This window comes from Diadema antillarum, unplaced genomic scaffold, assembly GCF_040938485.1.
Source record: "Diadema antillarum isolate AM-2024a unplaced genomic scaffold, OU_Dant_1.0 scf00000190, whole genome shotgun sequence".
NCBI classification, from domain to species: domain Eukaryota; kingdom Metazoa; phylum Echinodermata; class Echinoidea; order Diadematoida; family Diadematidae; genus Diadema; species Diadema antillarum.
In genome coordinates, this window is record NW_027271079.1 from 398726 (window position 1) to 449992 (window position 51267).

Consider the following 51267-nt stretch of genomic DNA (forward strand, 5'->3'; position numbering starts at 1 on the left):
TTACAGAGGAAACAGTTACCGGTACTATTTTTTTTTGTTATTATTATTATTATTATCATTATCATTATTATTATCATTATTATCATTATTATGATGATGATGACGAAGATGATGATTATTGTTATTATCATTATTACTATCATTTTGATAGTTAATTGTATTATAATTATGAAAGTGCTCGACACTATCTTTTTTTTTTTACCAGAAAAAGAATAATGTACTGAAACGAAACAGGAAACACACAATCTTTGCATAAAGTGGCCTAGACCTCCGGGCCCCGCTTATGTTGAGGCCTGTATAATAAACAATGTCCGTCTAAGTTTGTGTCTCTGTATGCTTTCATTAAATTCAAAGATCTGATTTGTATATTGTAACTTAATGTTTTGCCCTTTTTTTTTACAATTACTCTACATTGTTCAGTGATTGTGTTATTTTAATCATGTTAATTGTTGTAAATAGTGTGATTTTGTAAAATTGTTCAACAAAACATAAATTAAAAAAAAATGTATATTTGCATATACACAACACATCATGCCATAAAACATTTCTCATATTGATATTGTTTTATGTTGACTCGCAAAATGTTAATGAAATTGCAATTATTATTTCGTATTTATTCTGACAGAAAGCTGTGTTTTATCGAGATACTAATATGCATTTCTGTCGACAGTAATATGATTTATCTTTGTGTATAAACTAGCATTGTTTGCGCGCTTCTTACATCATGGACACAGACTTTCACATCCACAATAAATTGAAATAGATCAAAGTGCATGAGAAGAGAGGATATATCCTTGAATAAAGACACCAAAAAGAAAAGGGGAAAATAACCTTTGATAATGATACTCATGTTTTTAAGGTGGCACATACAATAGTACAAGATACTTTTTTTTTCTTTAAAGAACTTGTATGTACGTGTATTCAACACGAAAACTTTCACCTTTTTTTTGGGGGGGGGGGGGGGGGGGGGGTCGTAACACAAGGTGAAATGATGAAATGTATGGGATGCCTGGTGAAGCGCTTAAACAAAGTTAAGATGTGCGATGTATTGCTTAGCGAGTAGATAATAGAACCTGAGTATTATGTTGTGGTACAAAAGGAACTACAGAAGAGAATTTGACCACAAGAACAGGATCTTTCCAAATAAACACTCTTCTTCAGAACATAATTCTGAGCTTAGTTTTTTCACCATTTAAAAAAAAAGAATGTTTAGTTGAGCTCACTCAGAAGGAATAGAGGATAATATAACCTAACACAAACTTAGCGGCAGTCAAGGGAAAGTTTTCTTTCAATAAAACAGTAAAACATTAAAACGCTGTAAAAGCTTTCGTTTACTAACTTAGACTGCATCTACTACATGGTGTTTCAAAACGAAAACTCTCCCCGAAAACTTTTCGTGCAATATCTACTCTACATTCCTGTTATCAAAAACTTGTTTGTTAAATCGAAGCCGAAACACAAAGTGCAACTGGATTTGAAGGGATATAATGTTCAGACAGCAAGTTGTTTACTATTGCGGCGTGGAGTTCACGGAGAGAGAGAGGAAAAAAATGTGCCTTATTTGGAGGATTTTTGTGAATTCTCACAATTCATGTCAAATATTCGATGTTTTTTCCCTTTGTGTGTTTCCTTTTAACAGCATAGTCTACTACTGTGAAATCGTCAGTGTTCTTCCATCCCCCAGGGAGCGTTGCTATGACATGTAGGGCCCATCCGTGATGATTTTGCCAATGCTACGGGACAGAACAGTTACGGAAACGGCTGAAAGACTATCATCCGAAGAGCGGCGGCTTTTCTTTCTTTTTTTTCAGCGTAACTACTCGTTTACTTGTTTGTTTTCGTTTTCCCTCTGTACGAGACAACATGGCTGGATAATATTCAGCCGTGCTATAGTTGGTCTTTCATGGGGTCCGTGCAGTTAGATTATGATGTATCCTTCATATAGGACAGGAGCAACGGCGTAGCCAGGATTTAATCTTAGGGGGGGGGGGGCGGTTAGTCTGCGAGCGGAGCGAGCGAGGGGGGGGGGGAGGGTGTGGGAGGGGGGTGTCCCCCCTCCCACGGTGAGAACTTTTTGCATTTTGATGTTGTAAATGGTGCAATTTGATGCATGTTTTTGCGCGTTTTATCGACGTGAAACAGTCCCACTTGTTTAAGGTAGCAGTATATTTTGATGTAGATTATCATTGAATAATTTGCCTATAAAATGCTACAATTTAAATATGCTTCTTGTATTACTTCTTTTCACTGAATATCATGAACGCGACTGAACCCGAGAGAGCGGAGCGAGCGAAGGGGGAGGGGAGGGTGTGGGAGGGGGTGTCCCCCCTCCCACGGTAAGAACTTTTTGCATTTTGATGTTGCAAATGGTGCAATTTGATGCATGTTTTTGCGCGTTTATCGACGTGAAACAGTCCCACTTGTTTAAGTTATAGCAGTTTATTTTGATGTAGATTATTATTGAACAATTTGCCTATAAAATGGTATAAGTTAAATACATGCACTTCTTGTATTAATTCTTTTCACTGAATATAATGAACGCGACTGAACCCGAGCGAGCGGAGCGAGTGAAGGGGGAGGGGAGGGTGTGGGAGGGGGGTGTCCCCCCTCCCACGGTGAGAACTTTTTGCATTTTGATGTTGCAAATGGTGCAATTTGATGCATGTTTTTGCGTGTTTTAACGAGTTGAAACAGTCCCACTTGTTTAAGGTTGCAGTATATTTTGATGTAGATTATCATTGAACAATTTGCCTATCATATGGTACAATTTAAATACACTTCTTGTATTACTTCTTTTCACTGAATATCATGAACGCGACTGAACCCGAGCGAGCGGAGCGAGCGAGGGGGGAGGGGAGGGTGTGGGAGGGGGTGTCCCCCTCCCACGGTGAGAACTTTTTGCATTTTGATGTTGCAAATGGTGCAATTTGATGTATGTTTTTGCGTGTTTTAACGAGTTGAAACAGTCCCACTTGTTTAAGGTTGCAGTATATTTTGATATAGATTATCATTGAACAATTTGCCTATAATATGGTACAATTTAAATACACTTCTTGTATTACTTTTTTCACTGAATATCACGAACGCGACTGAACCCGAGCGAGCGGAGCGAGTGAAGGGGGAGGGGAGGGTGTGTCCCCCCTCCCACGGTGAGAACTTTTTGCATTTTGATGTTGCAAATGGTGCAATTTGATGCATGTTTTTGCGTGTTTTAACGAGTTGAAACAGTCCCACTTGTTTAAGGTTGCAGTACATTTTGATGTAGATTATCATTGAACAATTTGCCTATATAATGGTATAATCTAAATACACTTCTTGTATTAATTCTTTTCACTGAATATCATGAACGCGACTGAACCCGAGCGAGCGGAGCGAGCGAGGGGGGAGGGGAGGGGGTGTGCCCCCTCCCACGGTGAGAACTTTTTGCATTTTAATGTTGCAAATGGTGCAATTTGATGCATGTTTTTACGCGTTTTATCGACGTGAAACAGTCCCACTTGTTTAAGGTAGCAGTATATTTTGATGTAGATTATCATTGAACAATTTGCCTATAAAATGCTATAATTTAAATACGCTTCTTGTGTTAATTCTTTTCACTGAATGTCATGAACGCGACTGAACCCGAGAGAGTGGAGAGAGCGAAGGGGGAAGGGAGGGGAGGGTGTGGGAGGGGGTGTCTCCCCTCCCACGGTGAGAACTTTTTACATTTTGATGTTGCAAATGGTGCAATTTGATGCATGTTTTTGCGTATTTTAACGAGTTGAAACAGTCCCACTTGTTTAAAGTTGCAGTATATTTTAGTGTAGATTGTTATTGAACAATTTGCCTATAAAATGGTTTCATTTAAATAATCTTCTAGTATTAATTCTTACACTGAATATCATGAACACTGTCTGTTCAGCAGTCAAACAGAAAAAGCATGCACGCGAGGGTGTAGATGGGGGCATATCCCCTCCCACACGAAGGTGATTTTGCGTTTTCAGACCTGAAATTCAGCGATCTGTTGCAAATTTTTGGTGCAATACTTTTTCATCGAAGTGATAAAATCACGGAATTTAGCTCTTATTCCGAATGTGCACCATCTGTGTGTATGTATAAAGTCTAGTGAGGTATACTTTAGAGCTTGGGGGAAGGGGGATTCCTCCTCCCGCTCGCGGAGCTTTTGCGTTTTTAGAATTGAAATACAGCGATCTGGGTATAGCCACAGTCTACTTCTATGCATGGCGGAAGGGGGGGGGGGAGGGGCGGGCGAGCAGGGAGAAGGCGTGGGCGAGTGTTATCCCCACCCTTCCCCACCCTTCCCCCACCCTTGGAGCTTTTGCCTTTTTAAGTTGAAATTGAGATATCTCGTCTACGCATATTTGATGAATCAACATTTGGGAAATCACACACACACACTCACACACACAAAAAAAAAACTGATGGGGGGGGGGGGCTGTGGGAGGAAAGGGTAGATTAACCCGTTGAGGACGGTTTGATTTTGCTACAACACGCTTTTCCCATAGACGCTTGCCCGAATATACTCGGGACTCGTCCTCAACAGGTTAAAAGGGGAAATTCCCCTTATACATGAGGGAACCTTGAGTTTTGGGAATATAAGTGATAAGTCTTGTGCACTCAGAATTATTCGTAATCTTTTGTAAATCTAAAAAGTGTTCTAAGCTAGGGAAAGAGGCACAGAGGGGGAGGGTTTGGGAGGGGGTATCCCCCTCCCAAGCACGAGAGATTTTACATATTTTGAATTGAAATTCAACGATCTGGTGCACACTTTGAGTGAAATATTCAAAAAAATATCTTATTTGATGAAAGGTTGCAAAGGAGACCCGCTTCATGTGCATGCATACAGTATACACGCATTTTTTTTTTCCGCCTCCCAAATCCCCGGTCCAAATCTTAGGGGGGGGGGGGGGGCGATCGCCCCCATCGCCCCCCCCCCCCCCCCCCTGGCTACGCCAGTGGACAGGAGGATCAGTTCTCCCTGCTTGGGAAAGACATCTTCACCGAGATGATTATAATTACGCAACATGTTCTTTGCGATGAATGGATGCAGCGGAATTTACATGCAATGGACTACATAACTGGCTCTCCAGCACTGGCTCTCTATTTCATGTCCTCCCCGAGGAACACAGGATTTCGCTTCTAATACTTGACATGCTTGAGGTGTGTCATGTCACTCTTCGAAAAGAGTGCGCACCGATAAAAATCAGTGGTAGGCATGATCGAACCGAGCCCGCTTGGCACCATGGTACCGAAGCAGCACGTACGCATTTAAAGATTTTGATCGCAAAACGAGTTAGGTGACAATATCAAAATTTAATATTTCAATATAGGTCCTAAGTCTAGCATCCGGTAGAGCAAAATCAAACCTTTCCAATGATATGTCACTCATAATAATATGTTGCACAACAACGAATATTCGTGAAGTTATGATTAAAAAAGCCAATTTCTTATCATTTTCTGTGTTGGTTATAGTAGATTTTTTTTTCTTTCAAATTTACAAAAATGGAGTTAACTCTTCTTTTTCCGCCAAACTTTCATTTTGTTGTGATGGCACTCCCTTATAAAAGATTTTTTTTTTCGTTTTTATCGCTTAGTCCATGTAGCAACCTCGAATTGTTAAGAGACCATATACGTAACCGTACCCAGTGCACTTCCTCATACAGAACATGGTAACCATGGTAACATCGAAATAAGCATTACAACGAAGTAAAAATTCAGGTCTCAAACTTATCCGCTTTCTATCTTCATGTATATAGGCCTTATACTGCTTGGCTATGACGAAATTCGTGACACAGCTAAGTAGAAATGCAGGTCTGACATTTATCAACTATATAGGGCCTATATCTTTATACATGTATAAATATTTTATTGTTTGGCTATAACAAAATTTCGATGTAACAAAAAAAAAGTCGGTTCCGAGGACTTTTCTCTAGTCGCCTGTAGAACACTAGCATACGGCGTGACAATTGATACGCCACGACCAAAATCTACACTGTTCTGTATTGACATTGAATACTAGTAGTACAGCGCATGGCATGTTATAATCATGAGATAAGAAAAAGTCCAAAGTAAATACTAGTACTACAAACCTAATCACTTGAATTCAGTTTTGGAATTTTCACAGTTACAAACCTTAGGCCCATCACATCTGAAAAAAGGGTGTTATATACACGATCAAACAATCATATCAATCTTATTTTGCAGTTACGAAGCTGACTAAACTGAGGATTGTGTGCAATGATCATGATGACTGTGATATGTCTATGCAATATAGGCAGTTCATCGACGATCCAGATTGATATCAATTTTGTATTGATATGATATGTCACTACAGAACGCGTTGCATCATGGTAATGCGGAGAGCAATCAACAGTTCTTCTATATTTGGGTACCAACTGGAACTGAAACTGAAACTTTGAAGTAAGATCAAAGTTAAACATTCCGGAATCCAAGGTCAATGAATACATCGCTTCGGCATTAATACATTTATTTAAAGTTCCAGTCAAATTTTATTTCCATTACCACATTTTTGTTTTCATTACAAATGAACGATGTAGATGCCTACTTTAATAATGTTAGATATACAATGGGTCATGTATAAAACTTATTGTTAAAAATAATTTTATCATTGGAAAAGAGAGGCCACGTACAAAATAAAATTGTAGAAATGTGTTGGCCACTCATTGAATTGAAGTTAGAATACATTAAAAAAAAACACCTAAAAACGTCAAAATGGCGACTGGTATACATCCATAATAATTAGGTTTTTTTTTGTTTTTTTTTTTAACATCTTGACAGTGTGAGACGGCAGCTGCTCTTCACAATCACAAAAATGACATGGCATGTTAAAAGTTTGATGACAAACCTCCGAATGGGTTTAATGTTTTACATTTCTCAATCCAAATTTCGTTTTCATGGCTAAAGTAATTGTTTCACCGAGCAAGCATTCCCAGATACGAGCATTTTTCCTATATAGATCTTTGACCCTTGCCATTTGCCAAAGACTTGATGCCTTTAAGTTTTATGATGTGCATGTATATGCACACAGTCTCTTTTCAAACCTGCTTATTCACAGATTTGTATCACCCCAATCTGCCAATTCCTTTCTCCAAAGACATTCTTTTATTTATTTACAGTGGCGGATCCGTTAGGGGGCTCGCGCCCGGTGCGCCCCCTTTTTTGTTAAACAAGTTAAAAAAATGGATGGGGGGGGGGGGGGGGAGCTTGCGCCCTCTTTAATTTTGGAAACGCACACCCCTTTACGGAATTTTTGGATCCGCCCCTTATTTACTCACTTTTGTGTAGTTGTTGTTGTAGTCTCCCAGTCCCCCTAGAATTCCTGTTGCTGACAGAGACGTTTGGGTCTAAATTCGTTTTCCGAAGATTTGTTGATCCGAAATGATTAAAGGGAATGGGATACTGATCAGTGGCGATCCACTGCACAGGCATGCTTCAATGGAAACATTGAACTGCACATTAGTTGAAAATAAGACCATTCTGAAGCAAATGATTTTCACACAACAATATAGATTGTACTCTTTAATGAATCCCACAAGGATTGGAACAGTCATCCCCCAGCATTCCTACTGATCAGTTACTAGCCATACCCTTTAAAGGGGCCCTGAAATCCAAATGTATGTTGATTTGTGTTGATTTATGTTACCCTCAACATCACTTTTGTGGTGAAATGAGTATCTGGAAACATTCCATACATTTTTAACGATTTTTCTTCTATTTTTCTTCAGATTACTTGGGAACGCCCGTAAAAAAGTCCTTCCAAATCAATATTCTTGAGATGACCTCATCTGTCAATAATTGCTAAACTACTGAAATGTTTAACAAAAGACATAGGAATGCACCTTCCTCTCGAATCAGCATAACTTGCATGTTTCTGTGATATTAAAATAATGTGACTAACAAAAGACATGGCGAGGGAACATGGAAGTTATGCTGAGTCGAGGGGAAGTTGCCTTCCAATGTCTTTTGTTAAACATTTGCAGTACTTTAGCAGTGATTGACAGATGAGGTTTTTGTGGGCGTTCCCAAATAATCAGAAGAAAATAGAAGAAAAAATAAATAAAAATATATGGAATGTTTCTAGATATTCGTTTCACCGCAAAAGTGATGTTGAGGGTATCATAAATCAACACAAATCAACATGCATTCGGATTTCAGGCCTGCTTTTTTTCCGAAGGTTCGTTATTCCGAAAATGAATAAAGATTTGTTATTCTCTTTAGGTTTGCAAATCCGAAAATGAGACAAGGTTCGTTAATCCGAAAAAAAAAGAAGAATTAGTTTCGTTGAAATCAAGGTTCGTTAATACGAAAATGAAATAAACTTGTGATAACAGAATACGGCGTTGTTTGGAGAGGTATAGCCATCCTCTCAAATCGGATAGTCCCTCCATAGATTTAGTATACTTTGGGGGAATAACAATTTCCTCCCCCCCCCCCGAACTTCCCTGAAAAAAAAATGGCGTATTTAAATTTCCATTACCCCCCCCCCCTTTTTTTTTTTTTCTTGCTGGAAAAACATTCTAAGTATTTAACCTCAAGTTTTCACCAGATCGCTGCATGAATTTCAGGTCTGAAAATGCGAAATCACCCTCGCGTAGGAGGAGAAATATCCCTTTCCTACACCCTCGTTCTCATAATTTTGCCTGTTTGATTGCTTAACAGACAACGTTCATGACGTACATTGTATACAAAGAATTAATAGCCCCCATGCATACAAGAAATTTACTTAAATTATAACATTTTATATTCAAATAGTCCAGTAATCTACATCAAAATACTGCTTTAAACCTTATTTAGACCAGTGGGACTATTTTCAAGTCGTTTAAACACTAAAAAAAAAAAAAAGGGGGGGGGGAAAGACAAGAAAAACCCCCAACACATGCATAGGCCTAGTGATAATTGTACCATTTACAACATAAAAAACAACAACTCCTTGCTACGCCAGTGTCATGAGATAGATACATGCCACACACGGTCAACGCCAGATGTGTGCATGTACAAAAATTAGTAGGCCTGATGTACCTGCCTAGGCCTATGAGCACTAGAACTTCTCAGAAGGCCTAATTGAATAATGGAGCTGAGTGCAGATATTCAGGTACACCACTGTTTTGAAGGTAAGGGCCAATGCGATGGAAAGAGATTGAATAAAACAAAAATAATAGTTATGACAATGTGATTTTCGCAGAACATAATATTTCAGACTATAGTTCCGATAATAAAATACTTGGTAGGTCTACTATAAGAGGCGACGTACTATAGCTGCGAGATCGGGTCAGGGTTCTGAGACAGAGTCGGCGCGAGGGGGGGGGGGGGGGGGGGAGGGGAGGGATTCGCGGGGTCACCAGCCCCCACTTTTTCGCATAAGACATGACGATATATCGGATCGAACCATTTGCGGACCGCACTTTTTTTTTTTTTTTTTTTTTTACCCCGGAAGTAACAACAGAAAAATATGGTTAAGCCTGTTCTGTTTTTCCACCCATTAACGCTGAAGTTGTTGCAGAAAATTGCCACTGAAGGCCCTTTTTTTTTTCTTGTCACCTGATGAAACCCGATAGTGGCACCAGAAATATAAAGTGCCCCCCCCCCCCACACACACACTTTTAAACGCGTCGCGCCAGCTTCTACCTAGATGTCATCTCAGTTATGGTACGGTAGGCTATTAGGCCTATTATAGGTCATATTAGTTGAGGATGCCGGGGCATCAGGTTTTCAACGTGTTTTTTATAATATTTTTTTTTTGAGATGACGAGAAACTTCAAATGAAATAATTCTGAAAGAGCATACAGGCTTACAAGACAAATTGGTGAAAGAAATATGGGGAAAATTGGTCAAACTGTGATGGAGAAAAATGGTTTTGAGATGGCTGAGATATCTAAACGAAGATACATACCCTAATAAAAAGTGGGATCCACCTTCTATTAGCTTTGTTTTACTTTGTTTTTGGATATAAACTATATCAACCATTTCAAAACCGCTTTTGATCGAATAGGGGCCTAAACTTTGAAAGGTTTCTAACCCGGGTTTCATATCTGGCAAAGAGTTAAATGCTGAATCCTCATCTCAACCAATCCGAGCATTCCTATGAAGATACAGTGTTATGAAACCTCGTTATAACGAGGTCCGCGGGACCGGGAATACCTCGTTAACCGGTACCTCGTTATAACCGTAAGCATCAAAATCAAAGAAATACATAAGCACGACGTCATATACATATACCCATCAATGAAACTTAAGAACATCCTTTGCGTTGTTATTATGGATCATTATTATTGGGAGAATAAAGGGAAATCATTTGTGAATTAGACGAAAAAGTATACAGGGGTTGAAATGAGTTAATTCTTTATTTTTCTTCCGAAAATCTCTTTGCATAATACTTGCACATTATGTTCTTGAGAAGTATAGGCATATAGGCCTATGTTATTTTCGTGATTCTTTCTACACCTATCTCTTTCTCTTGTGTTGAACCATTTTGAAAGAATTTTTTTTTCGTTTGTGAAATACAGTGTAAAATGATAATGAACAAAATCAGATTGTATAAAATGCGTTTGTTAAATTTTTTAAACACCAGCGCAAACAGAGTATATACATGCGTTCTTTATATCGTGACTTGCGAGGTATTTTTACGCTGTCGGTGCCCAGTGGGAATGCGATGATTTCATGAATCATTTCGGCTGTAATCTCATACAATGTATGATCGTTACGCCCGAAGGGATTAAAATTGCGTTCTTAATTTTCTTCCGAAAATCTCTTCGCGTTTTATACATCTGTTCTTGAAAAATATGCGACAGGATTGAATTTGGAAGATTAAGATCCTTTTAACGTAAATCTATACCTGGTAGACCATTCTGAAAGAAAGACAAATCTTCATTGTGAAATGCAGTGTTAAAATTGTGATGATGAACAAACCCAGATCTATTCAAACTAATAAATGCGTTTTTTTTTTTTTTTCTGATTTAGGTTAACATGTGTTATTCAACTATTTTTACGTTACTGTCACCTGGCGAGATCGCGATGATTTCAGAGTGACATACATGCGTTGTTTACCGTCAACTTGCGAGGTATTTTACGCTGTTGGTGCCCAGCGGGAATTCGATGATTTCATGAATCATTTCGGCTGTAATTTTTGTAATGTGTGATCGTTGAGCCCGAAGGGATTAAAGATGTGTTCTTTATTTTCTTCCGAAAATCTCTTTGTGTTTTGTACATCGACACTGTTCTTGAACTGTTAAAGATACGTTATATCGATTGAGTTAGGTTAACATGCGTTATTGAACTATTTTTACGCTACTGTCACCCGGCGAGATCGCGATGATTTTATAAATTATTTTGGCTTTAATCATACACACTCATATTTAAATTATCATTTTTTGTTAAATGATAATGGACAAATCCAGATCTATTCAAGCTAATAAATGTTACGTTGTTGGTGCCCAGCGGGAATTCGATGAGTTCATGAATCATTTCGGCTGTAATTCATACAATGTATGATCGTTGCGCCCGAAGTGAAGGGTTCAAAAATGCGTTCTTTATTTTCTTCCGAAAATCTCTTCGCGTTTTGTACGTCCGTTCTTAGCTATTGAACTGTTAGATACCTTAAATTTGTTTCTTTTTCTGAACACAGATTATAAGTAGGCTAACATTCGCTTTTCAACTATTTTGACGCTTCTGTCACCCGGCGAGATTGCAAATGATTTCATTAATCATTTCGGCTTTAATCATCCACACCCATGCTAATCAGCAAAAGAACTGGAAGTCGGAATTAAAAATTGAAAGGGTATAATGATGAGTCGCACACGCATCCGACAATTGTCCATTTTTGGCCACAATAATTGTCGCGCAACATGAACAGTTTTTGAATGCGTTATATTTTTTTTTTCTCGTTGCGCTGTGGTCTGACCTAATAACTGTTAGTAGGGTACCTAAGGGGGGGGGGGGGGTCACCGTGCATCCCCCCCCAGGACTCCTCGAAACTTACATTTTCAGGATCCTCATGACATACCAAAACAATCAGTCATAATCAAGATGTAAACAGGAACGAAAAGTGGTTGTTCTAGGTGAAATCTAATGTATTCTATTGTTTTTCATAATTTCTTATGTATTTCTTTGTTTTCCAACTTTTTCAACTTTTGATTTTTCTTTGTTTTTCTGTCAGAAATTGTCACTGACCACTTTTCTACCATAATTAGCACAAAACTAATCAATGAAAGTGATTAATTGTAAAAATAATCGGGTTTTCATGACCTTCATGACAGAGCACCTGTTTTCCATAGGAAATGTACACAAAATCACAAAATTGTGCCCGTTTTGGGGGGACATTGCGTTACACGGGCGTGACTTCGCAAAAGTATACGCGGATGTTGCAAATTTGGTCTCAAAAGTTGTGCGAGACTTGAACAAACAAAGTCAAGAAGCCTCGCGACAGATTTATAGCGCGAAACTTGGGGGGGGGGGGGCGGATCCCCCCCCCCGTCCTGAAAGGGTTAATGTTGCGTGAAAAAAAAAACAAAACAATTTTCACATAATCTCACTTTTAAGGAGGTGGTATGCTTTACTAAGTATTTATCCGTATCTTTCTTTTTGATAAACCGACAGTCACTTAACTTCGTGGGTGCGTTCGACATAAATGTATTTCTTCTCTTTCCACGACAACGCAGGGTGTGCTATATATATATATATATATATATATATATATATATATATATATATATATATATATATATAATGTATGTATGTGCTTATACATGTAGGGCCTACACAGTAGGGTACCTGGGGGGGGGGGTCACTGTGCGCACCCCCCAGGACTCCTCGAAACTTACTTGAATTTGTTTTGTTCAAGTCTCATGCAACTTTCGAGACCAAATTTGCAACTTCCCCGCATACTTGTGCGAAGTCACGCCTATTTTTGTAGCGGAATGTCGTCCCAAAACGGGCACAATTTTGTGCTTTTGTGTACATTTCCTATGGAAAACAGGTGCTATGTCATGAAAGTCATGAAAACCTGATTATTTTTACAATTAATCACTTTCATTGATTAGTTTTGTGCTAATCATGGTAGAAAAGTGGTCAGTGACAATTTCTGATAGAAAAACAGAAAAATCAAAAGTTGAAAAAGTTGAAAAACAAGGAAATACATAAGAAATTATGAAAAACAATAGAATACATTAAATTTCACCTAGAACAGCCACTTTTCGTTCCTGTTAACATCTTGATTATGTTTTGGTGTGTCATGAGGATCCTGAAAATGTATAAGTTTCGAGGAGTCCTGGGGGGGGGGGATGCACGGTGACCCCCCCCCCTTAAGTATCCGACTATATATCCCGCACGCATATCTCGCGAAAACGAAAATCGAATGATTATGTTCAATAATTTAGTAGGAACATCGGAAGGCATTGTGTCGCTATCGCGTTTAGAAGCACATGGAAGAAACAATTCTCTGCAAAACGGGAAAAAGACGTTGATAACGTGAATTCGGTTTTCAATGTTTCGTTTGTCGCGTGTTTGAAAAAAGCGGTAATTTACAAGAAATTAAACCTCGCATATTCGATCAAATAATATTGCTTTATATGTTTTTCTATCACGATGCACCTAGCTGGTCCGAAATTGCCCTCGTTATAAACGGAATCTCGTTATAACCGAACTTGTTATAACCGATTCGTTCTGCCATAGGTTTACACGGAAAGGAAAACGGGACCGCGACGCGATCACCTCGTTAAGCGGTTCCTCGTTATAACCGAACTCGTTATAACGGAGTTGCACTGTATAGGAACTTAAGGACTGTTGTCTTTCATAATTATGATCGAGCGAGAGATTCTTGCTGAATCGCCCAATCGGTTGATGATGATTTTACCCCCCCCCCCCCCCAAAAAAAAAAAAAAAAAAAAAAAATGTCCTCATATTAAAGGTGGATACTACTCTACTAGTGGACCTTACATGCAGGCCTACTCAGTGATAGGGCCTGTGCCTTGATATGAAATTGACTTCATGTAATTATGTAACATTGGCTATGGCGTACTTCATTGTGGGTCACCTGCAGATTTAAAGGACAAGTTCACCTTCATAAACATAAGGATTGAGAAAATGCAACAATATTAGTAAAACACATCAGTGAAAGTTTGAGGAAAATTGGACAATCGATGCAAAAGTTATGAATTTTTTAAATGTTTGTGTTGGAACCGCTGGATGAGGAGACTACTACAGCTTGTGAGTCATATGCGTACAACAGTAGGCCTATAAAGAAAATGTAAAAGAAAATTCAACTTATTTTCACTTTTTTCGCATAATAATTGAGCTCTTGACTTGCCTCTTTCTAAAGGCAGGGGGAATAATATTACCCATAATATTTGTCGGTAACGAGTCAGGGGAATGTGTACTTTTTTCAATAGATGGAATTTTGTGAAATTCTCTTTATATTTTCCTTATATTGTTGTACGCATGTGACATCTAAGTTATTCATACACTGCAGTAGTCTTCTCATCCAGCGGGTACTGCACAAAAACTTCAAAAATTCATAACTTTTGAACGGATTGTCTGATTTTCCTCAAACTTTCAATGATGTGTTCTACTAATATTGCTACATTCTCTCAATCCTTATGTTTATGAAGGTGAACTTGTCCTTTAATAGACGACTGCATGCATGCTATAACCGCAAAACAGCTACTCCAACACTGTACAGGAAGCCCAATCGAGAAAAAGTCAACGAGTCTTGCCAGACGACATTCACCACCGAAAGTCATTGATTTGAGAGTTCAAGAGAGGTAAAGCTTGACGATAGTGGGCAGGCCCAATACTGGAATAGTTACTCTTGTGAAAGTAGATCATATTCTGATATTGGGTGATTTTGATTTTTCGTTACCATATTGCAGTGTGAGTGTCAGCACAGTTGTGAACATGTCGGCAGTTTCGACGTGTACAGCCTGTGTATAAAGCCAACTAACGTTAGTACGCTCTTTGTTACAGCTCTGTGTACTGAATAAGCCAGTACGGGGTTCCAGTTTGAGCATGAGCAGAAAAAGGTCATTTGTACCGAGAGACAGCTGGGTTGGTTTTTAATTTCACTGAGATATCTGTAATGCTATGATTATTCACGGATCCTTATATAAATGGTGCCTGCCAGTACATCCACCTGACAGCAAGCCTGCACTGTATTTGGCAATGTTAACAGAAAAAGGTTTCATTGCAACTGATTGACAATTTGCCCTACATCGACGGAAGAAATTCATGAATTTGAATAGAAAAAGGTTTGTTAAAGGGATGGACCTCCAGTATTGGTGCGGTTGAGATGAGAATTGGGCTTTTAACTTTTTGCGAGATATACCAAGAAAACACTTATGATATATACATGTATTAGTACAGAGCTTACCATTTAAGAGGAATTCAAAGTTTATTGGATGAAAATCGGGTTTGGAATGACTGAAACATCCAAAAACAAAGTAAAACAAAGCGATCCTATTCCTAATATTTACCGTATGTGTGGGGTCCACACTTTATTAGAATTGCTCTTTTTTTGGATATCTCAGCCATTTCAAAACCAATTTTCATCAAATAAAAGTTGAATTCCTCATAGAATTACATGCTCTTTCATATTTCATTAGAGGTTTCTCATTATCTCACCAAAAATGTTAGAAACCTGAAATTAGGTCTCAACCAAAACTATAACTACGATCCCTTTAATGTATAATGTAAATGACCATGTATTCAAAACAGCACCATGAAATAGATGTTTCCCAGTGTTGATTGATGAAACATTCCGGTCACTTCATCTACATGTACATACACATGTAGGTTCATTCTTTGTCAGAATACGAGTTCCATAAATTGCTATGTTGGGCAAGCTGCTGAATTATGTCGCCTTGAAATGAGTGAAGTGCCTAACCAACTGAGAAAAATGAAGGTCATTTGTACCGTTAATGTGCACATGAGCTACTCCGAACTGGCTTACCGTACTCCGGTATACATATAATACGTAGTCCAGATAGGGTACCCGGTACTGGACGATTTTAATCGTCCGCATTCCCCACACTAACGCGCATAGGGCTGTCTATACAATTGTACACGCATACACCCACGCAATGCGCCAAAAAAAAAAAGTAATTCAGAAAAAAAGTGCAGAAAACAAAAACAAAAACAATTTCTCACTGTGTTTTAAATGATTTCAAAGTTTTGACTAAAACTATTCTGAATAATAGAATTGCATGCTCTTTCATAAAACATAAAGAACTAAAGATTGACTTGATTGACTCGTACCTATTTTGAGTCCTCACAGAAAATGAGGTTCTCTGCCCTGTTGGTTTTGTAATGCACAGTCACATACATACTGGTAAATGTATGATGTTCATCACAGACATGTACTATGATGCTCGTCACAGACTGCAGATTAGTCGGCAACACTAATTCAGATAAAATTGACATCTAGTCAAAGTATAGTGCACTGTTCTTTGTTTGACAAAAGTACCGGTAAATGTAGTTGGGCATGTAAGCTGCACAGTAGGCCTATTCTTTCTCATAAGCCCGTTGTAATGGTGAAGAGGAAGAAAGTACATCGAATTATCTTTCCTCTCTTCTCTTGTGTAACCCAGTGAAGGTAGATCCACGTAGTCACATGGCCAGTGGGCCGGAATTCATGAAGGTGGTTTAACAGTGTTAGATTTAAACCATAGTTTACAATTTGTATGTAAATTTATTCTGCGTGAATATGATTGACAAAATGAGTATACATACCAACAGACCTCCGGTAACGAACACATGTTAATACACGTATAACAACGGTATTTCACATACTTATTGTAGACCATGGTACAAGTTTAAACCATGGTCTAAATCTAAACCTCCTTCCTGTGTTCAGGCCATTGTATTGTCAAATATGATCCTGTAATGCAATTGTTATGCTTTGTGTTCAAAACTTGAATATCTGTGATGATTATGTTGACATTCCACATGGTGAACAATGTGTGAAAACAAAACAAAACAGTTAAAAGTTGACATTTCTTGTAAAATCAGTGTGTACAAGATTTCTGTGTACTTTATACAAGCTAGTGTATGTCATTCAATGAGAAAGCTGCAAAAGATGAAATGCAAGACATTATGTGTGAAGAAGAGTGTTTGTGATTGTCTGCACACATTTATGGTGTGGAGTGACTAATGTTGAGTGGCCTTTTCTAAATAGGCAATTGTCACTAGTTTATTTTGTTGGTCTGTCTTTTTTTTTTTTTTTTTTTTTTTGGGGGGGGGGGGGGGGGGGGCTTTATTCAGCTCAATTTAACAGTACCAGAGATAACATGAATTTTAATAGAACATTCTTTTTTTTCCCCTCAAATACAGATTGTAACCATAAATTTGAATGTAGCATGCATTCCAATTCATTATTTTATGTTGTAATTGTGCTTGATGTTCCCAGTAACAACCACTATTGCAAGGTTCTCTTAAAATTTACTTGGTTACTAATTAAAGCATTGACCTGTTGAGGACGGGCTGATTTTGCTACAACACACATTTCCATAGACATCTACCTCAATGGGTTAAGGTTTAAATGTTAAAGGACAAGTTCACCTTCATAAACATAAGGGTTGAGTGAATGCAGCAATATTAGTAGAACACATCATTGAAAGTTTGAGGAAAATTGAACAATCCGTTCAAAAGTTATGAATTTTTTGAAGTTTTTGTGCAGTAACCGCTGGATGAGAAGACTACTGCAGTGTGTGAATAACTTAGATGTCACATGCGTACAACAATAAGGAAAATATAAAGAGAATTTCACAAAATTTCATCTTTTGAAAAAAGTACACATTCCCCCGACTCGTTACCGACAAATGTTATGGGTAATATTATTCCCCCTGCCTTTAGAAAGAGTCAAGTCAAGTGCTCTTTTATTATGCGAAAAAAGTGAAAATATGTTGAATTTTCTTTACATTTTCTTTATACTGTTGTACGCATATAACTCACAAGCTGTAGTAGTCTCCTCATCCAGCGGTTCCAACACAAAAATTTTAAAAATTCATAACTTTTGCATCGATTGTCCAATTTTCCTCAAACTTTCACTGATGTGTTCTACTAATATTGTTGCATTCTCTCAATCCTTATGTTTATGAAGGTGAACTTGTCCTTTAACAAGAATCGTAGTACATGTAGTATTCATTTTTTGTATGGAAACATTGCTTTTGTTTGATTGTGGGAATACTTACAAGTATAATAGAACTGATGCCTGCTATATGCCACATTTTCAGTGTCCAAAAAGGATATTTTCATGTATGACGTACCACAGAAAAGAAAATTATTGAAGGTGGAAGCTCTTCTAGATATTAATACACATTGCATTTGCTGTGCTGAATCCCTCTCCACTATTGTCAATATAAATATGATACATAACTTTATCATGCAATTAACGTGGTAATTGTGTATTTCGTTCGTCTTTTGAAGGTTCACAGTTCACAAATGGTTGGTGTTGACCTTGATCTTGAGATGGATTCCAACCGAAAAACTTCTGCCCAAGACGTCACCTGCCCTCTGTGTAAACTCCCACACAGAGAACCCTTTTCTGGTGACTGCAAGCACGCATGCTGTAAAAGCTGCTGGGCTGTCTACTTGACAAAGTTAGTGTGATATCTGTTTGTGATGTGCAACCATCCATGATCTGCCATTTTTTCATGTTGCTTTCATCAAGTATAGTCCATAGCACTCTCTCTTTCCACTGTGTATTCTTTAATAAGTGGAAGGTGTTTAAGCTAAGAAAACTGCAAATTATGATGATCTGACCAGAGAACAAGAAATATAAGATTGTTGTTCAAAAGTAGACAGACTGATATTTTACTTCTCTCTTTTTTGCTTGTATGATTTGAAAAAAAAAAATGTGTAAAACTCAAGTTTTATAAAGCATGGTTATACTGTTAAAGTTTTTAAGTGAGCTATTGTGTTTGGATGCTCGATTTGCTTGCGAAACTTATCTACCCGTCCCAAAGTTCTTAGCTGTTTTATCTGAAATTTGTTATCTAGTGGCAGGTATTTTTGTTGTTGTTGTTCTTTACTACTTCCAACTTATTGTGGGCTCATTAAGTGAAGTTGGACAAATATTTATTTCTTCAATTGTTCTGCTGATGCTGTATTGAAGTAGTCTTTATTTCATTCATTGTCATACAGAATGTACCTTTTCTAATTTTTATGGCAAATTCCTGTCCTTCAATTTTTTTTTTTGAAAATTAACACATCTTTTAATGAGTCATCTTTATGATGCCCAGAAGAAGAGTTTCCTTGCCTGCTCCCTCTGCAAAGAATGTATTTCATTTATTCCATACCCAACAAAAATGCAGTCACATTTTAGCAAAGATATGTAACCGAAAACATTGTGATAAAAGAAAGGACTGTGAATGGAAATGCAGTTAAATACGCTGTGACTGTTATGACTGTACTGTATGTATGTTATTGTTTCTTTTAAACAGAAATTTGCCAGCATTGGAACAGATAAAATGCCCAACATGTAGTGCTGCTCTGAAGCTGAGAGAGGTAGAATTTCTTCTCTTATTTCTTTAATATATATATATATACCGGGTGTCCCAAAAAAAGCGGAACGGTGGATTTTCAGTACCTTGCTGTCTAAAAGTTATATATCTGTTGACATCATTGGAAAGAACATCTTCCACAAAAAACAATGATACAAAAATCATTAAATTTGGTTCAGTATTTTTTATTCTACGCCAATTTCTGAAAATGCAGTCGTTGCCAAATTTCGACGGATTTTTGCGACTTATGAGATAATAATTTGAGTGCGACACGCGATCCATACGGTGAATATTGTGTATGCTCGGTGATCCATGTCAACAAAAGATACAGCTTTCATATTGGGCACGGGCCAGGAAAAAAAAAAACAGTGTGTGTGTGTGTGTGTGTGTGTGTGCCGCCAACATGAAAGCGTTATCTTTTGCTGACATGGATCAACGAGCTTACACAATTAACCGTATGGAACGCGTGTCGCACCCAAATTATTATCTCATAAGTCGCCAAAAATTGAAAATGACTGCATTTACAGAAATTAGCGTAGAATAAAAAGTACAGAACCAAATTTAATGATTTTGGTATCATGGCCTTCTGCGGAAGATGCTCTTTCTAATGATGTCAAAAAATATATTACTTTCAGAACGCAAGGTACTGAATATCCACCGTTCCGCTTTTTTTGGGACACCCGGTATATATATATATATATATTATTTCTTTGATAGCAATAATAAAGTCACAACAGAGGAATGCAGGGAATGCATTGATAGCCAATCTTGATTTAAAGGACAAGTTCACCTTCATAAACACAAGGATTGAGAGAATGCAACAATATTAGTAGAACACATCAGTGAAAGTTTGAGGAAAATTGGACAATCGATGCAAAAGTTATGAATTTTTAAAATTTTTGTGTTGGAACCGCTGGATGAGGAGACTACTACAGCTTGTGAGTCATATGCGTACAACAGTATAAAGAAAATGTAAAGAACATTCAACATATTTTCACTTTTTTCGCATAATGAAAGAGCACTTGACTTGCCTCTTTCTAAAGGCAGGGGGAATAATATTACCCATAACATTTGTCGATAACGAGTCGGGGGAATGTGTACTTTTTTCAAAAGATGAAATTTTGTGAAATTCTCTTTATATTTTCCTTATATTGTTGTACGCATGTGACATATAAGTTATTCACACATTGCAGTAGTCTTCTCATCCAGCGGTTATTGCACAAAAACTTCAAAAATGCATAACTTTTGAACGGATTGTCCGATTTTCCTCAAACTTTCAATGATGTGTTCTACTAATATTGCTACATTCTCTCAATCCTTATGTATATGAAGGTGAACTTGTCCTTTAATGAATAATCCGAATTTTCGAGGAACCTTCCTCTTCTTCAGGGATTTCAGTGCGCACTGTCATCCCTGAAGAAGAGGAAGGTTCCTCGAAAATTCGGATTATTCATTAAATCAAGATTGGCTATCAATGCATTCCCTGCATTCCTCTGTTGTGACTTTATTATTGCTATTTCTAGTACTGCCAATACGCGGAACAACTACAATGTTTTTATTTCTTTGATATATATATATTATTATTTCTTTGATATATTTATGTGACCCGCTACATCAAAATGATCCTAAAGTCGGGCGAGGTCGATTATTGTCCCTGCCGAACGAGTTCGAGCAGGGGACTATGAAACAGGCTCCGTACGTGTGTGTGTCTGTGTGTCCGTCCGTCCGTCCGTCCGTCCGTCCGTCTGTGCGTCCGTGTGTGATCAAAATGTTCAATTTGCTACTTCTCTGTCATTTATGAGCCAATTTTGATTCTGTTTGCTTTATATGATAGCACTACATGGGAGCTTTGAAATTTGTACACAGAACTTCAGTTGTGACCTTTGACCTTGACCTTTGACCTATATTGTACATTTTGCTTCAAAATGCTACTCCTTCGCCATTTCTAACCCGATTTTGATTCCGTTTGCTTTATGTGATGGCACTAGGTGAGGGCCTCAAAACTTCTACACAGAAATTTGACCTTTGACTTCTTTGACCTTGATTTTTTACCTATATTGTACATTGGCTACAAAATGCTACTCTGCCATTTCTAACCCGATTTCGATTCCGTTTGCTTTATGTGATGGCACTAGGTGAGGGCTTCAAAACTTCTACACAGAATTTTGACCTTTGACTTCTTTGACCTTTGACCTTGATTTTTGACCTATATTGTACATTATGCTACAAAATGCTACTCCTTTGCCATTTGTAACCCGATTTCAATTCCGTTTGCTTTAAGTGATGGCACTAGGTGAGGGCTTCAAAACTTCTACACAGAATTTTGACCTTTGACTTCTTTGACCTCTGACCTTGATTTTTGACCTGTATTGTACATTTTGCTACCAATCCGCCATTTCTAACCCGATTTCGATTCCGTTTGCTTTATGTGATGGCACTAGGTGAGGGCTTCAAAACTTTTACACAGAATTTTGACCTTTGACTTCTTTGACCTTTGACCTTGATTTTTGACCTATATTGTACATTGGCTACAAAATGCTACTGCTTCGCCATTTCTAACCCGATTTCGATTCCGTTTGCTTTATGTGATGGCACTAGGTGAGGGCTTCAAAACTTCTACACAGAATTTTGACCTTTGACTTCTTTGACCTTTGACCATGATCTTTTAACCTGTATTGTACATTTTGCTACTAAATGCTACTTCCGGCGAGGACATATATATTACGCACCGCGTAATTTCTACTTTTCCTTGTTTGAAAATTGCATGATATAATCCCCCAATCTTTCTGCTTTAAATTGATATAACACATTTTATAAAAACAATCGGCTGCGGAGATATCGATGTTTAAAAGAGAGCATGTCAAGACGTCTGGAAAATCACTGTTTCGAGAAAAGCGCCCTAAAAGTCTTCCTTTCGACGCAATCGCGATCAAGGGACACGCAAGTCAGTTTTCACCTCTGGACAATAGAAGGTAAGCCTTAGCAACCCCCGTAGAGTTCATTCAAGCACATCAGCGTCAGCGGTCTCCTCACCAACCAATCAGTGACCAGGATGTGATAAGCGGCTGAGCATAGCGCATCCCGCCCGCACGCACCAGTCGACTGGGCAGTGCGCGAGCTTCACACTTCGGTTAGCAGCAAGCAGCAAACTGACCAATGAGATCACTCTGGTTGCTGTTAGGGGCGGAACCTGTCTGTGGCGCTCAATCCATATTTTCGAACCAGTTTCTGCGTCGTTGAAACGCCAAAAATCATGGCTCAGAAAGACGCTATTTTTTGGTCTTTGCTTTGTTCATTTTGCTTCAAAATTTCGACAGATGATAGAAGACATGTTCGACTCCAATAATATATCAAAATCAGAAAATCGTATGTTTTGACCAATTTTAATGCTCTGACTTCAAACTCGATTTTCACGGCTTCGATCGTGCGCGACTTTAGGACCTTTTTGTTGTAGCGGGTCACATATATGGGTAATTCCATGAAGTTGGGGCAGTGTCCATGTAGCATCGTGATATTCAAAAAATACATTTCAGCATAACTCAATATCAATTATGCTATACATTTATTGTTTGTAGGCTTTACATTTGCATTGAGGCCACACATTTTCCTGGAAATTTTGTGCCATTCAGACTCAATTTTGATGAAGTTATTAAACAATATGTAACAGTGTCCTGTAGCATCGTGACGTGTCCATGTAGCATCTTGATATTTTAGAATTTGGTCCTAAGAGACAAATTATGGCAATTAGCTTGACCAAAATTTGATGCAAATATGCATTTACAAGATATGAATGAGATAGCTAAATATCTCAAATTTCCTTTACACAGTTTTAATTTTAAAAGAAAATTACAAAATGTATCACGATGCTATGCGGTGTCCTTTTTTGTTACATTTGGTGGACACCGGGTAGCATAGTGACACGTTGTGTAATTTTCTTGTAAAAGTAAAACTGTGTAAAGGAAATTTGAGATATTTAGCTATCTCATTCATATCTTGTAAATGCATATTTGCATCAAATTTTGGTCAAGCTAATTGCATTAATTTGTCTTTTAGGACCAGATTTTAACTATCACGATGCTACATGGACACGTACGATGCTACAGGACACCATTACACATTGTTTTAATAACTTCATCAAAATTGAGTCTGAATGGCACAAAATTTCCAGGAAAATGTATGGTCTCAATACAAATGTAAAGCCTATAAACAATATAAATGTATAGCACAATTAGTATTGAGTTATGCTAAAGTGTAACACTTTGTGCCCCAACTTCACAGAATTACCCATATATATTATATAAACATGATATTTGTGGTGCTTTTGTTTCCTTTCTTTACTCAGAGTTTGTGTGCAAGCATGAATACATTGACTATGAGCACACCCCTGCCAAAGCTTCTTTTTTTTTCAGTAAATAAATGTTGACTGAATGAAATGATTTTGCAACAATACCAATTGAAACCAAATACCACTTCAATATATCAAAATAATGCATCAACTCATTTTGAATCAGAATATGTAATACAGATGAATTCGACTAACTGAAGATTTTCTGTGAAGAATGTGAGATTTCTAGAAAATTCATAACATTGCTCATTGTGCAGTCGTGATATAGGAAATGCCATTGAAGCAAGCTTTGTTAATTGTAATGATGCAACTTGAATTACAAGTGTGAATAGTGTTCGTAGGAATATGTGCAGTTATTTACCTCGTTGAGGATGGGTTGATTTTACTACAACATGCATTTCCCATCTAGACACTTGCCCGAGTACACTCGGGACTCGTCCTCAATGGGTTAAAGATGCACAGAATGTAGCGACTACCAAAAACCTTTGCTTGAATGTACACAAAACATTCACTACCCATTGATTTTAGGTTGATATTGATAGTGTCATGCTATGCTATGTCATTGTGTGTTTGTACAATTTGTTTTTGAAAATGAAGCAGAGCAAGACACCAAAAAGTAAGTCAGGTCTGTGTCACAAGGTGGCTAGCAATTTAAAATATTCTTATTACAGTTACCGGAGTAACCATCACAATACATGCAGCTCATTTACTGGCGTCCAGCTGCCAGCTTTGCTACTATCATGAAGCTTGTATTACTTGGAAATATCTTCATGAATTGCTGGCTGCATTTTTGTTTTTTAATTTTTCTTCTTTTCCTCTTTCTTAAAGCTTAAGCCTGATCAAACAGCACAGCGACGGCTTCAGAAATTTAAGAATGCCCGTTGTAAAAACTGCTCCTGGAGAGGATCTTATACTGATTATATTGAGGTATGAAAGATTTTTACTGATACCATGATATTATTTGATCTGTCAGAATTTAGAACCCTTTACATTTTTGCTTCACTTTCCATCCGAGCAGAAAGCTGGAAACCCCATATTCAGCTAATAGTACATTAGCTTGTCTTCCATGGGGTCCAGTTGATATGGGATAAATTTTGATAACTGTTGTACTGGTTATAATCAGGAGAGCTGCAAAGTAAGAAAATTTGCCTTAAGACATGTAATTTCTATCTGTTGAGATCTAGCAAATGTGATATCTGCACTTCCTCTTGTCCAAACTCGAATGATGAAAAATATGTTTAAGTTGGAAGCTTTTAAGTGTTTATGTAGCATCTGGTCATACCCTATATCGGTAAATGTCTGTAATGGTCTTATAACATATATATACCTCATCTCTGGATTTGATTGTTTGATTTTCAGCAATATCAAACATTCATAACCAATTTCGAGAGTCCATGACATGTAAAAACTATCAAAATCAAGTCGTCAAAAACAATTAATACTTAAGAATTATATTTAAAAGAAGATTTCTATCTTGAATCCTTGTCACCACTTTGCTGCTTTATGAAAAAGTAATATTCTGAAACAAGAAAAAACAATTTATCAACATTAAAATATTCCTAATAGGAAAGAATGCCTAAAGAATAGCACTCATGAGGTCATATCTGTAAGGATAAATAATAAGCTTGGAAACAGATGTTTATAGCAAGGTTTGGTTTGGCCAGAATGTCATTTGGGTATCTTAAAGTCAGGCACACTTTTGTTATTAAACAAATCCCTCTAGAAATTTTCTATACAGGGAAAATATGTTATGATGGAGGTTGCTTTGACCACCAGTTTGACCTCATTATGATTGATTACTTACTTTTAATAATCTTCTGCACAAGAGATTCCTCTTTGTTGGCAAACTTACATTGTATATTCCAGGTTCCCTGTACCATGTCACTTGTATTGAAAGAGATGGGAGAGAAAGAGAGAGAGAGACAGTTTGGTGTTTGATATTAAAAACAAAAATAACCAGTACAAAACTAAGGCTCGACACTATTTACCTTTTCTTTTAGTGGCCTCTGCGGGCCACCAAAAATCATTTAATTTTCTGTTTTGGTGGCCTGATAAGGAAATATGATGGCTGTAGAAAATACAGAAAAACACTGAACATGAAGTAATTTGGTGACACACGGCCACCAAAACTATTTCTGGTAGCCCTTGGCCACTGCTAATGTCGAGCCTTGCATAGGGTATGGGAAGCATCTTTAGACTTAATCTACAGATTAGGTTTGATTAAGGACTACAGTTAGACAGGGATACCATGTTGTATTATTTGATTGTATGATTTGGCAACATAGCACACAAATTTGAAGTTAGGTTTCAAATTTTCTTCAATTTTTAACACTTGAGCTTTATTTTGGGCAAATTATTCTTAAAGATGAGACATTATGCCAAAAAATGAAACAAACTCTCAAGTCTATACCTCAGTTTATTCTTTTTTGGACAGTTTACCATTATTTCCTACTGTTAGAATGCATCCGTATGATGTGTTTAACCTAAATATTTCAGAGCATTGTTAGGTACTTACTGTGTATGAAATTACTTGTCATTTCAAAGGAAGGTTTTAATATCATTATGTCTTGCCATATCATGCATCCACATGTCACAAGATTATGAAATCATATCCTGATGATAAGTTATGTTGCTTCTAAATGATATTAATCGAATGATAATATGGGATGAACTTGTATGTGATATCACAGAGTTGCCACTTTGTTTTCATTGAATACAACTGTAGAAACAAAATTGTAACTTTCTTTCCTGAACTTTTGCTCAAACTTTCAGTGTCCTGTTATGTTCTGGTTTTTTTTTTTTTTTTGGCTTCTATTCATGCAAACTAATATCAGTATGTCTTTCCAGACTCATGAACAGGAGATCCTAGGTTGATGTCCTGCCCAATGGATGGAACATCCATTGGTGAAATGTTTGATTTTTATTCAAAATGTTCACACCCCCCCCCCCCCCCCACCTTGCACTGTTGGGCAAGTAATATGATTGGAAACTTACCTGTTCACAATGTGGGGCCTTTGCCATTAGAAATCCTCATAATTTTGCAAGTCAGAGAAATTCATCTTGTAAAGCCCTGGCCTGCAATACTGGGGCAATAGTAGTGGAAGGGCTGTCTTAGAGAGCAATGCTCAAACACCACATCGTGTTTGGCTCTTCTTTCAGAACCATGAACGAGTGTGTGGAAAAGTTGTCCGCATCCAGTGCAAGGTGTTTGGCTGTGGCAAGTGGCTACCCAAGAACAGAGCCCTGGAGCTGCACAGAGCAGACGACTGGTGTCCCATGATCCTTTTAATGAAGACTCGCCTCACACAGGCCGAGATCCTTCACCTTAGCATGAGGGTGAGTACTGTCACTGCAAAATAAGTTCCACATTACATTAAATGAAACAAATCATTTGTTGAAAAATCTCTTAAAAGATCATACGCTGTACATCAGTTTTAAAACTTTGCATAGAGTGATAAATTAAGTTTTACATTACACATCCGAGAAGATTTCGAAAACTGCATGTAATGTATGTCTGAATATTTTTCCGTGTATCATTGAATCAGTACTATTTTCAAAATGAACTTTACAACTGGTTATAAAGAATGGATCCAACAGATCTTGCTGTAATTGGCCCAGTATGCAAGGGATTATCATTGACAGTATTTCATCCAAGGGGAATTATTACTGGTTCAGGTGAAACTCACTCTGGCAAAATGAGTTAAAATGAGGTACTGCAAGTGGCAAGGTGAAGTTTACATGCTGTTTTAAGGCAGCATAATCATACTTGTAACAAACATTTGGCCAGATTAAAATGCTATTTTGCATAAGTACCATAAATCTTACTACATTAGCCGGTCAAAGGAAATCATTGAGCATGGTAGATTCCCATGTCACAAGAAAATTGTAATTGATATCACAAGAAAACTAATTAAACTGTCTCTTTTTCTCATTGAAGTTCTCCCCCACTTCTTGGCTATTGTCATTTGCTTGCCAGATTTGCAATAGCTCGCTTAGCCCAAGCAACCAACACCACGGGGGACAGAAACATATTACACTAAAAACAAACAGGAATTTTTAGGTTTGTTAGGATAATGTACGTCCTTTGATGATTTGTCTTGAGCAAGATTACTATTAGTGAGTGATCACATGACAAATGAAGTTAAATTCACACTCAAAACAAAAGTGCAACATCAATTGATTTAGCGTAAGCAGTTCCAGTGTGATGCAATCTGGCTTGCAATAGTAATGCTAGCACTTGTCATGCAGAAAAGATGATGTAATTGTAAATATTGACTCTGGATACTACATCGCACAGATGATTTAAACCACTTTTAATAGAAGCTCATTTTCTTAAAATGATTCAAATCCACAGGAGACTTGGGATTGGACGTGTGGACTGGTTCTTCGCAGCGAGAAAGCTGAGGTTAGGTTGTACATTGAAAGGTTAGTTTTGGTATTTAGTGTCTTGGACCCCAAAATGCCAACTGCTCTAGAAAATGACGAGTACGGGGCTACTGCTCAGATCACAGAAGACATGTGTGATGGAGATGTGTCGGCTTCGAGAGGTGCATCTCAATGGACAGACAATTCTTCTCAGAAGAAGTTGTCACGTGAAGAAAATAGTGGAAGCAGTGCTAGTAGGAATGAACCTGATGGCCACTCCCGGATTGGTCTTAGCCGCGAGAACAGTATGGTTGGGTCAGCAGCACTAAATGGTACCTACTCAGATTTGAGCCCATCAGCTGAGGTTGTGAGGACTGTGTTCCAAAGACGGACGTCTGCCGATGAGAAAGGTTCTGACACAAATGCAGATTTGGAGACCTTGAAACAGAAAGTGTCCAAGCTAAGCCAAGAAGCTGACAAACACATCAGTCACTTTGATGACTTGCAAAAGTTGACTAGAGCATTTGCAGCAATGAATGATAAACATTCCGTGCTGGAGGGGATTGTATCTACCCTGCATCATGAAGTTATTGCAGGAAGTAGCAAGATAGACAGTCTGCAAGCTTCAAGTGATTTTGGATCACCTAGAAAGTTAGAAAAAGTTTATAAAAGTATTGACAAGCTACAGCAAGAGATAGATTCACTTTTTCAGTCCTTGCAGAAGCAGGAAATTAGAATACTAGAGTTAGAATACTCCTACAGTGGAGTCTTTCTCTGGAAGATTGAAAGCTACTCCCAGAGGAAGAAAGAGGCAGCAACAACCAATGTGAAGTCTATCTACTCTAAGCCCTTCTTCACCAGCCAGTATGGCTACAAGCTGTGCGGTCGAGTGTTTTTGATGGGAGATGGAGTTGGCAAGGGAACCCACATCTCTCTCTTTCTAACCATCATGCGAGGGCAGTATGATGCAGTGTTGCCTTGGCCTTTCAAGCAGAAGATCACCTTCCAGCTGGTGAACCAGGCTGACCCCCTCAACAAGAGCATCGTCGAAGCGTTTCGGCCGGACCCAACGAGCTCCTCGTTCAAGCGACCGACCTCCGACAGAAACATTGGAGCTGGATGTCCACTCTTTGCAAAGATACAGCTGGTAGAAGATCCCAATCAAGGCTTTCTGAAGGATGACACCCTCTACTTGAAGATTATTTCTCAGACATCTGACGTACCAGAACTTAAGTAATTTTGGGATGGCATGACCAAATGTGGTTCTGGTACTTTGTTATATTTGTAATTGATGATGAGTGGCAGAAATGTTTTTTATTACCTGTGTTTCTTCTTCAGTTTGTTTGTGGGGACCACGGCTAGTGCATTCCCGTTGCGGTCCCTGTTATGGTCTAGAGTTTGTTTGTTTCATGAGCTTGCCCTGCATTGTGTGGTCTCCCAGTCACAAGTCACTCATCAAAATCTCATCACTACTTGCAATCAGAAACTTCCCACAAATTTTAGCCACACTCAACTTCATCAAAACTTGTTGCATGCACAGAAAACCATCATTGTCAAGCTTCTAAACGTGTGAGTGTGACACATTATTGCAAGTAGTATCTCATCGAGCAGGATTGGAACACTGTATCCCAAGCTGATAGAAATGTTCAGGAAAGAGAGTGCATAGAAGAAACTGGAAAGCATTTGATTAGTGAGGATTACTGAGGCGTGTCAAGTCATTGGATTAACGATAATGAAGACCTGAAAAGTGTCAGGAAAAGACCTGAAAAGTGTCGGGGAAAAGAGTCAGGCTGCTTTTGGTTCTGTTACTTTGTGTACTGTCACAAACAGTTTGGGAAGGAGACCATCTGAATGTGCTTCATTTGATATGTAATGAGCAGAACTGACATACATGTATTTTTACATGTGAAATAGGTTTAAAACACGGAAAGAAGGAAAAGTGTTTGGAAATGCATCAGTGAAATGTCATGGAGTCTTGGAGCAATGAAAGTCCTGGGGAACATTCAGACTCACAGATCAACCAAATCTAGCCTTCGAACTATTTACGTTTGAGTGAGAAAGCTTATGACTGATATACCAGATGTTAGAGGGGGAAGCATAAAAGTGCTTCCCTCAAATCCAGCATAATTGCCTTTTGTCTTTCCATAATGAAGTGGCTCAAAATATACAAATGTGTGTGCATTGCTCAGAGGCAAAATTCCTGAAAACTATGTACTCCCTGAGCTTGTAAGTAAAATGTACTTGTTTTTGCAGTGTTATTGAGTAATTGCAGAATGCTTTTAACATCATTTGAATGAATGGATTTACAATTGTTGTTTGTACATACCATCTGGCACATTATTTCATGCTCGTCTGTATTTACATGAAAAATTGCATGAAAAGTCCACAGTAGAGGGGAGAAAAACAAGAGAAAGCTTTACACCTACATTTCTGTTTACACTTCATTTCATTAGAGTTCAGTCGATTGGTGATACTCATGGCTACTTACAAATGTGTATCATTGGTGATGAAACTTTAAGTTGCACAGAATGATTTGTTGTTGTTGTTGTTGTTTGTGTGTGTGTGTGTGTGTGTGTATGCTGTAATGTTAAATGTAGAATGTAAGTTCTGATGCATCTTTGAAGATCGTCAGAGCAGCTTGTTAAGACCATCTTAAAGCAATTTCCTTCATATGTACACTGTATAATATTAAAAAGTGAACATTGTATGCTTTTCATTATATGTTCTTGCTGTCCAAAGGTACCACTAATGAACAAGAGGGATAGCAGTATGAGTATAAACAATTTGCATTCAATTACAATTACTAGATAGATATCAAAGGGTAATGGAATGTGTTTAAATGTTATATTTTGGTCTTGTCACCAGGGAAGGTTGGTGACAATGTGTGACATGTGGTACAATGCATATTTTATGAATGATTATATTTTGGAATACTAGCTTTGCTACAAACAGCCTCTTAGTCTCCTGGAGTAAAAAAGTTATTCCTCAGGGTCAATGGTGGACATCAGTCAACTTTACTTCATATATTAGTAGTTATTTGACTTCATGTATTAGTATACTAGTTTAAATATTTTACTCATGAAAGCAACTCTTTTATATAACAATGTACATTTGTTGCTCCTGCCAATCTATTCCATTATCTTAAGCCATGACTGGCAAATTATGCTTGCTGTGTTCTCGACTAATTTCAAAGGAAAGACTGATTTCTGAATTATATAGTTCAGTTAAGTAAGTAGTTCAAAGTCATTTAGTAAGGAGCATTTAATGTAAAATCCATTTCATTTTCCAAACATGGCAGATAATGATTGATGTATTTTGAAAATGTATAATAAAGAAATTAGGTTTGCTGATACTGTAGTTCAGTCTAAGTAGTTCATAGTAATTTTGTAAGGGGAATTTAGTTGTACAATCCATTCATTTCCAAAATGTGACAGGAATTAATTTTGAAAATGTATGATGAAGAAATTACGTTTGCTGAAATACATTGTAGAGCAGAGTTTAAATAGTGTCTGAATGTCAAGTGTGTTTCATTAGTTACGTTATACTATTTTTTTTTTGTGATGTGATTGGAGCAACGTTGATGTTCTGCCTTTCAAATAAGATAAGATTTTAACATACATGCAGTGCAATGTAATCAAGCCTGCTTACTGATAATGCCATGTACAAGAAGAAGTCAATGAAAAGTTGAATTTGAAGATTGACAGTGTGCTATTTAATTCATTTCTTTGTGGTCAATATTCTGATGAAAAAGGACAGAGTATCATGCTTTTTTTTGGGGGGGGGGGGGAGGGGGGATGGCAAAGGTGTTTTGGCAATATATTCCGTTTTAAATACCAAAAAAAAAAAGAAAAAAAAAGAGAGAGACAAAAGAACAAGAAGACATGCACACATACATTGTAGTTGGTATGTTAGTGTTACCTATGTTTGATTCTCTATAATACTTCACAAAACACTCAATTATGTACAGAGATTTTTAAAATTGATATTGTCATATTCCTAATGCCCAAGGTTTTATACTGTAGCAATTCATTTGGGAAAACAAGTATGTATAATACAGATGCAGTCAGCGTTGGATGCAGTACCCCCACTTAAATAGGAATGCATCATTTCAGGCAGTGATAGTTAACTACATTGTATTGTGGATGTTTTATAAGCTGTCAGGATTTTATTCTACATTATATCTTTGAGGTAGAACATGATATAGGTGTTATCATGAAAAGTGTTTCAGAAAATACTGCAGATAGTCCAGAAGTGGTGGAATATGATAAATTGTAGATATGGATATCATCATCAAAATGTAGAACATTTTCAGTTTATTTTATGATTATGGTAAATCTTCTGAAAAGTGTTGGTTTGAAGTGATTCGATTGGTTGTACTCATACTATTTAGACTGGGAAGTTATTTAGTAGTATCTGCAGTATACACTGTATTTAAACTTGCATTTTAATAGCCAGTCCTAACTTTGTTTTCAAGGCAGTGGCATAAATGATACGAAATACATAGTGTGACACTATGTACTTTGTTATGGATTCTCTAACTAGACTAACCATGATGAGTCGGATCTTGTACAGTGATTGTACTATTATATATATTATATAAGTATATATATATATATATATATATTTTTTTTTTTTTTACACTGCATAAATTAGAAAGAGAAAACTAAATTGGATGGAGTGAGAGATAAAACTACATTGTATAATCGAATCCCGTCAGATTAAAGATGATCACATCAATACAATTAGCTTTATATATATTGCCACAAGGAGTGCTATTAATGACTTGCAGCTTTCAGAGTCCCAACACTGTATATACCACATTTCTTTTGGTGGGGGGGGGGGGGGGATCAAAAGCCTTGGGGCAATTATGTAGAGAAAATCATTGATAGAACTGGCCTAAAAAGGCAGAAAACATAAGCAATATCACATATGGGAGTTGTTCAAAGTAAACGATTAGAAACTAAAATTTTACAAGGTCAATATGAGTGTCAGTATGGTAGTGATTCCAGATGCAGAAAACTATCAGAACATGATAAGTTATTTTTTCACTTAAATCAGCGGGAGCAGTAGCCGACATTGTATTGTGAGAACATTTTTTCTAAAGCAGCCTTTCGGAGCAAATTGTGTCGATATAGTATTTGCAATCCCTGAAAGTCATAGTAAATATCTAAAAATAACTTCCTTGATTTTTGGTGAAGATAAAAGTATAAAATATATGTATGTCAATGGCAATAGTGTTCATTACACCCCTCCAATTTAACCCATTGAGGACGAGTCCCGAGTATACTTGGGCAGGTGTTTAAGGGAAATGTGTGTTGTAGCAAAATGAGTTTGCAGTTAGTTTGATTTTTTATGCCTCCGCCATGAAGTGGTGCCAGAGTCATTATGTTTTCGGATTGTCCGTCCGTACCTACGTCCGTCCGTCCACATTTGTTTACCCGATAACTTGAGTAATATTGACTGGAATTTTACCAGACTTGGTCCAAGTATTCCAAGTATAAAGTATGATTGGGCAATTACTTGATTAGATTTTGAGTGAAGTCGGCTAAAGGTCAAAGGTCAAATATGGAAATTGTATCTGTTAACGCGATAACTCAAGATTGCATCAAGCAAATTTCACCAAACTCTGTCTGAGGATGGTGTATGACAGGACAATTACTTGATTAGTTTTTGAGTCAAATCGGACAGAGGTCAAAGGTCAAAGATCAAGGTCAAATCCTAAAATATATCTGTTTATGTGATAACTCAAAACTGGATGAAGCAACTTTTGCCAAACATGGTCCAAGGATGACGTATGATGGGGCAATTAGTTGAATAGTTTTTAGTGAAATTGGAAAGAGGTCAAAAGGTCAATGTCAAATGCTAAAAATGTTGCTATTTCCCTCATATCTATGCAATGCCCAAAGGTATTTTCTTGAAACCTAGTGTACACATGTCATACTGCATAAAGATTCTCCAGAGAGAGTTTCATGTCACAAGGTGAAAGGTCAAAAGGTCAAAGGTCAGGGGAAAATGTTACAATGTCACTTTTCTAGCATATGGTTCAATGTATCCTCATGGAACTTGGTACATACGCATATACTGACTGGCAAGGATTATCTGGGGAGTTTAGGGTTCATGGGTCAATAGTCAGGGGTCAAGGTCAACTCCTCAAAATTTCGTAATTTCCCTCATATACTAGTATATGCAATGCTTGCAGGATTATTTCTAAAACTTAATATGATATTTATACATGTATTACCTAATGGAGATTCTCTGAAAAAATCCCTGCCAGAATGTCAAAGGTCAAAGGTTAAGGGTCAAAGGCCAGGCTAAAGTGCAAATAAATCTATTTCATTCTGTAATTACAGTTTTTCTTCATACCTTGAAAATTACTTAATGCATAAAAATAAAAGGGTCGGTCAAAAGTCAGGTAAAAATTCCCCAAATACATGTACCTGCACTCTTAGACAATTATAGCAAACCTAGTTCAAGGAAAGTGAAGATTCAAGACATTTCTGACAAACCTGTCCTTTCAGTATATTGCCAGTTATGTGAAACTGTCATCACACATTGTGAAGACACTGTACTATACACCTATTGGGAGAATCGTGCATTATGGCAGAGGCATACCAGTCGCCATAGCGACATTTCTAGTTATTTCTGTCTTTCGAAGTAGAAAAAAACCCCGAAAGCTTTAGTTACAAAACCTATTTATAATGGATTGCACAAGCTAAAAACAGAAAGAAAAAGAGTAAAGAAAGAATGTAAGAAAAAAAGGACAAAAACTAATGATTTGACTGCCCAATTTATTGGCGAGATATATATGGATAAGAGAAAAATAATATGCCCAAGCATGAAGTGTTATTCAACTTTTGATATTCTGTGTACGAAATATCTTTGCAGTACATCAGGATTATACCAGCATGTCTATTGTTCTGTGTATGATGTAACCTTGTAATTTTCCCGGATGCTGTCTCTACTAAAGAGACAACTATCACCTGGGATAGGAAAGGCAAGATGAAGTCATCCAGAGCATATATACAAGCTTGTATAGTTTTATTTATCATTATCATTGTTGTTATAACAATATAATCAGTATACTCAGTAGAGATATACCAACGCAAAGTTCTTGTGCAGATTCCATTTATATTGACCTAACGATATAATCAGTATATACAGTGTACTCGGTAAAAATTTGCGAACGCAAAGTTCTGGTGCAGATTCATATATTGACCTAACTACATTGTATACATGCGTTGTATACCTATTTTAGCCTCTTGTGTTCCACGGCATGAATAGAAATAATTTTGGAGTGGTGCCATCTTAATCACGACGACTTTACCGGTACTGAATTTGTATTGTCTAAGTTTCTTGCACAGAGTTTGAAAATCACAAGAAGCAGTTGTCAGCTTTAAAAGGGAGTGTACAAAAGAACATTGATGTGATTAGACTCCTTGCCATTGGGGAATATCTTATATTTTAAATTTCCTGACTACAGTGTATGCATATAATCCTAGATTTTTGTTGTTGTATTTGACATTAGCATTACATTGCTTACCAATGCTCTCATTTATTAAAAAAGAAACAAGCAAAACAAACCCACCCCAAACCCCATAAAATCATGATTTTGGTCAATGACCTACATGCAACTACAACTCCTTCCATGTCAAGAGACATCATTACTGAGTTGTAACAGTATGTATGCAAGTTACATTCTATTTTATCTGAAACTTCTACCGTTCTCTTCAATTTTATTCTGTGAGTTGCACATACTGTATGAGTGGCTTTTCAGATGAATAGTTGATGAATGACACATTGAGATGTATTTCATTCTCAGCATTTCTCGGGGTATATGAGCATGTTTAAAGAATATTTGAGTGTAGAGATGCAAAAGGTGTTTTAACGATATAATGCTGATACGACACCAATATGTTCCTTCTCTTTTGCGACTTGTTCTTTCTTTAATTCTGGTCTGTTTAGATCAATATTTCATAACTACATGCCTATGCTGTAAATACGCTTTCAGCCATAGATATAGTGTGATAGATTCAAGTGGGTTTAAAGGAATGATATTGTTCTGGTAGAGATGGGGATTAAGTTATAACTTTTTGTGAGATAATTAGAAAACATGTATGTGAATTATTAAAGAACATACAATTAAGAGAGGAACAAATGTTTATTTGATGAAAATCGGTTTTGAAATGGCTGAGATATCCAAATACAAAATGGTCCTGATCAAAGGTGGCTCTCACCTTTTATTAGGACCACTTGGTTTCACTTTGTTTCTTGATATCCCTGCCATTACAAATCCAATTTATTCAAATAGCTTTTGAATTGCTCTTAAAATCACATGCTCTTTAATATTCCAAAGTAATTACATTGTATCTCAAAAAGTTAAGATGTGAATCTCCATCTCAACCAAGACTTTACCACTCCTTTAAGTACTGCAGTGGTTTAGAAAATAGCTAAGCATTGATTACGTTATGTTAATTGGTATGTTATGCAATATACTGCAAATCGTAAACTATTACCCTTGTGTCTTTAGTGACCTTTATCACTTACTGTATAACATTAATCGTGTAAGCAAATAAAACAGTGTTTGGTTGATTGAAAAGAATATTGAGTCTTTTTTGTCACAAAGTCCCCATTCTCATTTTGTTCATTGTTTTCCTATTCCCTTTTCAGATTGTGGCAACCAACTTGTCTTCTGAGTCTCTTAAACTCCTAAAGGGTAAATGCCAGCTCTAGAGGTGGGGTCGTTGCATGGTCTGTGGACATTCCAGGGGTGTATATAAAATGTCTCTGTTGATACAGGGCTGCTAACTATCGTCAAAATCAAGGAGGTCCTTAGGCGGCACGTGCATGAAATGGGGATATTTAATTTCCATATCAGAAAAAGACTGGTATTGTCTTGTCAAGTCATGAAAAGATATCTGGGTTTTCAGGAAGCCTCCTGCAGAAAGACAGAGAATTGGCAGATCTTGTTGACAACGTGGTTTTCATGGAGAGATCTTTAGTATGGTTCCAGGACATGTCATTCAGGGTGCATTCAGTCATCGGTATGAATTCGCCACCAGGTACCCAATCACCTGTCGTTGCCTTCAGGGGATATTCGCAACTTTATTGTCCCCGCCGAACGAGTTCGAGCAGGGGACTATGAAACGGGCTCCGTACGTGTGTGTGTCCGTGTGTCCGTCCGTGTGTCCGTCCGTCCGTCCGTCCGTCCGTCCGTCCGTGTGTCCGTGTGTGCGTCCGTGTGTGATCAAAATCTTCAATTTGCTACTTCTCTGTCATTTATCAGCCAATTTTGATTCTGTTTGCTTTATATGATAGCACTACATGGGAGCTTTGAAACTTCTACACAGAATTTCAGTCGTGACCTTTGACCTTGACCTTTGACCTATATTGTACATTTTGCTACAAAATGCTACTCCTTCGCCATTTCTAACCCGATTTCGATTCCGTTTGCTTTATGTGATGGCACTAGGTGAGGGCTTCAAAACTTCTACACAGAATTTTGACCTTTGACTTCTTTGACCTTTGACCTTGATTTTTTGACCTATATTGTACATTTTGCTGCAAAATGCTACTCCTTCGCCATTTCTAACCCGATTTCGATTCCGTTTGCTTTATGTGATGGCACTATGTGAGGGCTTCAAAACTTCTACACAGAATTTTGACCTTTGACTTCTTTGACCTTTGACCTTGATTTTTGACCCATATTGTACATTTTGCTACGAAATGCTACTCCTTCGCCATTTTTAACCCGATTTCGATTCCGTTTGCTTTATATGATGGCACTAGTTGAGGGCTTTAAAAATTCTACACAGAATTTTGACCTTTGACCTCTTTGACCTTTGACCTTGATTTTCGACCTATATTGTGCATTTTGCTACAGAATGCTACTCCTTCGCCATTTCTAACCCGATTTCGATTCCGTTTGCTTTATGTGATAGCACTAGGTGAGGGCTTCAAAACTTCTGCACAGAATTTTGACCTTTGTCTTCTTTGACCTTTGACCTTGATTTTTGACCTATATTGTACATTGGCTACAAAATGCTACTCCTTCGCCATTTCTAACCCAATTTCGATTCCATTTGCTTTATGTGATGGCACTAGGTGAGGGCTTCAAAACTTCTACACAGAATTTTGACCTTTGACTTCTTTGACCTTTGACCTTGATTTTTTACCTATATTGCACATTTTGTTACAAAATGCTACTTCCGGCGGGGACATATGTTACGCACCGCGTAATTTCTACTTTTCCTTGTTCAAACTTTGTGTAGAGCTTGCATCTTCCATGCAGGTAGCTCATTTGCAGAATATTTATGTCACAATGGTCAAGACTTGGGATTGTGGCAGAACTCTTATGTTTTTGCATTTGGTTGTGTATGTGCACCAAGCGTATGAAGCCCTGTAATTGCAAACTCAAAGCGCAGGTAGTTGTCCCTGTTCCGTGACCGAAGTGACTTTGTCGCAGGAATCTGTGAGGGAAGGTGCTGTCTTGAAAGATGGTTGGAGATGCTGCTTTGATAGCCGACATTCTTTATCAGGATTAGCACACTCCCAACAACTTGCTAGATAAGTCATAGCCTTTGGATATGACTTACCCAGTAGTCTGAAATCTGAACAATTCGTCTGACCTTACAAATAAGTCTTGTACTGTGCCGAGTAGGTTCCTCATCCTCGCTGTGTAATCTCCAAGCAACTTTTCTCAGTCTACTGGAATATCCTTGGTGATTTTCTATATCTTGAACTTCCACCATTGACTTCGTTAACAGTCTGAGCATTGTACCCAAATGTTGGTCAACAATTATTATAGCTTGCTTCTTCCTGGCTTTCCATATGGGCTTGTTTCCATGTTAAGACTTTCTTCAAAGAGTGTTGTTAATCTCGCTGAGCTCTTACGCACTTTCGACTTCGAAGTCTCCGCATCCAGTCACGTTTGCATTTGTTCCTGCACTTGCTTTTCCGCAGTGGCACAGTTTTGGAACGAAAGGGTCAGGATGTACCATATCAACAAGTCACGAGAACACTTTGTCAACGAATCGCACAGCGAGTATTTTCTACGTATCCCAAGATTGTTTTCATATTTGTATTTTGAAGACAACACCTTAGATGGTTCCCATGAAATACAACAAAAAAAAAAGAAAAAAATTTCACCGTCGCTGCTATTTGATGCTTCAAAGATTATTACGATCATCTTCGTTAAGATGTCACTCATCATCGCTTCCACGTTATTGACTAGTTTGATGTTGGCTTTCATTGCTAGTCCATAGTATCACAAACTCAGTTTCACCATAGACTGTTTCATCAGTAAAATATCGCTCATCAGCGGCATTTGATTGTAGCATCCGGTGACCACACCCACACCTGTTGCAACATCGGACGCTTTCTCTCGGCTAACCCAAAAATTTTCTGTTGATTTCGTCACCTAACTTGTATTTAATGATTACCAACTTTCTTAATAAATTTCTTTTCTTTTCTCAGTTCGTCCTTCGTTTTGCTTGTATATATTTTTAGTTGTCCTCTTTCTCTCTTGCACATAACACCGATCGTTCTGTTCAGATCTATAGGCCTTACGGATCTTTTCCGGTACATGACCCGCGTCCGCGAGGTAGCTCGTAGAATGGAAGTCTAACCTTGTTTAGGTCCTATCCATTTACTCTCACAGCAGCATTAAGACGATATCGTCCCAAATCTGTAGCTTTTAATGCTCTTGATTTCGTGTTCAACAGGGCTGGTCAGCCTTTGTGAAGTGGCGTTTAGCTGCATCCGGATATGGCTCAAAGGACTCTTCCCCTCTTATTTCCTGGGGCCCGTTGCATAAAACTCCAACCGGATTTTTTTCCGGTTGAAATCACAAAATTCCGGTTGGAAGCTCCCAACCAGAGTTTTTATGCAACGGATTTTACATTCTTAGATTAGCAACCTCAAAAAATTCAGGTTGGGCAAATCCCAACCTGAATTTTCTAAGGTTGCTAAAAAAGTTTTATGCAACGGGACCCAGGTGTATACGCCAAGTTTTCTCCATTATTTGAAGGCATTAATATACTTTATACAACAAGAAACATTAATATTGACGCCAAGCAGGCATCACCTTAAACGTCGGGGACTCTTACCATCTGCAGAAACTTTGTCTATAGTGTCAAGCATTTTTGGCACAGCCAACCTATATTTTTATCCACGTTGAAGCGGAACTCGTCCACTTCTGGCACGATATTGATGGTTTAGTCGTTTGCTTTCTATATTCGCTGAAAACAGGTTGAAAGTCACGTGAGATGAGAGAAAACAGTATTCCTACAGCTCTTTTCGTGAGTTTGCTCTTCCCTATTATAGGACTCTCTTCATCAGTGTCCAAGAGTTTAGGCTTTACACATATGTATTGGAAGAATCCTGTGTCACAGTGTAGAAAAACTGAGGCCTGCCATAAAGTATCCATTGCATCAATGTTTCTCCGACACGTCACTTTTACTGAGAACTCCATGTACAAGCCAAGGTGATGTGATTTCGGAAATAAGTTGAGACGCTTCATTTTCTTTCTCTTAATTTTCTTCTTTCACTAGTTTGGAGTCCCCGGAGCCGAAGGTTCTATCCATCGAAACGCATGGAAATTCTGATACTTGCAACATTTGATTTTACCCATTTTCTAGTGCCACATGATGTGCGTACAGTGTGACGGCATATAATGTTATCAATAACTCAAATTAAGTATCATTGTTTACACCCATTAACAGTCTTTTTGCTTTCACTTCCAGGGTTATATATGGAAGTATACGTATAGGTAGATCTTGCAGAAAGACGTATGTATGACCAGCAGGCTAGTTGTAATCAAGGGAGTCCTGGACATTCGTGGAGCCATGGGAGATAGAAGGATTCAAGTAGGAACCTTTCCTCGATGGAAGTCATTCCCTGGAAAGTGCAGTCTCCTAGCTCAACACTCGTCTTATACCTGTCTACTTATAGTCTGAGGTTCTGCTGAGCACCCATCATCCGACTACTAATGAAAATAACAAATTGGCCCGATGTGACGGACACTCCATAAGCTCCTCACGTGAAGCGGACGCTGCACACCTCTTCGTAGAAGTGGTATTCTTCTTTATGTCTGTCCTTCAAAGCAGTTTCAACTGATCTGTTTGCGCTCAATTAACCAATCTTTAAGTCCGTCTGTTTCAACACATCATGAAGACCGCTCCATTCTGGCATAGCTACAGGATTTCTCGATACCAGAAATCACAGAGTTGGCTGCATGAACGGTTTTATTCGAACATGGGATATGATTGCACCTGTCGGGCAGTGATGGCATGTGGCCCATTCTCAGTAAAAGCGTTCAAATACGGAATTTTGGTGTCGCCGACATTCCATGACAGTTTGCGGTTCCCTGAAACCTATTAGATACTATTTAAATGTTTATAATATATCACGAGGACTTTATTTGTTAAAAATAAACACGATCAAATGCGGTTGTCTGCCTTTTTGTATAAAATTTTGCTGTTAAACTTCGTTAAGACCCCCAAAACGCAGTGTCGCCGGCTATTTCAGAATTATGTTTTATTGCTCCTCTCCGTCCACAAACACACTTTCCAAATATCATTTTCATGGACGATGAGCATATCATATGTGCTAATCACAATACTCAAAAAGTTCCAAAATTTTTATTGACTTCCTTTTTTATAGCCTTTTGAAACCTGTCGCCAAATTTACCGCCAGATACGTTACCAGTTTCTTTAGTGTTACAGCATTGCGAAAATAACAAGACTATGCAATGACCCTGTGTATATGAAACCCTGAGGATATACTTCATAAACTGCAAGTACTTAGATTTTTTGTGCAACAGCTCTTTATTGAGAATACGGTACAATGTTTGAAATATCGGTTTTCTACACTTTTATTTGGGCAGATACGTTACATACTTTTCACGCCACCCACTGCGACGGATATTGCAATGTCAGACAAATTGTATATTATACATTACTCCTCGGAATGACGCATCGATTCAACATTAAAGTTTAGTACAAGTGAGAAATATTTGGTAGATATCGCTCTCATAATAATATGATCGACCATATACGTTACCACAGATACGTTACCCCAGATACGTGACCGAATTTTGCTCATTGGTCTTGTGCTTTCTGGGGATCAAATCTGGTCAAAATTCATCCCTACACATTACATGCTTCGTTTTGTTGGACCTCAGGATTATATTCTTACACCAAAAGGACAGAGAGGTGAAAAAGAGCAACACTTCCACATGATTTTTCTTTGAGCGTCAGTGTCTCACCACTTAATGCCAAGTTTTCCGACAGATACGTTACCACATAATCAAAATGCTGAAAAGAAATTGTAAATGTTTTTACAAACAAATCGTTGTGTGCTCATAAACTCCAAAGTTCTATTCTATAAAACCCAACCACTTTCATATTCTATGCAACAACTTTGAACGTTTATTTTACAAGACGAAGCTAAGATTCAGCATATCAGTTTTTTGCTTTTCGGATTTAGCAGATACGTTACGTATAATTCAGGGCACCCACAGTGACAAATAATGTTATGTAAAACAAAGTGTTCATAAAACAATTCTGCATAGAATGACGCTTCCATAAAAAATTAAAGTTATGTTCAAATGAAGAATATTCAGTAGAAATTGCTCTGTAACTTCACCGACAGATTCATTTACGGTACGCCAGATACGTTACCAAACTTTAAAAGAGTAAAAAGTAGTTTATGAAACGCTTCCGAGAAAAGTTTCAGTGTTCTGTTGCATATTTATTCTAGTGTTTTTCAACATATGAAGAACAACTCAAGATTCATTGATAAGTTGAACAATTATTTATTCATTTTCATTAAAAGGGATGAGCCAAATACGTTACCATAGGTCAAACAACTGTTTAGCATATCGAGTTCATAGAGACTGTACCTACTTCCTTCTAAGTGCCTGCAAAAATATATTTTTTAAACCTTGTTTGCATTACCCATCAAAACTTAATGAATATTTATAGTCAGATGGATAAATACATTCAGACGTAAGATGAGAATATTCTGTGAATGAAGAACTCAGCTTTCACATTTAGGGCTCTTTTCCACTACATTTCATAGTTTAAATATTACGTACAATGTTTAAAATTGTTAATTTGGGCTTACATCATTCATTTTTACATCAATTCATGAGGTAAATAATTAAACAGGTGATATTTATTAATTCATACACAACTAAAATCATTACTTATATTTTACCAGATACGTTACCAAAGGTGATTCGATGTTTTTCAATAGTTATTTCCCCAGGAAAGCAATTCATATTTGTTTCCTGTGGAAATTCCAGATCGGATCGTTCCCTTTGCATGATTTGTGGGATTCGAAACTTTATTTGTAAGCGAAATTTGCTAAAAATACAAAGTGAATCTTAAGGTTATATTTCATTTCAGCAAAAAGCATATTTCAACCTACCACACAGAAATAATTTCTACCAATTCAAAAGGGATGACAACATCTTTACCTCTTGAAAAACCCCAATATCTTTAGGGGGACAGATGTCTTTTCCTGAACAGAAATTGGATCAAAACAATAAATTTAATTCAGAGTTAGGAGTCCATTACAACATGTAAATTTGCGATAACGTATCTGATTGGTGATCAAAAATCATATATGATGCTCTATTTCAATTCATTTTTACTCAATGAATGGCCATCATTTAGAATGTTCCACTTTTTGTTTCGTATTTGACCGGTTTTGAAGTTTCCGAAAACACATCTTTGAATGTATTACTTTGTGGTTGATTTTTGGTTTTACTCACATGGAATTGAACACTTAATCTGAGAATGGCCCATATAGAAGATCTTGTACCGTTCGCACTTGCCAACCATTGAAGATTGAGATGATACAACCGATATTACCATTCCGGACCAAGAACATTCGAGTACACGCTGATCATCGATGACGAAGAGAGGTCTTTTGTCGGACGCACAGTTTTCTTAGGAACGCGACAGCCAATAGCTCTAAATCATCTCTTTTTCAACAATTCCACCAAGATATCGAGATGACCCATGTAAAATTGGTCATTGCAACCCATATTACTAATCAACTGGAATGGAAAGCGCAGAGAAAGGCTCACAAGACATCTTCGATGACGAAGAGAGGTCTTTTGTCGGATGCACAGTTTTATTAGGAACGCGACAGAAAATCATCTATTTTTCGACAATTCCACCAAGATATCGAGATGACCCATGTAAAATTGGTCATTGCAACCCACATTACTAATCAACGGGAATGGAAAGCGCAGAGAAAGGCTCACAAGACAGCCTTCAACAGCCTGTAATGCAGATATCAAGGGGAATTCAGCTCGCCTGCATGGAATTGTTTGAGCACGGGACAGTGCATGCAGGATGGCGCGGCTACAACTTCGTTGTCGCCCTGAGACTTGATATCATATTGATACACACTCTGCCCGCACAAACACCTTGGGAATCTCACCAACTTTTAAATTTGGTATCCCCTGTGACACTTCACCATAATAGAAATGTCTTCATCCCATCGTTTAAGCACAGCAAACAGAAGGAAGATGTGCACATACAGTGTATATCTTACGTCCAAAAACACACGCTTACGCAGGTTATATGACCTGCAAACATATAAGTAGAGGGCAACAATCTCGAGCATATTATGCTACGTTTGCTCTAATTTATATCGTATCACCTGTCGATTCAGTAGTATAAACTGACCGTGCAAGACCAGGTCCAAGAGAATGTACTTGCATTCCCTCCATGCGCGACAGGCGAAGTTCCCTATGCTGATCTCTCTCTATTCAGTCTTCAGTGTAATTTTAACGGAGTGAAGTTTCAAGTAAGGCATACGATGTGATTACCGTTGTTGGACACAGTGGACACTCTCTAATATGATAGGGTCTCATTTAAAATTAAAAACCTATATAAAATATCACCTTACTTTTCTTTTGCCTCAAATGGAAGAGATTCTTTGGCAGCTGTATTGTCTGCTCTTTTTGATATAAAATTATGTTTGCTATAATCTCCCAAGACTTCTCTCTATGCCGAATTTTTCTCAGTTTCGGTTGTTATTCCATCGCACGTTAAGGGAAATGTATAAGGGGGCAACCAACCTAATGGTAGACAACAGATCAAAGGTCAAGATGAGAATCAACTAAACTACCTATGTCAACCTCCGGAAGCTTGTAATTTAACATTTTTCATGGAGCACAACAGAACAAAGATAAAGCTTGACAGGGTAATTGACTGATGAAAATTCGGAGAAAACATAGTTTAGATCGAAATAACTTTATAACTGCTCGTTAGTCAAGATACGACTACGCTTTTTTATGCCTCCGCCACGAAGTGGTGCCGGAGGCATTCTGTTTTCAGGTTGTCCGTCCGTCCGTACGTACGTCCGTACGTACGTCCGTCCGCTTTCGTTTACGCGATAACTTGAGTAATATTTACTGGAATTTACCAAACTTGGTCCAAGTATGAAGTATAATGGGGCAATTCTATTTTGGGTGAAATCGGCTAAAGGTCAAAGGTCAAGGTCAAATCATGAAATTGTATCCGTTTACGCGATAACTCAAGACTGGATGGAGCAAATTTCACCAAACTTTGTTGGAGGATGATGTATGATGGGACAATTACTTGATTAGTTTTTCAGTGAAATCGGACAGAGGTCAAAGGTCAAAGACAAAGGTCAAATCCTAAAATTTATCTGTTTACGTGGTAACTCAAAACTGGATGAAGCAGCTTTCACCAAACGTGGTCCAAGGATGATGTATGATGGGACAATTAGTTGAGTAGATTTTAGTGACATTGGCAAGAGGTCAAAGGTCAAAAGGTCAAGGTCAGATGCTACAAATGTTGCAATTTCCCCCATATCTATGCAATGCCCAAAGGTATTTTCTTGAAAATGTGGACATGTACTACTGCGTAAAGATTCTCCAGAGAGAGTTTCATGTCATAAGGTCAAACGTCAAAAGGTCAAAGTTTAGGTGAAAATGTTGCAATATCACTTTTCTCGCAAATGGTTCAATGTATCTTCGTGGAACTTGGTACATACGCATGTACTGTCTGGCAGGGATTATCTAGGGAATTTAGGGGTCATGGGTCAATAGTCAGGGGTCAAAGGTCAAGGTCAGCTCCTCAAAATTTTACTGTTTCCCTCATATACTAGTATATGCAATGCTTGCATTATTAGTTTCAAAACTGCATGCATTACCTAATGGAGATTCTCCGGGAAATTTCCAGCCAGAAGGTCAAAGTTTAAGGGTCAAAGGCCAGGTTTCAATGCCCCCCCCCCCCCCCCAAAAAAAAAAAAAAAAAAAAAAAAAAACTATTTTGTACCGTCATCACACTCTTTCTTCTACCTTGGAAATTACTCAATGCATAAACTTCCCAAAAATTCCCCAAATATGTGTACCTACACTCTCAGAAAATTATAGCAAACCCAGTTCAAGACATTTCTGACAAACCTGTCATTTCAATATTTTGCCAGTTATGTGAAACTCTCATGGATCACACATTGTGAAGACAATCCCATTGTACTATACGCCTATTGGGAGAATCATGCATTATGGCGGAGGCATCAGTCGCTAAAGCGACATTTGTAGTTTTTTTTTTCTGTGCGTGTACGCCAGCATTTTTATTCTTTTTCTGTCTTTTTTTTTTGAGGGGGGGGGGGGTGAGGGTCGGTGGTTTTGAAAGAGAACCATAAAGAATTCACCACTAAAGATTTAGCATCTGTTTTGATATCACTTTTTTTTCGGGGGGGGGGGACGAGGGGGTAACGTACTAGGACTATAGCTACAATTCGCACTCGAAATAGTCATGGTCAATATTCATTAAATCCAATGGAGAAATTAAAGGGGCCTGCTAAACGTGCCTTGCATAATCACCCCTCCTTCATGCTTCTCGACCATTTCATTTACTCCGATCCAACCCTCTTCTATACCGTAACTTTACAGTAACGTCAACTTATTTTGTACATCAGTGATAATTGTACGCGTAAAAAACTAGTAGTCATATTCCTGTCAAAACCCGGGAAAACCCTCTGTATTTGGGTATTCGTTCCCAGTTCATCGTGTCGCTGGGATGAAGTGGTGGTGTGCTTTTTATGCCTCCGCCGTGAAGTGACATTGGAGGTATATTCGGGTTGTTCCAGCACCTTCCGTCCGTAATCGAGTTTATGGACAGCGTGACTTAAGTACTGTTTAAGTTATCCAACCCTGAAACCTGGCATATGTGAGTGGACGAAGCTGTGCTCATTACCTTTTTGGTGCACATGCTCGAGTTCAAAGGTCGAAAGTCTATAGGTCAAAATTAATGCTTGTCAGGGTAATATTGGAGTAATGTCGGAGTAATTGCCTGCTGGCATAGGTAGAATTTGGCAAAAGTTATCGCGACAACACTCGAGCTGTAGTCTGCGGGGAGCTCTTTATGGATGCAGAGACTTCAACCCCAAGCACCTTCTGATCTGGAGATTCTCCCGCCCGAAACCCCTATAGCAAACGGGGGACTCCAAGTTTATGTGTGCGAAGCGCGAAGTTCCTAGGATTCTGATGTTCTCTGGTGCTATCTTAGGCTTATTTTTTCAACATACGATAGAAATACGTAAGAAATCCTTTCCACCGGGAGACACAGAGCCAGGGCGGGAGAATTTAATCTCAAACGGGAGAACGGGACATTGTGCAAAAATGCGTCCTCATTGGCCGTGGAACGCTGCGGGTCTTTGGACCCTTCGGAAAATACTGGTGTTTTTATCTGAGACATGAAATAGTGTATGTATGTGTGTGTGTGTGTTTGTGTGTGCGTCTTTGCGTCTCTTTGTGCTTTTGATATTATATATATATATATATATATATTTATATATGTAATTATATATATATATATATATATATATATATATATATATATATATACGATAGGCCTATATACATTCAGCAAATAGAAAGTTAACACTTTTCCCAGTTCATATTTTTTTCACAAAAGATTTTGACAAAAATTATTGTCATATATTCAATTGGCTATCAACCTGATTGGTTCATACAAAGGGAAACTTTATGCATGAGTGAACACATTGGTTTTTGTCGTCCAAGGCAGAAAAGTTAAAATTGCAGAAATTGACTTATTGAAATTCATTTGCAAATGTGCCCACCAAGATACAATGATAACAAAAGACCAATTTAACGCAATGAGAGGCATGAATGAAATATCAGAAATAAGTTTCCGTTCCCTTGTTTCTCTTTATACATGTATTCTCAAAAAAGAAACACACAAACACAAACCCAACAGTGGGGAAACTGAAGAAAGAATACGAGTACGAATTTCCTTTCAAACTTTAACCCTAAAAAGATTGGGGGGGGGGGGGGCTAAAAGGCCCCCCTCCCCCCTCGACATTTCGCGCGATTACTCTGCAATACGCAATGCTCTCGCCGCGATTCATTCGAGTTTCACGCAAATTTTGACTCCAAATTTGTGACGCCCGGGGGTACGGTTCTGAAGTTACATAACTTTTTGTACATGCACGTGAGGCCGAAAATGGCTAAAAAAAAAATGTGATTTTGTGTACAAAGTCAATGCAAATTGAGTTTTTTCACATGGTTCATATAAATACGCTTATTTTTACTCTCAATGGCTAAAATTTATTTGTTTTAGGAGTATTATGCTTAAGTGTCTGCCACAAATTTTGTTAAAAGAACAACAAAAACGAAAGGTCGAAAAAAGAAGGAAATACATAAGAAATTCATAAAACAATAAAATAAATAATTTAATTTTGATACCGACTTTTTTTTCAAGTACATTTGCTAAGAATGCCACAAAGAATAATTAAACCAAAAATGAGCACTTTTGGAGCTTTATTTACTGATTTAGATCAAAGAGTCTGATTTCTCGCATAAATTACCATAATTAATCAAAATAAAATAAAAGGAGACTATTTTGGAAGATTTAGATATACGATCTTGTAGATTACATCGCACACTACCATTGTGCAAATTTCCGCGGCGATCGCGGGATCCGCTGCCGAGATCTTAAGGGGCCGGGGGAGGCCCCCCCCCCCCCCCCCAGTCTTTCGAGCTACCAAAAAGTAGCCCAGTCTTTTTAGGGTTAAATGACATAGGGAGTGAAAAGCCGCAAAGGTGATAAAGTCGACAGGATTTCTTCATTTCACTTTTTAATTAAGAAATTTAAGAATGCATTAGACAAATTCAGCCCCAAATATTTCAATTATTGCCAAATACATTATATATATATACTTGTATATATATATATATATATATATATATATATATATATATATGTTGCGAATTCACGTATTGGCTCCAATTTAACGAAGAATAAACCGGTAATGCAATATTTCGCCAATATAAAGTTTATTGAGCAACTCAAATTTTCGGTGGCTTCCATCCATCTTCTTCAGGAGTCTCGACGCGGAAAGACTCCGCGTCGAGACTCCTGAAGAAGGTGGATGGAAGCCACCGAAAATTTGAGTTGCTCAATAAACTCTATATTGGCGAAATATTGCATTACCGGTTTATTCTTCGTTTTATATATATATATATATATATATATATATATATATATATATATGTGTGTGTGTGTGTATTGTATGTATACATGTATTTATAAATAATATTAATATATATGTATATATATATATATATATATGTATATATTTATAGTCGTGTATTCCGAAAGTTTTTTTTTCATCCGAAAATGAAATAAGGTTTGTTAATAAAAAAAAATAGAAAGGTTAGTTATTTCGAAGTGTCAGTTATCTTAACTGGCGATTATAAAGTTTGCAAAGATCTTGTAGTTGACTTCCAGCTGTTCCTGATGGTCTGCTCTCGAACCAATCAAGAATTGTATCACTTATAGTGCATGCACACCCGATACAACGAACACGGTTGTAACGAAATTTCTTATAACGAAGTAAAACTTCTGATCCCAAAATTATCGCCATTAAAGTCTATGGTACCAAATTCGCTTATAACGAACAAGGTAATAGCGAAATTTTCGTTATAACGAAATCTTTCCGAGCGCCACTGACAAAGAAAAACAAAAGAAATGTAATCCGTCATCACGAAATGCGAGTCGCTCTCTAAAACGCGTAGCGGAACGAGCATTATTATAGCGTCTCTGAATGGGCGAAAGCTTCACATCACTGTGTGTTCGTTCCGTGTGTCAAGCACAGTTTCCAAAGCGAACTTGCGTTATTGTTATACAATAATCTGAAATTGAACAATGTTCGTTTTATTGTTCCGAAGGTTCTTCATTACAAAACAAACAGATTCTTATACACCTAAATGTCCGTTATACGAATAGTTCGTAAATGAAATAACAGTTTTTGATACGAACATTTTTGGCATTATTCCAAAGGTTCGTTAATCCGACAATGAAATATGGTTCTTATTACAACGATTCGTTAGTCCGAAAATGATAGGAATTCCAAACGTTCGTTGATCGGAACATAGAAAAAAAAGTTTCGTTAATCCAAAAGTGAAAAAGGTTAGTCCACTAACAAAACTTAGGAATTCCAAACCTTATAACCATCTTATGATAACCGAAATAACTAACCTTTCTCAGGTTTTTGATAAACAAACCTTCTTCCGAATTATGAAACTTAATATGTTTCATTTTCGGTTAAAAAAAAAAAAAAACCTTCGGAATAGAAAACCTTTCTCAGTTTTTGATTTACGAACCTTCGGAATGACAACATCAGTTTCTTTTCCGATCAACGAACCTTCGGAAATGAACAATATTATGTTTTATCTAAATTATGAACTTTTGGTATAATGAATCATCGGAATAGTGAAGATTCAGACAAACGTTTGTCAGATGAACAAACATTCGGAATCCAGGGAATGGCGAAACTTTGGAATAAGTAACTACACGTATACACGAGCCCAGTAGCTGTAATAAAAGCGCGTGCTTCGCACGGCATCTGATCGGGCTAAGGAAGGAGCCTTCGGAATACCGACCTTTACAGTAAGAAACGAAACTTAAACGAAACTTGGAATAGCGAACTGTAACCGAATCCTAAATCACCATTTCTATTTATGTGTGACAATACAAA

The 51267-nt window shown here is 37.6% G+C and overlaps 1 protein-coding gene across 1 annotated transcript; it reads left to right on the plus strand.

The window, feature by feature from the left end:
* The first annotated feature begins 4972 nt into the window (after positions 1 to 4972).
* LOC139723431 (TNF receptor-associated factor 3-like) lies at positions 4973 to 29991 on the plus strand. Its single transcript, XM_071634676.1, has 6 exons — positions 4973 to 5160; positions 18433 to 18605; positions 19449 to 19512; positions 24682 to 24780; positions 27013 to 27189; positions 28208 to 29991. Exons 1-6 carry the CDS (start codon positions 5041 to 5043, stop codon positions 29453 to 29455), a joined length of 1881 nt encoding a protein of 626 aa, XP_071490777.1. The 5' UTR covers positions 4973 to 5040; the 3' UTR covers positions 29456 to 29991.
* Positions 29992 to 51267: the final 21276 nt, after the last annotated feature.

What these genes read in the sequence shown, in the direction of transcription:
- LOC139723431 (XM_071634676.1), top strand. Translation starts at nt 5,041, where the DNA reads ATGGATGCAGCGGAATTTACATGCAATGGACTACATAACTGGCTCTCC. An exon ending in TAATACTTGACATGCTTGAG is followed by an intron (nt 5,161 to 18,432) that starts GTGTGTCATGTC and finishes CGTCTTTTGAAG; the next exon opens with GTTCACAGTTCACAAATGGT. An exon ending in CTTATACTGATTATATTGAG is followed by an intron (nt 24,781 to 27,012) that starts GTATGAAAGATT and finishes CTCTTCTTTCAG; the next exon opens with AACCATGAACGAGTGTGTGG.